At 41.0% G+C, this 72089-nt stretch overlaps 1 protein-coding gene and 2 long non-coding RNA genes across 4 annotated transcripts; 2 read left to right on the top strand and 1 right to left on the bottom strand.

Annotated features, from left to right (window-relative positions):
• Positions 1 to 4082: 4082 nt before the first annotated feature.
• LOC147310473 (uncharacterized) lies at positions 4083 to 7209 on the bottom strand. The gene is made up of 4 exons (XR_015125834.1): positions 6647 to 7209; positions 6126 to 6278; positions 5677 to 5764; positions 4083 to 5099 (listed from the first exon to the last, which is right to left on the bottom strand). It is a non-coding gene; the product is annotated as an uncharacterized LOC147310473 (long non-coding RNA).
• Positions 7210 to 27830: 20621 nt separating this feature from the next.
• LOC147310472 (uncharacterized) lies at positions 27831 to 28993 on the top strand. 2 transcript variants are annotated; one of them, XR_015125696.1, is made up of 4 exons: positions 27831 to 28347; positions 28424 to 28536; positions 28622 to 28733; positions 28814 to 28993. It is a non-coding gene; the product is annotated as an uncharacterized LOC147310472 (long non-coding RNA). The 2 variants fall into 2 exon arrangements; XR_015125695.1 differs by having other exon boundaries at positions 27832 to 28536; positions 28814 to 28989.
• Positions 28994 to 44517: 15524 nt separating this feature from the next.
• lrrn3b (leucine rich repeat neuronal 3b) lies at positions 44518 to 60666 on the top strand. The gene is made up of 2 exons (XM_086269280.1): positions 44518 to 44879; positions 56896 to 60666. The coding sequence occupies exon 2, from the start codon at positions 57301 to 57303 to the stop codon at positions 59428 to 59430; it is 2130 nt and encodes a 709-aa protein (XP_086125406.1). The 5' UTR covers positions 44518 to 44879; positions 56896 to 57300; the 3' UTR covers positions 59431 to 60666.
• Positions 60667 to 72089: the final 11423 nt, after the last annotated feature.

Here is a 72089-nt window from a genome sequence, read left to right as displayed (position 1 = left end):
GGCTAAAGAAACGTTTCGCGTCGGCGCCCATCCTCCGGCAACCGGATCTCAAGCGGCAGTTCATCGTGGAGGTGGACGCCTCGGATGTAGGGGTCGGAGCAGTTCTCTCCCAGCAACTAGACGGTAAGCTCCACCCTTGTGCTTACTTCTCTCGTCGTCTCTCTCCTGCAGAGCAGAACTACGACATCGGGGACAGGGAGCTGTTGGCAATCAAACTCGCCCTGGAGGAGTGGCGCCACTGGCTAGAGGGCGCAACAGAACCCTTTGTGGTATGGACTGACCACAGGAACCTCGAATACATCCGGTCGGCTAAACGACTAAATGCTCGACAAGCCAGGTGGGCTCTGTTCTTTACCAGATTCTGCTTCACCATCACCTACAGGCCCGGCTCCCGGAACGTGAAACTCGATGCCCTTTCCCGTCAATTCACCACCTCAGAGGACCCCACCCGTGAGGCTCCCATTCTCCCTCCCACGTGCGTTATCGGAGCCCTGTCATGGGAGATCGAGTCCGCCATACGGGAGGCCCAGCGGGCGGAACCGGATCCAGGTACTGGTCCCCCGGGCTTGCTCTTTGTTCCCACGTTGGTTCGCTCACGAGTGCTACAATGGGCCCACGGCGGAAAACTCACCTGTCATCCGGGCGTTCATCGCACCGTCACCTTCATCAAGCGGTTCGCCTGGTGGCCTACACTGGCCAAGGACGTCCAAGACTTCATCGCTGCCTGTCCAACCTGTGCCCAGAATAAGCCGGTCAACCAGCCTGCTGCCGGCCTACTTCATCCCTTGCCTACGCCAAGCCGCCCCTGGTCCCACATTGCGGTTGACTTTGTCACTGGTCTTCCGCCGTCATCAGGTAACACAGTCATCCTCACCGTTGTCGACCGTTTCTCTAAAGCTGCCCACTTTGTCGCTCTCCCCAAGCTCCCCACTGCCCTGGAGACCGCCCGGCTTCTGTCAACTCATGTGTTTCGCCTCCACGGGATCCCTGCTGAAGTGGTCTCGGACCGAGGCCCACAGTTCACGTCACGTGTTTGGAGGGAGTTCTGCGCCTCCTTGGGGGCCCAGGTTAGTCTCTCGTCAGGTTTTCATCCACAGACCAACGGTCAAGCGGAACGGGCCAACCAAGAACTCAAAACGGCTCTCCGTTGCTTGACGTCCACTAATCAGACCACCTGGAGTGAGCAACTGACGTGGGTGGAGTACGCTCACAATAGCCTTACCTTGTCGGCCACAGGCGTCTCCCCGTTCGAGGCCTCCCTGGGGTACCAACCTCCCCTGTTCCCTGCCATCGAAGGTGAGCACTTTGTGCCCTCTGTTCAGCAGCACCTGCGGCGGTGTGGGTGCGCGTGGCGGGCCACTAGAGCTGCCCTTCTTCGCACGGCGGACTGGAACAAACGGCAGGCGGATCGCCGCAGGTCCCTGGCCCCGGCCTACTCACCTGGACAGAAGGTTTGGCTCTCGACCCGGTATGTGCCTCTCAGGACGGAGTCGCAAAAGCTCTCCCCCGCCTTCATTGGCCCGTTCGAAGTGGACTCCATTGTTAACCCCGTTTCTGTGCGCCTCAAGCTCCCCAGGACCATGTGTATCCACAATGTGTTTCATGTCTCGCAGATCAAACCTCACTGTTCCAGTCCTCTGTGCCCTCCTTCCGGACCCCCTCCGCCCGCCCGGGTCGTCGCTGGCCGTCCGGCCTTCTCCGTGTCTCGGATTATGGACATCAGGCGCCGGGGCCGTGGCCTGCAGTATCTTGTGGACTGGGAGGGCTATGGCATTGAGGAGCGTTCCTGGGTCCCGCGGGTGGCTCTGCTGGACCGGGCCATGGTTCGGCGGTTCCATGTGGCTCACCCTGGGAAGCCTGGGGGTCGCCAGGAGGCTCCCGTTGGGGGGGGGGGGGGTACTGTCACGACCTGCGGGGTCGGCAAGGCACTGATCAGCAATCTCTCTCCCCCTCCCCTGTTTTGCCGGGGCGGAACTCATGGCGGGTTCACGCCCTCGGCCCACGCCCTCCCGGATCATGCACACCTGGGCCTCATCAGACCAGCTGGTATATCAGAAGGGGGAGATCAGCTGTTCAACGCTGGATTGTTGTGAAGACTCCTGTCAGTACACGTTGAGCCCTAGTTTCCCACACTTCCGCCTCAGAAAGTAACATTTGTCTCTCTGTTCTAGATTCCCCGGACCCGTCCCCGTGTTTCCCCGTGTGGAGCGTGTAAGAGGTGGCTGGTCACTAGCGGAGAGAGGTTGGCGTGAGCGTGTGTGTGATCCCCTTGTTTTCCCTGGAGCCCTGGAACCTGTCCTCGCACATCTTGTATATAGCACTGTCCTCGCACTGCCTGTAAATACACTTCGTGAAGATTTTTGTGAATAAACTGTCTCTGTTACAACACACTCCGGAGTCCTGCGAGTGGATCCTCAGAGCAACCCGTGACAAGGAGAGTGATAATCCTGGATATTCTGTGGTTTGGTGGACTTTGTTGCCTCACTGGATGTGTTAAAATACAAGTGTAGACACTCTGTAGTGTGTATAGATATCATGTTTTTTAATCGCAAAAGTTTAAGAAATATTAAAGTGTTTGTGTTGATTCTCAACTGGTGCTTTTTTTTCCTGACCTGTATGATGCTTTACATTGTGGACCCGTCAGACCCAATTACTCCCCCTCAACATTTTTACAAACAGCCGCTACTGAAATCAGCCTGTAGTTTGCAAGTAGTTGTCATTATAAACATCTTAAAAAAAAGGTTCATCCTAAGGAGACCCACATATTGTCTGGACTAGTACTGAGAAAATGAAGACAGCTTAGCTGAACAGTTTGAAGTATATTAGCTATCAGACTAAATTGTTAGAACTATGTACAGACTTCAATCAGTGCAGCAGGAAAAGCTAAGTAATGAGGAGAGAGATTAGGAGAGGAGGGGGAAACGTTGCTTTGGAACAACATGGGAAACACACACACACACACACACACACACACACACACACACACACACACACACACACACCCTCCCCGCCACCACCACAAATAGAGTCTAATTGTGTTGCAAACATTGTTTTCCCAACACGCCCTAATCATGGCAGTGCGCTTAAAATACAATGATCTGCTCACAGCTAAAAGCTATGATATGGCTTGCTGCTACAGAGGCACAGCTGTTGCTATTCATATAGCAGTTCAAAACCTCACCTCTACACCAACACTTCCTTTTGAAATGCTGTTATTGTGTGACAACAACTTGAGCCAGCATTTCTAGAAACTGGAAGTGAAGGTATTTTGGTACAGTGAAAGCCATTTTTCTGGCGATGGATCCAATTCTCCTCTTAAATGAAATTGCAAGTCATTACACAGAAAATTGCTAAGACACTACCTGTTGGTTGTTCTGGTTATTTCAGTCTTTTTTTGTCAAATGACAGTAGGTTGCAAAATCTTGACTAAAATTAGCTTTTGCTGTTTCCTGTCACTACACTGTGAATGTAACTTACATGCATAAATATACATATAACTACAGGGTTCACTTCTTTTACAAATGATTGGAACCTCTTGGTTTTGTGAATGCACCCTACACTGAAAAAAATATGTTGTTGGATTTACTTAATTCAATGGTGGACATTTGTTGCACACAGATGTTTTGCTTTGGCAGCAACTTAAACAATTGAGTTAAATTAACACAATTTATTCATGTTCAATAAACCTGTGCAATTTGTGTTGATAAAATGTGACTTAAACATGTTTTGATGAAGTAATTTGAGCTCTTGAAATATTTTAATCCTTCACAATTTTCTCACTTTATCCCAACACCATTCAATAACTTTTACCCAATACTACTTGGTCCCTTAAATACTACATGTTATCTTCAAATTACATTTTGCTATTATATTCTAGTATCAAATACACAATTTTCAAATGGAGGCCTTATAACAGATTATATTGTTCTCTTCCAAGATGGTTGCTGGCATCCACCAGTAACCTTTCAAAACAAAATGTCTAATTTCACTGCATTGACAGTAGGTAAAGAATTAAACTGACATTACTCCACTACTGAATCTATATAAACCAACAGTTAAATAATGTCAGTTCTTCCGTGTTCTCTGGAATCAATCGCAGCAAAGAAATTAGACTGTTTCTTTTGAAAAATGTTGGGAAAGAACAATACAAAACATTCTATTTAAGGCCTCTGACGTCAAGATTCAGTTAAACAACAATTATAACTAAACAATTTGAGGTAATGTTAGTTTCCATTAACATTAAATTAGGTTACTGAATTGGCAAACACCTTCCTATTAACATTACCCATTTTACCCCAATAACTAAAGAAATTAGCACTTGCAGGTCAAAACCTTTATTCAAGAGATGCAAAAATAACATTGATACAGTGACTGTCAAAAATTACGGCACTGATCATACTGTGACATCTTGGTTCAAAACAGCAAGCTTAGAAATATTCAACGTTCCTTACTTCAACTGAATGAAACTGAAAATACCATTTCACACGGCCCATATGGGATATTTAGACTGCATAACTGTTCATGCTACATCTCTTCACTAGTAAAAGAAAGAAAAAATACAAAGAGAAATTTAAAAATGCTGCCAAACAGACAGAGAACTTGTACAGAGCAAAAGGAAAAACAAACAACAACAACAACAAAAAAACGGCTCGTCCTCATGGCAGTTGCAGTGTATATAAAAATGAACCCTGCGATCTGTTCCTGGAATTGAGCTTCAAAAATGCAGCAGAACAAGTGTGAGATTTAAATGTCTTCTCACCTAGAGCTGGTCACCTCACATGCATAACAGTGAGCTTCGTTGCAGGAGCAGTTTTGTCTTAGTTGTGAGCTTTTCTTGAGAGCTGAGTTGCTTCCAACTCCATTACCACCCTTTGAATCACCTCAAAAGTGTAGCAGAGTTGTGATGGGTAACTCATGTTGAAGGAATAAAAAAGGTCCAAACAGCATGGCTACTGCAAAGGTCACGTTATCCAGATCTTGAAGAACTACTATACCCTCGATGATGATGCCAACGTCAGAAAAGTCATTGCCTGGTGCATCCTCTGGAGACAGATGTTCATTGTGGTTTTCTCAATCTGTGCAGTGGCCTCAGTCAAGTCCTGGTTAAACACAAAACATTTCTTTAAGATTCCTTTTTAAACTCATCTCTTTTGAATCTACCAGTTCTAATGTTAGAGTAATTTAAACCAATGCAAGCAACATAGTAAATAGCTATAGCCAAAGAGTGGCCTGCCATGCTGCCATTCATGGTCTAACAGAGTTTCTAAGAGAGGGTGAAAAACATAATTTCAAATGCTTTACATTAGTTTTTGTTAGAAAGACACCGGCCCATCAGAAATCCAGGTTTTGTCACTCAGAAGATGTTAGAATTTAGACTTTCAGCCCCACAATTTGGTTAGCTGTTGGTCATTTTTTCAAACAAAAGCTAATATAAATATTGGTGGGATTTTCCTTTGTTCACTAGAATGACAAATTTAAAGTTTTTTCACACTGATGTGACCCCTAATACAGGGGTGGGGCCTCAAGGGCCGGCGGCTGAGTTCACTACCAGGCCTCATGTGAACTTCAAATTATTAAAGAGGACTACTGGTCCTAACTGGTCCAATGAGGATCAAGTGGATAACTAAATGCATTTTTAAATGTTGCAAAGCCACAATCTACTCATAAAACACTCACCATGAACTCCTGCACCAAGATGTTGCAATTGTCTTTCACACAGATGTGGAGCACTTTGATGAGACTCCCTTTGAGCATTAATGTCATCCTAAAGTATTATAACAAAGAAAACAGAGATTTGTGAACTTTTCAGTAGCACAGAAGAAAATTATCCCAGACCAAAACTTAAACCAGTCAACATGCAACACCAGCATCTACAAAGCAATATCAAAAGTTCCTGTTTGACATCAACTTTATGGATATATAGTTTCCAGAACATTTATTTTTTTAAAAAGATCAATTTTTCTCAGTGGGCCAGTAAATGCATGACGAAAATTATGGCATCCTTTCGGTGGAATCAGTACTCACAGGTAATAGTTGACTGTTTCAATGGATGCAGCATAAAAATCTTTTACTGACCTAATGCAATACATATACACTTTGTAGTTAAAGAATTTTAAAGTTCTTACTGTCATCATGGCAGCTACATCCTTTAGCTTTGTGCCCTGTTCCCCCGATCACTTTGCAAACACTTTCAGCAGACTGTGAGAGAGAAACTCAGCTCCGTCAGAAACCTTGACTGTAAAGGCATGGTTGGGATGCACTGGAATGCTGCATTTCATCTGAAATGACATAAAATTATTTTGAAATAACAGCAGGCACTGTGCTTGGTTAATAATCAGTAATGTTTTGTTGAATAAAAACTGTGTTTCCAGATCTTATGGGATTAAAAAAATGTTTATTTCTGATTTGCAACCCAAGAACCCACAAGTTACAACCTCATTTTAGTTCAAGTGTGCATTAATGTGAGTCCAGTAATCACCTTTCTGACAATACATACAGGTATAAGTTAAACCTATGGCAGATTTTGGATTTCTCAGTTGTATTAATAGGGTGGTCTATTTGAGTATGCATGCACCTAATAATTATAAAAAACCTATTATAATTAAGTTACAGAAACCTTAAGCGAAAATAGAATATACTTTCTTACCATAACACCTTGAACCCACAATCCATCAGCTGACTCCTGGTGAAATGCAGAATAGATGTGGTCTCTCAATGTGCATCAACAAAAACAAAAACAAAAACAAAAGGACAGCAGGTGAGGGCAGGAGGGGTAGGGATGTAAGCTAGCATAATGCCGCTGATGATATTAGCTAAAGCTGTTCGATGTCCAAAATCTCACTAACACCACGGTGCAGTAAATACACAATGTAACTGAAGAGTCAGTTGACAAATGTATTCACACAGAAAACCAAATTATGTTATGAGTGCCTCGTAATTAGGTTTAATGTGATATTACGGCTCTTGTGCCAAAGACAAATTCAAATGAAAAAGCGCCAATTCTTTGATAACAGATAAAACAGCAAATAAGCTAACGGCTCTTTTTTAGCATGTTACATGGCGGCACTTTAGACGTTTAACTACATTTGGCTGAAATATGGTAAATATTAATTCAAAAAATCAAGACATACCAAAAAACGTAGAGTTGGCTGCTCGACTTGACTGAGATGGATGCATTTTTTAAACCACGATCCAAAGCCCGCGAGATGAAATCACGCGTGGTTCCACGAGATTTAACGTTGCTATCTTATTGACTTACTTCACCTGAACATGATATAAACAATTTAATACACCCTTTCTGCATATCATGTAGTTTTTACACTATATAGTTACATTTATCTTTAAAACATGAGGCAATTGTGTTAAATACATGCAAGATGCTTACATAAATCCAAGAGATGGCCAGTCCCTTTTTTTCAGTGTACACAGCTGTGAAACATGCAGTAGTTTACACGGCGGTATTTCACACCAACCAACACTCTCACAGTGTGATTATAATACCAGCCTGGCTGTTGTGGCTGCAGTGACAGGCATATCAAGTGGGTCTTCTCAAAGAACCCAAAACAAAGTCAAACATTGCATCCATCAACTTGTCCTATTTTTGGAGCGAACGCTTAAAATAACCAGCACAAATTTGTGTTTTGGTCGGTGGGTCAGGCTGTTATGACAGCACATTTTCCTGCTGTTTATTCATGATACAATCTGTGTAAATAGGGTTATACTAGCCACAAAATTTTAATGGATTTTGAATATATTCACAATGAAAGTGCTCTAGTCTAATAATGGCTTGCTTGTGCTGAAGTTTTTCATATCAAACTAATTAGATTTAATGGTAAAAAAAAATATTGTTATTCTTACAGGACAAAGATTGCATTTCTTACTCCAACCAAATTGTTATTTTACGATTGAAAACACAACAGGACTTTCTAATTTGAACGGCACCTCTAAATGTCCTCGAGGCATAGAGCCTCCTTAACCAAGTCTACCTGAATCGAAAAAAAGTATCTTTTATCCTTTAAAGTGCCTCTGTGCTCCAGCTTTTATTGTTTCGATAAAGACCAATGTGTTTCATAATTAGTTATTTTCTAAATTAATTTTCTGTCGTTCCTTTCTACCTCCTCTGCTTTTCATGTTTCTTATCAGGAGCCCCAATTTCAACATCCACTGTAATTAACTTTAACTGGTGGTTGGTTAAAAAACAAAAACAAAAACTAGTTCTGCTGCACATTTTTCTCTTTGAAGGACCAGCTGTGAATAACCGAATCTTGTGAATATAGGCACTGTAAAAGCAGGCATGCATTACACGTCCAGATATAAATGCACACAGGGGAAAAGGCTCATGCGCACATATAAAAGAACACAGAGTTTATCTAGCAGATAGAAACGGCTCTATTTGGGCATTGGCTCCGAGCACTGGAAGATAACATTGGAAATTAGAGCGTATAAAAGCTTCCCCACTGGGAGCACCATTGATGGGTTTACAGGCAATTTTCACACAGTGTGTCCATGAGTACTGTATTCATGTGTATGCACATGCTGTATGAACAGTAAATACAGTAAATGCGTACGTGAACAGGTGCACATAGATACTTGAACGCATGTGTGTATGTAAGGTTGTGGCTAGCGTCTAAGTGGGAGAGTTGAAGCATCTGGAGAGTCATCCCAGAGCACCACGACACACACACACACACACACACACACACACACACACCCACCCAGCCCCACTCGTCCCGTCCTCCTCTGTCTCGCTCTCTTTTTTATTTTCACTCCTGTTCCCCCCTCCTCGTTCTTTTTTGTGGTTTTATTTGAGGCAGAACTGAATTCCTCAATTCCACACACTGAGCGCTGTTGATAAGGGCCTTCCTCGCTGCACCCGGGCCCCAGAGAAGGACACAGCGTGCCCGCAGAACGCCAAAATAGGATTCCTCAAGACAATGAGGTCCATTTGTTGAGTTAAGCCAGATGAAAGGCCCATATTTAGGCAGCCACTGTTTCTGCCACCATCTCCCTGTTTCCCCATTGTCAGCTAGAGAAAAATAAAAGCTTATTAAGTTAAAAAAAACAAAAAGTAGTGGAAAAGTGTTTTGGCACCGTTAATGAGCACAGAAGCCAGCCGGACTGCTGATGTTTCTTCTCTGCATGGATTCTTTGTATTATCACATATTTATGCATTTTATTGTATAGATGATTTAAATAAATACCTTTAGAGATTTTTCTCTATAATGCATTGCCTCAAAAATAACAAAACAGCAATTACACATCATTATGTGGATGAAATCAGGACTGCTGTTTTTTACGAGCTGAATGCATCAGCTAAGTGGAACATAAATTGATAAGGACAAAAAAAAGGAATAATGTGTTCTTCTCTAATGAATGATGCGAGAATACTTTTTTGTTCCAATGCCAATCAACACTGTTTGTGTCCCATATTGCTAGGAGGAGAAAATGAAGTTATAACAAGATAAATAAATTACGTACAACATTTGGAGATTTTATTTAATGCGATGTTGCTGTAGCTCTAAAAAGCAACGTAATCAAATTCTGCAAAACACACTGTAAATACGATAAAAGTACAAAGCTGCTAATTGATAATATGATTAGCTTAATGCAGCATAATCAGCGTAAATGGGATGTTACACTCACTGAAGCAGGCCACCATTACTTCTAGTTATTCCTCATTAACTATATGTCCCATTGATTCCTCCAGCGGTGCGGTAAATGGAACAGATCTCACCGAATGTCTGCAAGCAGCCGCTCTCACTGGGAAGTGACATCATCCTCGAATAGCATGACGCCACCTTACGTGAGAGAGTTCAGCAGGTGCCCCATTTGTCGTATGCTCTCTCCTTTTCTTTTCACCGAAATGTGTCGTACAACTCTGAATTATGCCACATTCAGAAGTTTGCAGACGACACAGCCATCATGGGGTGTATCTGGGATGATCAGGAAGAGGAGTACAGAAGTCTGGTGAGGAACTTTGTCGCATGGAGTCACACAAACCACCTGCAACGCAACACCTCAAAGACTAAGGAACTGGTTGTGGACTTCGGGAGGTCTAGAGCAGGTCCACTGCCGGTTCAGATAGAGGGGGAGGAGGTGGAGGTGGTCAACAAGTACAAGTACCTCGGGCTGTGGGTGGACAATAAACTGGACTGGTCATGCAACACAGAGCACCTGTATAAAAAAGCCCAAAGCCGACTGTACTTCCTCAGGAGGCTGAGGTCTTTTAACATCTGCAGGAAGCTCCTGAGGATGTTTTACCAGTCAGTGGTTGCTGGAGTACTTTTCTATGCTGTGGTGTGCTGGGGGAGCAGCACAGCAAAGAAGGACTCATCCAGGCTGGAGAAACTGATCAGGAGGGCTAGCTCTGTGGTCGGCATGAAGCTGGACACTCTGGTGACAGTGGCAGAGAAAAGGACATTAAAGAAACTGATGGACATTATGGACAATGCTGGGCATCCTCTGCACACGGCCATTAACAACCAGAAGAGTCTGTTCAGTGACAGGTTGCTTCTCCCAAAGACAAGAACTAACAGACTTAAAAACTCCTTTGTCCCACACGCCATCAGACTGTTTAACTCCTCTCTGGAGGGGAGAGGGAGGGGAAACAGGAGGACAAAGGAGGGGGGAACAACTAAGCTGTAGTGCCTCTTCACCTCACTGTGCAATACCTTTTGTGCAATACTTTTTGTAAATAGTCAACGGTGCAATAGACTCAATACTTGAAATGTGCAATTCACTTGTATTTTTATTTTTATTCCTATTTATTATATTTATCCCCTTCGTATATTTTATTTATATTGTCTCTGTGTTTATATATATGTGTGTGTGTATAACTCTGTAACTTCTGTCGGTGCTGTGCTTTTTTGGAAATCGAAATTCCCAGAGGAACCCACCCGAGGGATTAATAAAGTTCTATCTAATCTATCTAATCTATCTACTTGTTCCTCCACCTCCCTCTTGTGCAAGTTCATTGTCATACAGTGCGACAGAGTGTTCTTCCAGACCTGAAGTGGTATTGCGCATCAAATGAACAACCTCTTCAAAGGAGTCGCTGCCACAAGGGCTGCTGGTGGCAAATCCACTGTTCCTGCTCTGCTCTCCTGAGGAGCACAGACATGATGGCACTCAGGTGCCATTATGTGCTTCTCCTGAACTTCTATTTTGCAAGATGGGACCTCCCGTTGGTCATAACCACAGAGTGTCAGCATCAAACTGCTGCTTGCAGGAGGCTCATCATTTGTGTCCTGGAGAAACCTAGCAGTCTGGCAGTTCCTAGAGTTAATTCAGGCTCTATGTCCGTGACTCTTTGACTTTCTGTGACCTACAGTACACGGAGGGGAGAAGTGGCTAAGTCAAAGCCTCTTACACAACTGAGAGTAAAAGTCGATGAAACAGCTTTAAACCAAAAAGCTGTAAAGTTTCAGAGAATTTTTTTTTTGGCAAACAAAGCAAAAGAACCCCGTCCAATTTCATTGCACGCCGATTTCAAAAGATGAGGAAAATTATGTACAGGCAGGTAGGAGGGACTCTGTTTTACTGTAGTGTCAATGCTTTCCTCTGACGTATGCAAAGAACAATCAGAGTTTAGCATAACTACTAAGAAAACATTCAGTGAGCCAGACCTTATGCTGCTGCTGATGTTTAAGTGATATCAGATATCAAACAGATAATTGTATACACTGAATCTGGTGGCTGAGTTTGATTGGATGAATAAAACAGGCCCAACTGAAAAGTCTGGGAAAGTTATAGCGATTCATCTCGAGGGGAGCATCGATATCTGCGCTAAACACCATGGCGATTCATCTAATATTTGTTCAGACGTTTCACATTAAGCCACAAATGTCAAAATCACTGTAGTGCGAGAGAACAAATCAGAGGATTTTCAACAATGAACAATGAACTGATCAATGAACTGACAGACCAGTGTCGGCACCCCTTGAAATATGCACCTATTGAATTGCCATTATCAACTGTAATTGCTCCCACAGATAATCCTTGATTGCACTCTGTTGCAGACACAGACACGGACAGGTGGAAACACCAAGGCCGAGCAGTCATTCCTGATATACTTCTTTGAAGTTTGCTGTCTTCAAAGGACCCTTGCACTCACCATACAATAACGTCACTGACCCAGGTGGACTCAAGGCTGCAGGTGCCCTGCTCTAACTAGTCATAAAAAGTGCATTAGCATCCATTCTAAACAGATATTCACTAGCTGGGCCCATGTCCTCATTTTAGGTTTGACAGTGTTTTATTGGTAAAGGTGATGGCTTGGCAATGAATTGAGCTGCGGTTTGGGAAAGGCCAAACCGCAGCTTGGGAAAGGCCTCAAAGAGGACTGGTGGCGGCTCCTGGGCCTGCCAGATCCCCACGTACTAAATAAGTCAATAAAGTTTAAGAATTGAAAAGGGGAGGGAGGGGAACGTAAACGAGCATGAACAGCTTGTAGAACTGGGGGAACCTATATAGATGAGAACCGGAAAGAGCTTGTTTTGAGGTGTGGTCCCGATCCTGAAATTCCAATGTTTAATCTCCAATAACTGAAGCAAAGCAGATTGCGTAGGGGGAAGTTAAGAATAACTGTATGTGTGACTAAGTCAATCAAGAGGCGGAAGGTTAGGAGACCGGCAAAACCATCTTGCAAAAAAAGCACCAGGAAAATACTACCTTAAGCCTACCCTGAGAATCTATGTTTTACTGCAACTAATAAGAGAGACATGTTTTCAAAGTAAGCAAAATATTTGAATGAAATAACTGCGTAAATCAGTTGGTAAGGGGTTTGCAACTGCTGGGAAGAGAAGCAAAACAAAAACTACAAATACCAACAGGTGAATTATTGATAGTATGATAGTAAAACCGGTAGCCCCTGAAGTACATTTAAATATGGAGTGCCCACTCATCTCACCTCACCTTATTTCACCTCAGGTGCAACACTGTTATCCTTCCAACAAACAGAGTGCAGCAATCTAAACTCGTTTCTCAGTGAGTTTAAACACATAACACAAAAAATGTGTGGAGACCATACCAACGATGTTCAAGCTCCCAACAGTACGGCACTCCGTCTCACTGAATAAAAGAGATAAACAGAACAAAAGAATTACAAATAAACAAGCCAGTTGGTTAAACTATAAGGCGAAATAATGAGAAGATGAGCAAACAAGCCGGAAGGCCAAACAAAACAATAAAGAGCAAAGCAGCAGCGGCAAACACACTTGCAGGTGAATCTACAAAAGAGAAAACAGGCATTAACTGGACCCACCATACTGCATACTAAAATTGTACATTTTGATATTGGAAAGCTACACACTGCCTCTGGTGTTGGGCACTAATGCACACAATCACTGAAACTGGGCAGGACAACAGTGGAGTTCCACAAACAATATGCTGAGCCAGAACAGCAGATCAATGCCAAAATGTAAGGCAGTCAACCACGGTACGCAATAAAAACAACACAAACTTGTGCATGTTAAACCATCTCTTTCAACTACATACCCTGAACATCAGACAATACCCGCGACACAAAGGTAAAGACCAGAAGGCACAAAGTATTAAGATAACACTGGCCACAGGTTGCTTGTATAATTCAGTCTTGATTAGGTAAATAGATGAGATTTCCTTTTAAAATGTTTAGTGCAAGCCACACCGTGTCACATGGAATTGATAAACTTGTATGTAGCCTGTACAGTGATAATACCTGCTGATTTGTATGATACAATCCCTCTGCGGTTTCTTTTCATGCTGCATCCTCAGTGCTGCTGGAGGACACATCATACAAACAAGGCTTCTGCAGCCGCAACTCAATTGGACTTTCTTCTTTGTCAGAATACCAAAGATTTTGTTTTCCATATTTACCTCCATCCATGTTGTTGTGTTGTCTCACTGCTGGATGGTTATGTTCAGTTTACAACACTCTTTTATCCCTGCCTGTCTTTGGTTGCAAGATCATTACAATAGCCAAATCTGAACCTTTTTTACCGTACAACACAGAGCCATTGTTGTGAAGTCATGGCCGAACGTGTTCTCACAGTTCTTTCCACACTGGTCATTGTTCAACTTGGACAGTCCAAAAATTGCAGTTTGTGCCTGGCATGGTACAAGTCATGTTTGTGTATTTTACCTGCTCCAGGGGAGTTCCTACATGTTGGAAAGGATTTTTAAAATATAAACTAAGTTACCAAGCAGCACAGAGAAACAGAAGTAAAGAGAGAGTCCATATTAAACTCAATTCCAAATGACAGTTCTCTAGCATAACCACCCATTCTACATACAGTGGGGCAAAAAAGTATTTAGTCAGCCACCGATTGTGCAAGTTCCCCCACTTAAAATGATGACAGAGGTCAGTAATTTGCACCAGAGGTACACTTCAACTGTGAGAGACAGAATGTGAAAAAAAAATCCATGAATCCACATGGTAGGATTTGTAAAGAATTTATTCGTAAATCAGGGTGGAAAATAAGTATTTGGTCACCTCAAACAAGGAAAATCTCTGGCTCTCACAGACCTGTAACGTCTTCTGTAAGAAGCTTTTCTGTCCCCCACTCGTTACCTGTATGAATGGCACCTGTTTGAACTCATCATCTGTATAAAAGACACCTGTCCACAGCCTCAAACAGTCAGACTCCAAACTCCGCCATGGCCAAGACCAAAGAGCTTTCGAAGGACACCAGGAAAAGTATTGTAGACCTGCACCAGACTGGGAAGAGTGAATCTACAATAGGCAAGCAGCTTGGTGTGAAAAAATCAACTGTGGGAGCAATCATCAGAAAATGGAAGACATACAAGACCACTGATAATCTCCCTCGATCTGGGGCTCCACGCAAGATCTCATCCCGTGGGGTCAAAATGATCATGAGAACGGTGAGCAAAGATCCCAGAACCACACGGGGGGACCTGGTGAATGACCTGCAGAGAGCTGGGACCAAAGTAACAAAGGTCACCATCAGTAACACACTACAACGGCAGGGAATCAAATCCCGCAGTGCCAGACGTGTTCCGCTGCTGAAGCCAGTGCATGTCCAGGCCCGTCTGAAGTTTGCCAGAGAGCACATGGATGATACAGCAGAGGATTGGGAGAATGTCATGTGGTCAGATGAAACCAAAGTAGAACTTTTTGGTATGAACTCAACTCGTCGTGTTTGGAGGAAGAAGAATACTGAGTTGCATCCCAAGAACACCATACCTACTGTGAAGCATGGGGGTGGAAACATCATGCTATGGGGCTGTTTTTCTGCCAAGGGGACAGGACGACTGATCCGTGTTAAGGACAGAATGAATGGGGCCATGTATCGTGAGATTTTGAGCCAAAACCTCCTTCCATCAGTGAGAACTTTGAAGATGAAACGAGGCTGGGTCTTCCAACATGACAATGATCCAAAACACACCGCCCGGGCAACAAAGGAGTGGCTCTGTAAGAAGCATTTGAAAGTCCTGGAGTGGCCTAGCCAGTCTCCAGACCTCAACCCCATAGAAAATCTGTGGCGGGAGTTGAAAGTCCATGTTGCTCGGCGACAGCCCCAAAACATCACTGCTCTCGAGAAGATCTGCATGGAGGAATGGGCCAAAATACCAGCTACTGTGTGTGCAAACCTGGTAAAGACCTATAGTAAACGTTTGACCTCTGTTATTGCCAACAAAGGTTATGTTACAAAGTATTGAGTTGTATTTTTGTTATTGACCAAATACTTATTTTCCACCCTAATTTACGAATAAATTCTTTACAAATCCTACCATGTGGATTCATGGATTTTTTTTTTTCACATTCTGTCTCTCACAGTTGAAGTGTACCTCTGGTGCAAATTACTGACCTCTGTCATCATTTTAAGTGGGGGAACTTGCACAATCGGTGGCTGACTAAATACTTTTTTGCCCCACTGTACTTAAGTGAACTCATTATTAAATAGGTTATTTTTTTAGTGCAAGTCACAAGAACACATCAAATTAATCAAATTAATATTCAGCAAGGCATGCTGCTTGTGCAAAAAGACCAACCCCTCATTTTTTCCAGGCTTTCTAAAGGTAAAGATTGTTCTGGCTGCTTTTTCACTCATTTTTCAGTCCAGTCCTTATATCTGAATATATTCAGAGGAATGGTTTTTGTTTGTGTGTTGAGCTACTTAAAACTGTCATATGAATTATTGAAGCTTAGAAAAAGGACCTAATCTAACAAAATGCCTGCATCTTCAGGTGTTTTGTTGGTAGTAGCCTGTCACAATAAGATAATTTGTTCCCTTTCATTTAATTGAATCTTTGGAAAATGCCAAAGATAATACAGTTTGACAGATGCAAAGCAATATTTTTTGCTGCAACAAGGTGATCCCCAAACAGCTATTAGAAAAAAAAAGGCATGCAATATCTCAGTGCGGTGTGCAGTATGTCCTTAAAAAAAACCTGAGGAAGCTGGACAAGTGGGGGACAAAATAAAAAGTGGCAGTCACTGCAGAAAGAGGGATTCCTGAGGGAAACAGGAAGCAAAGGCTGATATATACCAAATTACACAGGACCAGTCAGTGGAAACAGGTCTTGTGGAGTGATGATCCAACCTTGAAATTTTTTGGCTCAAATCAGTTTGTTTTGAGGCATCTTTTTTCTATTTTTCATTTTTGTCGATTTCGCAGATACAAAAACAACCAGAAAGCATCTGATTGGGTCTGACTGGTTTATTTTAAGCATGAAAATGATCCCAAACACACTGCCAATGCAATAAAAACATACCCGTATAACACAGGAACACTATCAGTCATGGGTTGGCCTTCCCAGAGCAACCCATGACCCAATTTCCTTCGGGGTCAACCTTCAGGATCAATAAAGTTTTATTGAACTGAATTGAATTGAATTGAACATTGTCGAATCGGTGTTGGATCATCTTGACAGCCAACATTCAAAGAAGAGCTTTGAAAGTCCTTCAAGAAGCCTGGAGAAGTATTCCTGAAGACTACTTAAAGAAATTACATGGAAACTGCCTAAGAGAGTTCAGCTTGTATTGAAGAATAAAGGTGGTTATGCCAAATATTTGCCTGCAAGGTCATTCAAATTGTACAAACGCTGTTTTTGCCTTATATACTGTTTTTCTTTTAATGTATGTTTGCACACACTTCAGTAAATCGCTGCATCTATTGGGCATTTTCCTAGCAATATTTAACACTTAATCCCCCGCGGAGTAGTGGGGAATAAGATATTGTGGGGAATAAGATAAGTAGTGGGGAATAAGATAAGAATAAGATATAAGGCAGGGCTGCCCAATCCCAGTCCTCGAGAGCTACTATCCTGCAACTTTTAGACGCATTCCTACTCCAACACAGCTGAATCAAATGGTTTGATTACCTCTTCAGCATGCCATCATGTTTGGCAAAGGCCTGATAACAAGCCATTCATTTGATTCGGGTGTGTGGGAACAAGGATGCACCTAAAAGCTGCAGGACGGTAGCTCTCGAGGACCGGGATTGGGCACCCCTGATATAAGGGGTGGACCAAGACTTTTGCACAGTACCATGTGAAAGGGGTTTTGAGCCGACACAGTCGGAGACAAAAGTTAATTTACTAGTGCTAGTTATTATAAAGCGCTGACATTCTCTGCTACTTCAAACCCATTTAAGTTGGGTGAAAGGATCGCCAAATGTTCTGCCTCTTCAGCTTCCTCCATTTAGCTCCTCATCCTCCCCCTCCTCCCTCATTATTTTCTCCCATAAGAACTGCAGCTGAGACAGCCCTGTAATTATGCGTTTTAATGGCCCTTAGACCTGCTGCCTTTCACACAGGTCTCTATATGCAGTGCTGCCAGCTCCTTCTGATGCCTTCACGCTGCCTTTGTGACAGCTTCATACAGAGTGATGGGAAAGGAAGAAGAGACAGACATGGGCCAAAGAAACAGACAAACAAGAAACCGCATGTCGTTATAAGAAAGAAGGTGAAACTGTTTCATGTGAATAAGAGTGTGGCCTATCTGTGTTTCTAAAATTGTTTTAGTTTTTTTTTTTTTTTATTTTTGCACTGGGATAAAAAATCGAGGGAGGTGAGGAGGTGCAAACACAGACTTGATGACTTGTGTGTTTTTAGGCATGGTCAATAAGAGAAAGGTTTGCAGTTTTATTGGCACTGATTAGAGCGTTATACCATACATTGTTGCAAGATAATTACATTAACTGGTCTCGCTTAATCGCATTAGGAATGCGAGAGAAGGGAATGGAGTATGTCATATCCTCGCAGATACACACATCATAGCCTCGGCCGTTCTGCTTAGTTGGTTTATCTGGCAGGAGGCCAAGCACCTATAAGAGCTGTAGGAAATTTGCTGACTTCACTGACAACTGTGCTTTTTATTTTTTGAAAGGGTAAGGCAACATTTTTAGGGTGATGATTTATGTTGTTTCTCTGTCCTCAATGACTGTGGAGACAACGCCAACCCAGAGATTCTAGTTTCAGCCTATTGTTTGGATCGCTTGGCAGTGACATGCCTTTGTTCCCCAAAAGCCAAAATTGTACCACCTCTTAACTTCGTTCAGAAGTTGTCACAACACCTGACCTCTGGGAAAGAATAATCCCTGAGAGAAAGTGACATACCGCGCCAAAGTAAGGAGCAGTTTTAGTTGAAATGCCTCCTACGCCTCATTGCCCTGTGACCCATTTTATGCAAGCACCTTCGCAGTTTGTGTCCTGTCAGTATCTATAAAAGCCAGTGTTCCTTAGAGGCCAGCTCAGGCTGCTCTTGAGGTTAATTGACCCCAGGCAGTCTACCTCCCTTCACCCAAGTCATGGGGGGACCACTCGGTGTGTGTACAGAAACTAACAAAGCTGCCCTCTGTGAGAGCTTGTGCCTTTTCCATTCTCCTCTTAACCAGAGGCTTTTAACTCTAAATATACTCCCATCCCTGTACCTCTCTCAGTTTATCACTGTATACCCCTCAATGCATAATGAGACATTTCACACCTCAGAGAGACACATTGAGGTCTGCTGCCAAGACCACACCTGTTCACCAGGGGCTCCTGCACCTCCTAGCTGCCCTCATTAGTGCCTGAGTGAACGCTGCTGGTCTGCTTCCATGTTTAGCACACCAGGCAGCAATTAAGGTTGCGTACAGTTAATGAAAATCTGACTCAGTCTGTTACTAGATAAATGATGGGCAGACCGTGCAACGAGCTTGAACGTATTCAAGAAACGCAACAGCTGGAATCAGCAAATTCACATTTTAGCTTCCTGTGCAGAAGGAAAAGCTCCATGAAAGATATTTAAAAAAACAAAACACTCAAAGCACAAAGCTTCTAAAACATTCTAAAGGCTTGGTAAGCAACACAATCGACCATTACAAAACCCATTGCTTTCCCAAACTGATAAATATACGCTCTCAAACACACCGACGACTCGTGGTTTTCTCTTCAGCAGTTAGAGAATTTCAAAAAGACTCATTCTCGCTGTGATAATTACCCAAGCTGCTCTCTGATGGCACATTTGCATAATCATCATCAGCCATTCACAGAGGACACACAAAGGATTATAATGAGGCAACAGAGAAACAAGAAGCATTTCAGGGGGCCATTGAAGACTCACACTGAGAGGGCAGTCGTCGCCTGGTTTTTGCACACAGAACGCCACAAAACAGGAAGAGGATCATCTGTTTAGAGCAGAAATGCTTTGGCCAACGTGCCCCTGACTATTCACGTTGCATAAATGAGAATTTAAGCTGAGGTGAGCCAGAGAGTGGAAAATGGAGAAGAAAAAGCTCCTATCCTTAACAAACTTGCTTTTGCAACAACCACAGTAGGAAGACACAGCAGGAGCTGTCAGTTATACCTGTCTTTAAATCCACAGTTATTTCTTTACACTTTGTTCTACCTTGCTACAGCTTGAGCGCATTTGCAACGCAGCAGATGTCACATAAACTTTATTTTATCCTACAATGTAGATTAGCATAAGGTCTGCAGAAGATATTGCTTACACAAACACACACACCTTACCTCAGATACACTGAGACTTTTTGACCTGAATGCTGGGTTTTATAACAAAAGTTCTGAAGCAGCAAAAACAAAAGTATATGATATTGTGGTAGACCTAAATGCCAGAAATAAACCATATTAGCAGCAAAAACACTACGATTAGAACAGACGCTGATGCTGATGCATCTTTATAAGGATGGTGCTTTGTCTACATCAACAGCTGTGTGCAGTGGCTCAGGTGTGTTTTGATCTCTCCCGAGGCTCTCAGATCTTATATAGCCTTTTAATGAAAGGGTTGTAAACAAAAAAAGGGCTGAAAAAATTCCTCTTGCAACTAAATAAAAGAAATGGCAGCAATACTGGCTAGTTTATTAGTATTTTGGTATTTAGGCAGCAATTTGAGAACCCATAGGCTAGTCTGCTGACTTTGCCCCTGGGAGCAGTGGCTTGTTCTTAGGGCTTTGTTGTGTATGAATCCAAATACATTTTTTAAAAGGTTAATAAAAAGCTAAACTGCCATAACACAATTGCCAGTGGTTTAGAGATTGGTTTCGACACCTACATTTTACTTTTTTGCACGCAATCAAAAATCGCTCAAACATAGTTAATATCACTTATTACAAAAGGACAACAAACAGTAACCAGAAAGTTTCTAGCTTAAGAATCTTGTTCCTTGGCTACAGAATTTACATATTTATGTGCTGATATCCACATTAGATGCTGTATTAGTAAAATATGCCATAAATTCACTTCTACCCATTTAAATATTTCTAGGTTAACTTGTGTTTTTTCTGTATTTATTAATTAGTTGACAAAGAAATTTAGAGGCCATTTGTAACAAGAGAGCTTAATGTCAAAGGTTCAGACATAGCAACAATAATCAGGTAGGCTGCGGTCTTTAAACTCAGTTACTCACTTGGTACTACAAATCCCAAAGTCTGTCAAAAAAACCCCAAAACAACTCCTCACCAGTCTGAGGAAAAGGCAGGGTGGATCAATGCTTTCATATTGTTTAGACATGATACATTTGTACCATTCAAATGGCCCATCAGAAATTGAGACGCATAAAACCAAGCAATGCTTTTCCAATTTTCTGTTGTCCAATTCTGAGCTCTGTGCAAACTGTAGCTTCAGTTTCCTGTTTTAAATTGACAGGATTGATTTTCTGCTTCTTCTTTGTCGTCGTCTGCTCTGTGTTTCCAGAGATGCTCTTCTGCATACTTGGTTATAACAATTGGTTATTTGAGTTACCTTTACCTCCCTCTCAGCTCAAAACAGTCCAGATATTCAAGGCTTTTAAAAAGGCATCTTTGCCCAGACAACTGCCCCTCACTGGACAGTTTCTCTTTTTCTGGTCATTTTCTGTAAACCCTACAAAGGTTGTGTGGGAAAATCCCAGTAGATCAGCAGTGTTTGAAATAATCTGGTTTTTGGTGTCAGGCCATGTTCAAAGTCACTTTAATCAACTTTCTTCCCCATTCTGATGCTCTGTTTGAACTTCAGCAGATTATATTCTGTATTAATCCTACAATATGAATGCGGTATTTGATAACCTTAGAGCACATTTTTAGCCATTTTCCATCTAACATTGTATAACCTGATCAGACCAGCAATACTGGATGATTAGATTATTAATTAATCTTCTCAAGATCAATTTTTCTCTATTACTCCCCCCCCCCCCCCCCCCCCCCTCTTTCTGTTAAATCCATGCGTAGTAATTAAAATAGTGCTAAAGTTTAAGTTAATAGATAAAGTTTAAAAGTTTCCAGTAAAATACTCGGGAAGGCATACCTTACTTTTTAAATATTGATGTTTAATTAAGACCCTCCAAGGGTTAACTGAGAACAGACCATTATGAATCAATAATTCAGGTAAAGTCAAGAAACAGTGTATGCCTACTGCGTTTGAAGTACCAAAACATTAGCCTTACAGACTATAGCACACAAACTCACTGAAGAACAAACCACGAGTTGTGAAGCAAATGCACACGTCTCAGCAGAAGCCGCCCTTGTCTCTCTTTGACTTGATAAACCCGTGTAGCATGAAGCTGCATGCCCTTCAACTGACGGGTGAGATTTCGTTTATGTAAACAACAAGCAAATTATGCATTCTGCTATCGAGCTGGATGTGAGCAACATCTGCCCACTGCGCTGTGCAGTCAGCAAGCTTATTCGGGACGCGCTCACAGAACAGCAAACTTGTGAGGAGAAGTGAATGAGTTCCATCCCTGAGCTGTTTCTCCTCAAAAAACATCCTGCATGCCTGCTGGTGTCCCTTTCCCCTCCTTCCCGTCTCTCTCTTTCTCTCTCCCCCTCTTTCCCCCCTCTCTGCAGCTCTCTCACTTCACAAAACTCCCCAGTGAAGGGACTTGTCATCTATACACCTCCTCCGTGTCATGTTTTTCCTACCCCTCCTCTTCTCCTCCTCTTCTCATCTCTGTAACTTTCACTTGCTCTTCCTTGGAGCCTGTCCATAGTGACAGTGCTGCCTCTTCCCCTGGATGCTGCCAGGCTGACAGGGAGAGGAGGTGCCCAGAAATGTTCTTGCAAAGATGGGCAGGAAAGAGGCGGGAAAAAGAACAGAAAAGGACACATGAATAGGGAAAGTAGGAAGTGGAGGGAAGTTAAAAGAATTAGAGGTGGGGAGAGAAGGGGACTGCAGAAGGAGACGAGAGAGGTAATTCTTTGAGAGGCAAAGTGGGAGGGAAAGGGGAGAGATACAGGAAGATAAAGCGAAAAGATGACTGATTAAGAAAACAAGATGAAGAAGGTTGCAAGGAGCAGAGATTGTGCAGTCAGGGCTGTGGGGATATGAAACATCCTCGGGCAGTTTTCCTCTGCCTCAGCTCTCTCACGGTGAAAAGACAAAAACTTAGCTTTTATGCCGTAAACTTTGCTGCGTTGTAGACAGGGCTTAGGAGTAAGTGCAGCAGGGTAGGGATGATGAGGAATACAAATGTTAGCTTTTCTGTTACTGCAAAACATGCTCATTATGGTGGGGCATTAAGCTGTTACTTCTGGTTCATGATCTTTCTGATGAGGGAAAACTAGACAACCACTGAGGGTTGTCAGAGAGGCTGAGAGGAATCAGCTTGTGGCTGAGTTGAACCGTTGACATGGACACTATCATTATATCTGCTGCTAGCCAGCAGCTAGCCAGCAGCTAGCCAGCCTGCTCAAGAACTGTCTGCCACGTTAGATGTGATACAACCTGTTGACAGGACCTTTGACAATGTCACAATGCCTTTATTGTGGTTGTGGGCCTGTGTAACTGGGCCTGTGTAACTGGGCCTTTATCAAATGATTACACGGTGTTACTTGTCCAAAATAGCAACCAAGTTAACATTATGTGGTTAGCAGTCATTTGACTGCAAAACTTGAATTGATTTTTATGTTCCACTCCCCCAAAACAGCTACTGTCCTTATCAAAGCTTATCAATTCTAAGTAGCCAGTCTACTTGTTAGGTATGACATAATTAACCACTTCTACTAAAATTCCTAAAAGCAAAAAAAATGCTGACGCCTTCCTGAGTGTTTAAAATGAGTCAGATTTATTCGGCTAAAAAAAAAAAAAGAAGAAATCTGCGTGGCTGTTCTCACAGGTGTTAAACATCCTGGTATCTACAGAATAAAGGATTGATGAAGTCTAGCCTAATTATAATACTGCAGTACGTTAGCTAGCCAGCTGACATCTAAAGGTTCTGGCTCAAGTATTTCTTAAGAAAAGATCTGACATAGCTGTGGATATAAATTCACACAGAAATGTTTTTTGGAAGGTTAGTTAAGTTGGGCTATTTATATATAATAATTGTTAACTTGTGACTAGCTAGAAAGTTATATTTAGGTTAACATAATGTAGAATCAGGGTCAGAATGTTCTCAGTAAAAGTACACGTTGAGGGTTACCAAATATGCAGAGTCAAATTACATCACAGGGAATGAAGAAGACACAAAAAAGAAACAAACTAATGAACAAATAAATAAATAAATAAAAATAATACAATACTTATATAAAATTACTTGCAAGCCCTTGGCTATAGTGTAAACTGTTCTAGTTAAAACCTGTATAAGTGAAAAAGAAGACTAGGCATATATAATTGTTATAATGGCAAGAGCATCAGGTATTTAAGTACTTTAGAAGCTTGGACTACAAAACTGGATCATTACATCATCACATCATTCACTTAATAAGTGAATATAGACAGAGTGTAATTAAGTTCTGCCCACTATGTAGGGGAAAACAAGTTATGGCTCTCTATCTACTTTATATAACATAAAGATATCTATCTGTCAACTCCACCTGTCAAAAAAACCCCAAAAACAGTGAGGTGGGTTTGCACTTTTTCAAGCTGCCAATCTGAAACAAACAAAACAAAACAAAAACAAACAAAAACTGAAGACTGACAAGTGAGCAAATGGACAGACTATTCAGTTTGACTAAACCCCAGTCACAGAGACCTAAACATTAGCTAGCAACACTCCGAATCCACCAGCATTTAGGTGTATGTTCTGTGGTTGCTTGAGATTGCTTGTTGCTGCTAGGTAAACTTGATCAAAAGACTTATTTGGTACCTTTCGATTGCTTTGGTCGATAGTAGATTACTGCAAACAGCCACTGTTTATGCAGAAGATGCTGACTTGTCTGCAAACATTCATTAACTACTTACTAAGTGGTAGTGAAACTGAAGAGTGTGATACAAAACAGAACAATTTTGGCTATAGCGGTAAGACAGTGGTTCCCAAACTTTTTTGCTAGGCCCCCCTTTGTTTTACAAGAAAACCAGGGGGACACACTGTGGCAGGATCAGCCTAATATTATTTGTATCCCACCGCAACTTAATTGTATAAAGAGCTAACATCGCCAAAATTTCATTATAAGTAGTGTTTGTGGACTAAAAATCAAGAATATGGGATACTGTTTTTGATTTGGACAGCCCAGCGTCTGCTCCTGACACAGGGGAAACAAATTCTGTCGGGGATACCTACCTTGGCACCGCCATTGTGCAGGTGAAGCCAAAGGCAAGATATGCTTCATCATTTTTTCTATTCTTTGGCTTGGAAGGAAGTTGGTTTGGAAGCATATTTGGTGATGGTTCATCTTCTGCTTTGCGTTTGTGTGGGAGCCCCGTCAAAAACCTGTCCATTATGCTAGCAGTGTCCAAGCGTTCTTTTTTTTTTTTTTTTTTACTCATAGTAATTAGATTACATTAGAAATTCTGTTTGGCTAATGCTATAAGCTGTGCGTGTTGCATTATTTTATTTAAAGAAGCTATCCCAGTCAAGTATAGAGATAACTTTCCAAACAAAGTCATATTACATGGTAACACAACAAAACCTATTATCAGTTTTCAACTGCAACTAAAGGTCTCCTTTGTAGATGCACCTTTAATTCTCTCAGTAGCATCACACTGGCAAAAAAGCTTTTACCACCACCCATACTAAAAAAGAGCCATTGTAACATAGTAACTAAAGTTTTCTGAGCATTAATCAGCATGATCAGAACTTGATTTAATCTACTGAAACATGAAATAAGAGACGTATATTTACTTTTATTTAAACCCACTCAAATCCTGATGCTAATCGGACTATCTATGGACCCACATTTGCAGAAGCCTGCAGAACATCCTGAATGAAACTTGAACCACTGAACAACGAGAATGAAAATCGCAACTGACAGAGCAATGGCAGGCGGGGCTTAGCAAACAGTCAATTAGCAGACAAACAGGCCCTCACAAAAAGAGTTTTTGAAGCCATTTCACTTCAATTTCAAAATCTCCTGCATATTGATTGTCTCTTGAAGTACACTCTAGGCTTTTTTTTCTGACCATGTTGGGTAATGGTGCTTTAGGGCTGTGAAGTGTGTTTGTTTCTGTGCGCTTCTGTAGGAGGTTCAGAGAGATGTGTGGGTGCAACTGAAGCATTTTGACTGCTTCAGAAGAACAAGGTCTGTACAGCTAAAATGGCACATCTCTCACTGTCTCACTCATTCTTTTGCTCCTTGTCACTCTTTCTTCTTCTGTCATCATTATAATATAAATTGGCCTGCTGCACAACGATCAGATAGTCTTTTAATGTGAAGTAGGTCATCACATACTGAGGTGTGAGTCATTCAAAATGCTGCATACTGATTCCAGGTCGGTTTTATCAATAGATAGGCCTACTTGCATTTACTATGACCATAAAGCAAACTGATCAGCACTGTCCAAAAGCTTGTTTACTATAATCCATTACATACACAGGTATATCTGATTGATCCTAAATTAGGTCTGCAGCATGAGAGTGACCCCAAACAACCTTCCTGCCAAGTACTTTTAAAAGGCATATTACTCTTAGTTTTTAAGTAGTATTGTATGAAATTATTTTTTTCTGGCTTTTAACCAAAGCACGGCATGCCTGCACTGTCACAGGCAGATGCATTGAGCACAAACCTGCACTGGGGTCTTTACTCTTATTTAAAGAAACACTCATGGGGGCTATTGTTTGATGTCACCATTGTTGTAGTTGGTGTCTAACTATACCTGGAATCAGAGCTAAAGGTGGCTTGAAGAGAATATGATTAGGGCGTCCCTAACAGGCACTTTATCACTGGAGAATACAGATACATTTAAAAAGTTACAATTCTATGTTGCTATATTTGACATCAGATTTCAATTTTCCTAGTTTTCACGGCCGATTGTAATAACACTGTAGAGAGAAATAACTCAGTCTATACCAATCTTTTATACTTACTCTCATAAACAATACGTGTCTGATAAAGTCCCCTTTTAATCTAAATTAAATTGTAGCACAGTGTTTTAAATCTAGGGAGGTTTAAAGGTGCTTCTGTGGGTTGTTGAGTTGTCCCCAAATTGGGTTTACACTAGACCATGTTTCAGCTAAAAACCACAACTTCAGACTTGATGGTGCAAATTTTCATTTCTGCCACTTAATGCTCGGTTGCAAACCCCTCCAGTGCAATCTGGAGGTCATTGCTTCATGAAGATAAGTCACACATCACCCTAATCCTCAGGCCATCAAACACAGACACAGACGACAAACACCCTTTGCCACTTGGCTACACTGAGAAATTTTGTCCACAAAAGTTTATTAAGTGAATCAGTAACTCAGTCCTGTCAGAGTTCAATTTACACCTGGAACAAGTTTGTGGTTTATGTTTATTGTTGTGTGGGGAACAAATAACCCATATCAGCAAACCAGATACCCTATACTCCTGTAACACCCCTCTACAGGACACCTCAAGGAATGCAGCTAAATGCCTTCTCCAAGTCTGCAAAACATGCAAATTGGTTAGGCAAATGCCCACGCACCCTCAAATATCCTTAAGAGGATAAAGAGCTGGCCAATTATTTGACAGCCAGTATGGACTGGTGCTCCTGAATCTGAAATTCAACAAACATATAGACTTTTCTTTTCAGTACAAGAGTCAAGAGTCAAAACCTGTTTCCTGATCCCAAGGCTCAGAGAAACAAGCCACTCATCCACTGGGGACCATCTCAACATCCAGGCATTCAACCAAAGGGATGCGACTATTCGAACCCCTGTTGTAGCTTGAGGCTGTAGCTCAAGTATTAGAGCAGGTTGTCTACCAGTCAGAAATTAAGTGGACTGACCCCCAGCTCCTCCTGCTATTAAGGTATCCTTCGACACATAGATAGGATTGGGTGAAAGGAACTTGAAAGAAAAGTGATTTATGAGTACCAGTGCATTTAATTTTGCCACCTGCCACTGACTGGGGCAACTCCGATGTGAAACGGAGTCCAGGGCCCTGTTTCAGGAAGCCGGTTTAGTGGAAAAACTGAGTAAGTATACCGTGAGTTAACGAAAACTCTGGGTTTTCGGTTTCACAAAGCGAGTTCAGCTGCAGCCTGAGTGAGTCACTATGACGACACACTCCGTGAAGCTAACCTGCCCCCTAGCAGGTTTACTACAACTAACCCTGACTGTCTCCGCCCCTTTGTCGGAAACCTGACAGTAGGAAGTGTCGGACATGGCGTGTCCCTTCCTTGAAGAGCCAGTAGATCGTGAAGCCCAAATTCTCCGCAGAGCTCTCCGCCGGGAGAGAGTGATCAGAGCGCGTTTGGACATTTTATCATTTCCTGATGATTTTCTGTGCGAACGTTACCGTTTCTCAGCACAATCTATAATTTATTTGGATAACATCCTCAGGCCATATATTACGCATGTGACACATCGCGGACATCCTCTCAGTTCTGTACATATTATTTGTATCGCACTTCGGTTTCTTGCAAACGGGAGCTTTCTGTATAATATTGGTGACGCTGAGCACGTTTCCAAGGCTACCGTCTGTCGGGCAGTCAGGAATGTTACAGTTGCACTGAAACGTCTCCTGCACTCGTCTGTGGTGTTCCCCGGTCACAGACCCACAAGATTCATCAAAGAGGGATGCCACAAAATTGCAGGTATCAGGATGACCAAAACTTAATTTATGATGTGGTGATACTTGAACTACTACTTAAATTTTACATTTATTTTCAGGGTTCCCAGGCGTGATTGGCTGTATAGATGGCACTCACATTCCAATTATTGCTCCTTCAGTAAATGAAGGAGACTATGTGAACAGGAAGTCTTTCCACAGCATTAATGTACAGGTACATAGTTCCCTGTAGCATGTCAAACTAACAAATTATTTCATTATAGTAATGGATGCTAATTTGTGTTCTCTGCACTGTGAAGATCATATGTGATGCTGCCAACATTATCACAAATGTGGAAGCCAAGTGGCCAGGCTCTGTCCATGACTCACAAATATTCCGTGAATGTACACTGAGCACAAAATTTGGACATGGTGAGTTGAGAATACTTTAAAATATATAAAGACCAATTGCTTCAGGGACATTTGAACTGAAGTGTACCCTTCTGTCTTAGGAGAGTTCACTGGCTACTTGCTTGGTGATAGGGGGTATCCATGTTTACCCTATTTGCTTACCCCTTACTCTGACCCTGAACCGGGCCCACAGCAGCGATATAATCTGGCTCATTGCAGGACAAGAGCCAGAGTTGAAATGACTATCGGAATGCTTAAGGCCCGGTTCCGGTGCCTGCAAAGGCTCAGGGTCACCCCAGAAAGGGCATGTGACATTATTGTGGCATGTGTGATTCTTCACAACATTGCCACAATTAGAGGAGAACACTGTCCTTCTGAACCAAACAGCAGTGATCCAAACCATGAACATCCTGACCCTCCCACGGACATACAAGATGGAAGAGCAGTCAGAGACACCATATGTCACAATCATTTCTTTTGACCCATCACCTCAACATGTTGAAAGAAGAATAAACAGATTTTTTGTTCAACTGGCTTTATTGGTCACCTGTGTTTCCTGTACACAAAGTATTAAAAGATGTACACCTCATAAAGTGTCTCTGTTGCTTCCTCCTCTGTAACAGCTGTCAATGTTTCTTCATTATTTTCCTGTAGTAAAGAAATAAACAACATTGCTGTTCTACTGTAAACTCATATAATCTGTGGAGTATTACTCACAACTGCATGTTGGTCTGGCTCAACAGGAGGCTGCACCAGATGCAGTACACCATCACCATCAACTGATAGAATATGAGGTTTATACAGGTCACTTATAACTTACAAGGGACCAAATGGCAATTAACAAACATACCAAGCACCTTACACTTCATTGTCATTATGCTCTCAAAGACAACCAAGACTGAGGGAAGGCAAAATCAGTAGGAAAATAACTTCACTACAAAATAATCCATTATGGTAAAGAGTTTATCAAATGAATGAGTAGCACTGCAAAGGTGACTGTGAAGAAAGGATGTATGCACATCATGTATTATTTTGAATTTACCCCCTATGTAGGCACTTGTGTCTTGCGGGCTTATTGCCTCAGAGGATGTCCCCGCAGAGATGCCTTCGGCCACAGGGCGCCCACTGTTTTGGCTGAGGGCCAACTGCTCAGCCTCTGTGAGTGGTGGTGGTGGTGGAGGACCCCCACCTGTTTTTCGGGCCTCCGCTTTTTTTCTGTTGGCTATAACGGGCCACATTTGAGCATACAGAGTAAGCAAATATGTACTTGTAATGTGCTCAGATAATTTCAATAAGTGCTTACAGACAGAAAATTAATGTAGCCTCTAACTGCAATTGATTTACATGGGACAAACAGACCAAGCACTATGGCTCATAATACAATTACACCTTACCTGTTTGGACTATATTTTTATATTTCATTTTTACTTGCTGCCAGGCACGTTTGGGGCCTGTTGGGTTGCACCTGCGCTCACATCACGTCACAAAATAAAATGTATAAAATAACAAATAAAATAACATATGATAAAATAACGTGTTAAATGGGTGGAAATCCCTAGATCAATGTTTAAATTAACACTCACGCATTGACTCTGTCGGCTTTGTTTTGCCATGCATGCTCACTTTCTTTTGCAGCTGAGGCTGTGTTACTTTTTTCCGCGGAATTTGCATGTTATCGGCATATACTGCCATCAGAATTTCGGCCTCAAGCGCTGTGAAATACATTGACCGCGCCTTCTTTCCCTCCGTCTCCATGGTGACTCACTTAATCTGTGCTCCACTGATCAGGGCTTTATGTATCCTCGTCCGCGCGCTTCACTTGGGGTTAAAGCAACTCCGCGTTGATTGAACTACTTGTTATCAGCCTTTCTGAAACCGAATATTCCGAGTTGGACAGTTCGGGGTTACTCAACCCTGCGTATCGTTTTTCACTCTGAGTTTTCTAAACCGGCTTCCTGAAACAGGGCCCAGTGCCTCTTTAGGAGACTGATCCTAGACTCTTTGTGCAATAAAGTGATCCCAACTATATTTAGTTGGTATCTCATAACCTCATGCACTAGTTCAGAGTGAGATGGCTTTCCATGTCCCTGTAGCTTGTTTTAAAAACCACAAATTGGACCATTTTCTGAATTGCTCTTAGTTTGGCCCATGACTAATTTGACTTAGGGCAAATTTCCCCTGACAACATAGCTCCTTGAATCACTCAGGCACATAGATCCATCCACCATGATTAGGCATGATTGGCCTCATGCAGGGGGACATAAAACATTATTTTATAACTATAATTGCTCAGTCTGAATTGACTTTCATTAGATACAACGTGAAAGTCACTGAAAGACAATGTCACTTCAGGCTCTGAAGTTGTTTAATGTGCTCTCCAAGTCTGTAGAAAAGTAACATTTTAAAACTTCATTCCAGGGAAAATTGCGAATTAACTGTATTTTTCAACCCGTAGCAGACTAAGGAAAGACATTAGTGCCTTGGGGTGGTTTTGTCAGGGATATGAGTTTTTGCAGCAAAGACAACGATGTCTTTATGAGTGGCTTTTCTCCAGAGACCATTATTTTTCTGGATGTCTCCCCATAGAGTGTCTTAAGTTGTGAATGGAATCAAAGGTTTTTGCAAAACGTATCAAACAATGATAGTGAGCTCAACTGTACGCTATACAGTTATGCAAATATATGTTGTTCAAACTGTGCCTAAGGAGATTTAACATTGTGCTTGGAGACAGATCACAAATAACTGCTTGGGTTTTCCGTGCAAGAACTTTTTCAGGTGCTTTCACTACTTCATCTTCATCTTCGGTTCCATGCGCAATATTTACTTGAATCAAAAGTAAAGTCTATTTGATAAAACTTCGTCCAGTACAAGTGATGGCTGCCATTACTGTTGGCAGTACACAGAACAAGTTTACAGATCTCTACCACCTCAGCAGAGAACAGATCATTTTCTTTATGTCACTTGTAAACGACCCATTTATAACTGTGAAATTCAGTCAATAAATTCTACTGCCCTCTGCAGCCTTTTCTCCCTCCGTGGAACACATCACAAAATGTCACCGCAAAACGCCTTTGGAATGTTCCCCAAACTCTGCAATAAACAAGAATGAGCCCGAGCATTACTCACATTGTAAACACCTCGGGCTTTATTTTTTCCAGGAGGCAGCTCCCCTTCTCAAAATAATATTTTATAATATTAAATTTGATTCACATTTTACACAGGGGCGTGATATTCTGTGTCTTGCCTATGAAAATTCTTGCTTCCTCCTTGACACTGCCAAACTCTTTTGGATGGGGGTTTATGATGTGCTGAGTGCACTCTTGACTGGTTTCATGAGGTGTGAAGTCACCTCAGTCAGCTTCTAGAGGAAAGGTCCAACATAAAGGATTAATAGAAGCCTAAAATGCAGAATCAGCTCGAGGTGTAGTACCTTCAGTGCCCCTTTTTTTTTATTTTTTATTATGGACATCCAAGAAAGTATAGCTTAATTTAGAGGGTATCTTCACGTTGTTTAAGAACATGTTTTTTCAAATTTTCAATTAATGGAAGTTTTATTACTGCAGCTACATATTGTCACAGACAATAAATGTCACTTCCACAATTACATTAACCAAGGTTTTTGATATTTTAAAGGTTTCATAATTTATCCCTTTTATTTATTTTTCAGGAAGCAGCCTGTGAGTGATAGAGAAGAGCAACAAGTGCAAACAGCACATTTAGTTCATAGCACAGTGGTCAATACAGACCAAAGTGAGACATTCTGTTGCCTTTTTCTGTCAGCGATTAATTTGCACCTAAACACAACATTTATGAGAAAATCCTAAAACTGTGAAATGTAAAGAAAGAAAAAAAAATGAACACAACAGAAATAAATGAATAAACTATCATACTCAAAAATTAGAGCTGGAAGATATATTCCACCTCTGTGCTTTGACGGCATCTGAGCAGAGAAAATTACTACTGTCTGTACAGCTCCTCATTCATTCTCTTGCTTCTGTCAGCAGTGAAATTATTAATAAATGCCAGTGTGCCAGTTCCAGTAACAGTCTTACATATTCAAGCCATAACAAAAGCACTACTGTGTTTGGCAGAAGAGAAGGAGCTTTGGGTGAAGAGCTGTTCCTTTTCTTTTTCTTCTTTCCATTATTTTGAAAGGACTTGATTTTTATCTCCTCAGTTCACAGAACTTTGTGCAGGTTTTGCTTATAAAAGCTTCACTTGATTGTTGACAATAAAACATCCCTACATGTCTACATCCTGGATTGCATTTGTGACTGTGCAGACATAAAGGGCTGGATCCCTTCATTCATGCCATTTCTCTAACACTCCTGACAGTGGAGGTTTTTGATACGGGCAACACGGGCGGTTGCCCGGGGCGGCATCGTGGTTGGCATCATGGGCATCGGCAAAAAAAAAAAGAAAAAAAGAAAGAAATGCTCGTACTCATGCAGCCCAGACGTCGTGCCAGTGCATATTGGGAATGGCATAGGCACCGATCGGTTTTCTGCCGCACATTTGCTAGGACTAAGGGCGCCCTCCGTTTGCGAGGTGCTCCTGCTTGCTGCACAGGGAAGAGGGCAGGGTGGCGGGGGATTCTCTGGCTGGCTGGAGCAGCATCTAATAACCAACTCGTGAAATAAAACAAAATAAAAACAAACCAACAAACACGAAAACACCAGACATAATGATACAGTCTTAAAATTTGCACCGATGTTTTTTCGAAATTCTGTATGGGAAAAGTGTGCTGAAGTCAAAGTAAACTTTATTGTCATCTCCGCTATATACAGTACAATATATAGAGACGAGATGACAATGCTCCAGTTACAGCAGTGCAAGTAAACAAACATCTACCCATCGGTACATCTACCCATCGGTATGAGAAGAGTAAGAAAATAAATATACACTTTAGGTCTAGGGGTAAAGGGACCAATAACAATTTAAAATTTATAATTTACAGTTTGATGATTTAAAGTCTCACACACATAACCCGTCGAAAGGGGAGGGGGCCAGCTGCTTCCAAATAGAGCGCATTTCATGTATAATGTTGTAAATCCAAGTCCATTATGTATTCATGATTTGAAGCTGGGTTGTGTGAAATCCCAGAAATAAACTCTAGACAAAGTGAATCTGTGAATTAAGGTGTAGGTCTATTACGTTATGTTGTGGTGATCCTCGAGTTGGGGGATTTGTGTTCATACTGGAGTGCAAAATCAAAACCAATGAAAGATGGACAAGAAAGGTTCAAAGTCATCAGGTGCTCAGTTTAGAAAAAAGAGAAAAGTAGAGGAGGAGAAACGAGCAAAAGATACAGGTAAGAAGATGTGTCATTGGAAAATGGCAGGTCATCCTGAAACAATCAGAATACTTTATTAATCCCTAAGGAAATCATGTGGGTTACAGTTGCTCCAAGGAGACATGGTAAAACTAGTAACAGTAACAGACTAAACTCCGAACAACACATTATGTTACAGCTTTTAATATTGTGGTGGCGCGAATGAGGGATAACCGGGGACGATAAATAAGATGTTGACAACGCCACCGGGGGGAGGGAGTTACACTCCAGGAAAGATTTCTCTAGCTAATGTAAGTGTTACACTGGCTACCAAAGCCCACAGACTCGTTATTAACAGCAGAGGTGAGACAGATAAATTTTACAAATCAAAATTGATTAAGAAGAACTACTAAAAGCATAGAATTGTAAAATCAGAAAGGTACCTAAGGTAGCAGGGTTGAGACGGCAAGATAGTTAATTAAAACACTTTATTAACAACCAATGATTAAAATGACCAGACTCCCTACCACGATGGTACCCTAAAATGATGAATTTTTATGAATTATTATGTCAATTTTTTTTATGTTTAAGGACAACAGATGGAAATTTGCCTTTGGCTATAATCTGGCATGTTTACATTCATGTAATTTTTTTTTTTTTTTACATTTATGTTCATTAACGTGCACTGTCCTAAATAAATAAATAAATAAAACAATCACAGCTTGATTAAAAGAAAAAAAACTAACTAAACAAAATAGTGGAGACCGGCCACTTGAGGAGGCAACCTACAGGGAGGAGTGCCCAAGGGTGCCACCAATTACTCACCCGTGTAATTCCACTGCAGACCTCACTGTCACTCACACTGAACTCTAAATGGTGCAACCTACCTATGGCCGGTGTGTACACTCGCTTGCATCGGGGAGGGGATTCCACCTCACGTGCCTAGCCCCTCAACAGGTGGCCGCACCTCCACTAAAGCAATAAAACAAAGCATAAAACGTTAAATTCAGTGTGGTTCCGACAACAGTTTTATGTTAATGTACAATCCTTAATATGTTTTTTTTTGTGTGTGTGTGGGGGGGGCAGACAAGGGCCAGAGGGAGTGTTCGCCCAGGGTGCCAAATAGGCTAGGACCGCCACTGACTCCTGAACAGGGCTTGTCATTTTCCCCTTTTCAGTTTCTTTTAGAATAAAGTCAACATTTGATACCAGCTCCCACTGATAGATCTGTTTAATTCTTCATTAGATTAATATAAGGAATAAAGAGTCAGACGTGTAATTGATGAAGATAACGACCACCAACTTCAACTAATTGGAACCTCCAGGTCTATGCTTAGTTTTTTTTTGTGTTTTTTTTTTTATATTCGCAAATGATCTGAGAACACATTGATCTTCACACCAAATATATAAAAAGAATAACTTAGTAATACATTTATTTATTCACTTTTCAAATTAAAGTTTCAAAGTGCTTTAGAGGACAACGTAGGAAGTAAACAACAAATAAAACATTCAAGAAGACAAAAGTGAAAACATATAAAGGATAAGGTGTACTGGAAGCAGAAGGAGACAAAAAGGGAGGGGGCAATTACAAATGAAAAACAGACAAAATTAAAATCAAATAATAAAAAGAAGGAAATAAATTAAAAATAATTTCTAGTGGAAGATGATAAAACAGTAATGAAGGGCAACACTGAAATAATTCAAAGTGGAGAAGAAGAAAAAGCCTGCTTATAAAAACATGTCTTTAAGAGACATTTAAAAGATGATAATGAGCTAGTCTGTCTTGTCTACTCGATTCCAAAGACTATGTGGCCTGAAAGAAAAAGTCAGATTGCCATTGATTCTCAGCTGAGATTTTGGGATGGCCAAAAGAGCCTTGGCTTAGGACCTCAAGTTATGACCATAAGCATACATTAACAGATAATCTAAAATACACTTTGGAGCCCCGTCTTAAAATCAAATATAATATGAATAGATAACAAAGGAAGGGAGGCTAAAGAGGGAGCGATATGCTCCTTTGTGAGGAAAAAAACCATGTATAACAATCTCCAGATTTTTTTTCTATTTTTAATATAATTGAGCTGAGTTTACTGAATCTCCGTAGCTACATAAAACAAGACTGAACAGCTGAACTCACATGCTTATTTAAACTGAGGTGGTTGTTAAAAGTGACACAGAGGCTTTTACAATATTGGCCCAACTTTATAGATGAGGAGCTCAGGTGTGTTGCACTGAGTGTGCTAGATGCATCAAAACTAATAACAATCACTTCTGTTCAGTTTTGTGCTGTCCAGCATATAAAATTTTATTAGCTGTGCAATTTTTTGAGCAAAACTCAGTTGTGAAAATATACTTGTCAGCTTAAATAACCTAAAATGGAAACACAATATATAAGGCAAAGAACAAGCTTGTGGGATGACCACCTTTATTCTAACTCAACACAGTCTGAATTGTCTTTCTTGTAATTCCTTTAAGTAGTCATCAGGAATACTTCTCCAGGTTTCTTGAAGGACATTCAAGGCTCTTCTTTGGATGTTGGCTGCCTTTTGTTTTGTTTTCTGTCATAATCCCACATTGCTTCAATAACATTGAGGTCCGGGCTCTGGGGAGGCCAATCCAATAATGTTACATTATGTGCTTTTCTATCCAGGTATACTTTTACTAGACTGGCAATATGTTTGGCATCACTACCATGCTGTAAAATGAAGCCTTTGGTAATGAGATGATTGCATGGTGGATCAAAATCTGATGGTAATTTTCAGTGTTCATCATTTTTGAAAAGATCCCCAACCCACTGGGTGAATTGCAGCCCTAAACCATGACAGAGCCTCCACCATTTATTACAGATTGCTGTAGACACTCACTGTTGTATCTCTCTCCTGACCTCAATGCCAAATGTCAAATCTGGATTCATCACTACAATGCTACAACTTGTCACTGATTTTCATTCCAGTTCTTGTGTACTTTGATATATCTCAGCCTTTTCTCCGAGTTTCCTTTACTGAAGAATGGCTTCTTGACAGCCTTCCTCCACTGAAACTATTTCTGATGAGACTTCAACGAACAGTGGATGGATCAACTGAAGGGCCAGATGCATGTGTCAGGTCTTAACTGGATTTCCTATTTCCTAGCGACATTTCAGACTTTCAGATGCTATTCACTGGGTGTAGATAGCTTTGTGGGTCTCCCACTTCCTCTTTTGTGCTCCACTTGTCCAGTTTTCATCAAATTTTTGAAGGACACGGTGCACACCATGCCGAAATATGCCAAGTTTTTCAGCTAATAGCTCTTAGGAAATTACCTTGTTATAGCAAAAATACTATTTTCTGCCTGTCAGACTGTTTTATCTTTGGCATTTTGTAGATACAGCTAAAGAAATTGGAACAAATGTGTTTTTGGACAGACTGCTTCTTACATAGGAGTCTAAAAAACTGGTTCTTTGCTTAGTCTTCACTTGTGCGTAGACACAACACAGGTTCCTCTCATTCCTCTGAGTATGGCATGCGGAATGAATCAAGAATGAGTGAAAAAGCAGCCAGTGCCCAAAATACACTTTGAAAGGCCTTCAGAAACCTTGAAAACCACTGTTGAAGACCAAAAATGACAAGAAGGCCTAGCTCCTTGGGAGCAAAAATAAAGAAATCAGGGGTCGCTCATTTGCACAGTATCATAGATATTGATCATATAAGCTTATATCACTCTGTGCTGTGAGGCAAGTCGAAGCATCCCTTGGGATTTTCTGTCAATCATATATTATGATTGTGATACAAAATCAAACAAAAGGTAATGACTGAATTTTTAATGTACTATATTAGTATGTTGAAGGCCCTCATTTACCAACACAGTCGCAACATACGCTACATTACAAAAAAACATAAAACCTTCTGTCAAAGAAAACCCGAGTCTGTTTTCATAGTTACCAGATGGTGGAAATTATTACAGAGTGACACATCAAAGGCCCTGGATTGATAGCAAGGAGGATAACAAAATTTGTAAAGGGGTGGATCACTTTTTTGTGTGGAGTAAACAACTAATCAGCAATATGAGTCACCACCCGAGGAAAACAGGGAAAAATGTTGGTAGAAACTATTGGGAAAGCTCCATGTCTTATGGCTTCAGCTGGACTGAGGATGTCCACAGGCCTCAGCATGAATGCGCCATCTGTCAGGAGATGTTGGCTAATGCTAACATGATGGCAAGCAAGCTAAGAAAGCACTAGAAAATCAAACATCCCTTCCGAGAGAAACTAGGCCTACTTCAAAAGAGGACTGCAACTGAACTGAAGGGAGCAGGGCTTTTTGTTGGACTGTGTAAAAGTGTCTGATAAGGTTATGGAAGTGAAGTATTTACTAGTGGAGCTTATTGGAAGGAAGGAACTGTAGGTGTCATGCAAAGTAAAATCAAATGGGCCTTCATCTAGAAAAAAAATCAATCAAAAGAAGAACCGATGACATGTCAGACGACAAAGAGGCTGTTTCACATAGATATGAATACACCTGAGCCTTGAAAATTTGGTTTGCCCTTGGGCGTAAACTTTGCATTATATATTAATGGTTGTTTACTATTCGTCAGAGGCTTTGAGGCTTCACAACACTACGCCCCCGAATTAAATCCGTATAGGAGTTGTATGGTGTATAGATGAGTGTTCTCTTATCTGCTAGATTTTTTTGATTCATCACTCATCCCGCTGAACAGCAGGGTGTGCACATTTTTGTTTTCTCGTTTTTAAAGTGGAAATGCCACACAGCTGCCCAGGTAACACTTGGTAGCTAGTGTTCAATTACTTTTGAACACTTGTAATCTGGGTACTTTGTGTTAAGAGGGCTCCATCTCATGCAAAGTTCTTTAAATATTGGCATAAGCCTGCTTAAATTAAAGCCGAGACCTTGCATTTTAATGTAGTTTTAGCTTGCTTCCAATTAAATGTGCTGAAAGCCAGAAGAAGGCTCGAAGAACAAAAGGTATAATTTTCCAATTTAGAGTGTGTGTGTGTGTGTGTGTGTGTGTGTGTGTGTGTGTGTGTGTGTGTGTGTGTGTGTGTGTGTGTGTGTGTGTGTGTGTGTGGTTTTTTTTTTCCCCCCATCTATAACATAAATTAATAAAGTCAAAAACAGATCTTCAGAGAGAGGGTCGTTATTAAGTGTGGACACTTATGATTAGCCATGAAAAGTGATCTGTTCTGTCTCTAAAACATAATTACAGACAAGCACAGTCTGATTAGCTAATAACACTTGTGCAGTTGTGGTTTTACATCTTGACTAAATACTGAATAATTCCTAAAAGTGCAGGCTGGAAAAAAGTGAACTCTTGAGTCAGTAACGTGTAAACCTTCTTTCAGTGAGCATGAGGGGAGATTTGGGATTTGGGTTGTCGGTATAACAGCCCTCTTAGAGTCACAATATCTATCAGGAGTCCAAAACATGCATACACCCCCCCCAATCCTTCTTTTACTGATTCACTTGTGTGCTTTAAATTATTGTCTTGCTATGTTATGCTATGTGTTGATGAAGCATGATGCTTCCTCCACTGTGCTTCAGACTGGGGTTTTGAGGCAGTATCTTTTTTCCCCCTCAAAAATAGTGTTGAGCATTTTTCTGAGAATTTTTTTTTCTCCCCTGACTATTTTCTGGTCTCTTCAAAGAACATCCAACTGTTCTTTGCAAACTGGAGTGGTGCTGCAATACTTTTCTTTCTTTTTTTGTTTTCCTTTTCCTTAATCTTATTCCATTTTTTTTTCTTTAAAGTGGATGTATGAAAAAAGATTTCACAACTTCTTAAAAATCTGCAACTTCTTTGCTGTTACCTTGGGTTATTTTTTTTTAAACATATTTTCAGGATTGCATATTTAGCTCTTGGTGTTGTTATCTTTGCAGGACATCCACTCCTGGTGAGAGCAGCAACAGTTCGAACTCCTTTCAGTTTGTAAACAGTATTGCTTTATTGTGGACTGATGAACATCCAGATCTTAAGAAATACTTTGTAACCATTGCCAGCTTTGTGAATCTCTGCAACACTTCCTCTAAGGTCCTGTCAAACTTGTGATCAAGGCAAGAGCCGTTAGTCGTCAGTTACCAGACTTTGTATGCATTTATTTGTAGGGAGGGGCCTTCTACAAACCACACTTCCCACGCCTGACTCCAGACACCTTTTGGAGAAGTCAGAGGTGACTTTTTCCAGCCTGCACTGTGAGTAAATAATTAGCAAGTACGACTGCATGAGTGTTATTTATGTACTTAGGTAGTGTTTGCCGATCATTTTGACTTCGATGAAGATGAGAGAACATTGTGAAGAAGAAATGTAGAAATTCCAAACAGTTTACCATCCAGTGACAACACTTTTATGCTTCATAATTGTAGAGATGAATATGTTAACAAAACAATGTCTTATCCCATCAATGAACATGAGAAAAATACAAACAAATAAGAACATAAGAAACTAGCTTCTCTCAAGGTTCACCATTGTTACTTGTTGTAAATTAAAATGAGTCTGGTGTTGTTTTCCTCCTATCATTATACATGCTAATGTTTCTTGAAAAGGGGATTTGTACCATTATCGCAGGTGGTGGGTGGTTTCCAAATTCAAAAGGTGCAGATTTCTCAACTACTATCATTACAAATGCTGAATTAACAGTAAACGGAGAAATGGGGGATAAAAATGCACAATTACTCGAGTTTGAGTAAGCCGCACCTTTGGCACAATGGGATCTTCTGCATTCTGTTAAATTAAAAACCATCTAAATAGTCCCATGGCATAATATTTATTCATAAAGGTTATGCATTTGTAAGTAAACTTTCGTAATAAATTATTTTGTGCAATTTGCATTAAATTTGAATATTTTTACTTAAAATTTAAAAGAGAATATTGGGGATATTGACCCAGCAAAACCTCCTCCAAGCAAAAGTCCCTGAGGCTTTACAGAAATGTAATTGACACGCCAACGGATATAAGAACACCATAATGTGCAGCACAGTTGTATATATAAGGATGTAGACCCAGTGAAACCAGGCACAGCTGTTGTGAAAACATCCTCCAGTAGTACGGTTTCTTGGATCAGAACCCTTTCGGCTGACAGATGAAGTGTGTCTCTTTCTCAGAGTCTGTGGATAACCCTGTCCGACCTCCAGGAACATCAGTTTGTAGAACATTGTGTTAGAAAATCCTCCTGGGATGTGAGTCGGGGAGCTCTGGAGCTAATAGGTACAGATATCCATTTTCTTCCCTGCCTGCACTTTCTTCTTCATTCGGCTGCACTGCAAAAAATGTCCATCTCAAACGTACTTGCACAAATAAAGTGGCAGCTGCTGGCCAGGGCTGAAATGGTTTGAAATGAATGGCACTGTACTGCAGCCAAAATAAATTAATGGCTCACTCACACTGCAGTAACAACAGGACGGCAACTTCCTTGCAACTACAAAAAAATGAGTATTTGCCCGGTGATTATTTTAATTTAATTTAATTTTTTTGCTGTGGGACACAGATTGCAAGCAGTTTTAGTGACTAACTGGTCACCCTGTGTTTAAGTGTTCAGCATCTTCAACCTCCGCATGACCACTTTGGATCATATGGCAACACAATTTTTTTAAAATTTAAAACTTGTGTATATGTAAAAATTGTGTATGTTTCTGTTCTGTGTCTTGTGTACTGTTTGTTTGTATATGTGTCTTTCTTGCTGCTGTTACACCCAAATTTCCCCTTGTGGGACAATTAAAGGATTATTCTATTCTATTCTAACTGCACATGTCACCTGGTGAAATGCTACATGTCTCCAAAACAACTGACTGACTGCAGTCACTCTCAGACAGACTGGCAAAGGTTGGCAAATAACGGCCACCTAATTTATAAATGCGACCAGGTTTCCAACATGTTGCAATCAACGTGTTGAATCAAGCTGCATCTCATCTGCAACATATCTCTTTGCAATATGGGTCTTCAATCCTTTGGTTGCCAGTGATTGTATACGTGTTATATTCCTATACAAAAGTAACATTGCCAAGTGCCTATTTCATTTTGCAGTTAACTCGCTGTGCCACAGCTTCATTATTTTTGGAGGAAATTCTGTTTTAAGTCTGTGGATTTCTGGCTGGACTCTGGATGAAGGTAGTTAATTCTGTAGTTAAGTAGTTAAGTTCTGTTTAATGTGACTTTCTGTGTCTGTAGACAGCAACAGATTTTCAACAGACGGCAAAGGATTTGTGATTTTTTTACAGACTTATTGCAGTTTTATTGGCATACTATTACAGACAGATTGCATATAATTGCTAACTTTGCCCCAGTTTATCAAGTTGCTTGGAAGACAGCAGCAACTGTGAGTCGTTGCACATCTGGTGCCTGTCTTTGAGGAGGCTTTTTCAAATGCAGTGAGATCACAAGTCCACTGCACACAGTTGCACGGTCAATTTTGGTTGTAACACAGTCTCCAACCATTTTTCCCTGGTCTGACATTGGTATATGGGGAGTTGCTGTAATATATGACTTTATGAATACACACACAAAAACAGACTAGCATGTGGCAGTGACTTACGGAATGCCAAGGAAATTCAGCAAGCTATAGTGATGACACATGCAAAGCAGGTCAAAGCTCGTCAATTTTGAGGTGAGCCATTAACAAGACTACCAGTAAGAGCTAAGAAAACTCCTGACTTGAATGTAATTTTAAGATATCCACAATGATGGTGATGAGCTAATTTTGAGAACAGTTCACCAAATGATTGGAAGCCAGTTGTGGCTGAGCAAAAACTTTAAATGAATCCATATTCATGGATTCTAAGTCTTCAGCAAAGGAGAGACAGCGTGTGCATTTTGTTTTAGTATTATATATGCGTATTTGTATATATGTGTGTGTGTATTTTGCCATAGTTTAAATTTTCTTCTATGTAATTGAAAATATAAACTAAAAGTGCTCATAGAGTGACAGAATTAGTTTGTGTGTCAAAGATGGTGTTTTTTGGCTGATTATTGTAAATTACTGTCCGTTACTTTTTATGTTACCACAGGAAATAACACACATGTACAAATCTTTGACATAAAAGGAACCAAAAATGCCTGTTAGCAGTTACAAATTAATGAATCTTTATGAAAGCTACTCTTTTGAGTTTAGCAAGTCTGAGGAGGAATGTTGCAAAGTATATAAATTTAGTGGTTGAGGTACAAAGACTGATGAAATTTCTGCTCTTGGTACTCTATAAATGGCGCACACTACAATACAGTGAGAAGTTTCTTACTGCAGTTACCTTTGTTATACATCAGTGAATGCTTTTTGATATGATTGCACATTTAGGTTTCTAAACATTACCAATTCATTCAAATATTCTCTCAGATTTAAAATGGAAACGTGGTTCTGCATTTGTGCTCTATTGCGGATAGAGGGAATCAACCAGTGTGGTAAATGGTAAATGGCCTGTATTTGTATAGCGCTTTTACTAGTCCCCCCTAGGGACCCCAAAGCGCTTTACACACCCAGTCATCCACCCATTCACACACACATTCAAACACTGGTGGAGGCAAGCTACAGTTGTAGCCACAGCTGCCCTGGGGCAGACTGACAGAAGCGAGGCTGCCATTTCGCGCCATCGGCCCTTCTGGCCAACACCAGTAGGCGGTAGGTGAAGTGTCTTGCCCAAGGACACAACGACCGAGACTGTCCTGGCTCGGACAGACACAACAACGGAAGGTTTGACAGGCATTCCGATTACAAGGCGAACTCCTAACTCTTGAGCCACGATCGCCCTGTGGTGGCTACAGAGACACAATCCCAGTCAGTTGGCTTGTAAAAGAAAGAAGGACAAAAATGGTGGGAAAAGGGGTCAAAGATTAAATAAAGAATTGATGAGAAGCACAAACAGCAGCTTCTGATCCTGCATGACGTCTGTCTTCTCTGAGCATCAGGAGCTGAGCAAAAGGACCAACAACAGCACAAAAATGAACCTCACAACAACACAAGACCAGCTCTTGCACATATTTCCCCCCACATAGCTACAACATATAGACACAGATCTCTTGAGTTCTCTGTGGCACCTGTGAGCTCCCAGAGCAGCACCTTGCCCAGACCTTAAGTGGTGTTTACTACCAGACACAAAAATAAAGTAGCTATAACTTCAAAAATTATTGCCATTAAATTTGAGTTGTCATTGGAGGATAGTTATGAGTGTAGGGGACCTCATGTACTTGATCAGTCACAGCACAATCATGAGATTTTCCTCTGTTTTGAGGGATCTTTGCAAGGACTACAAACTATCTTAAACGGATGCCGGTAGGTGGCCTTATTTTGAAATAATGAGCCTTTGCTGTTTTAGACAGCACTTCAGCTCTCATCGCTGGCCTGCGTGACTCGTTAATTTGGATATTTTTTGCAGCGCGCTTCACCTCTAACAGAAAAAGACAGAGACGAGAACAGGCTTCTGGGAGATGACTGACGGCTGCTCTCGGCCAACCAGAGCAGGGATGCTGCGCACACCTCGCCTGCTTCTCTGACGCTATTGGCTCCTCTCTGGAGAGTCGGGGGTTTGTTCTAATATTAATGACTGCCGAGGAGACGGCGGCGCATCTATGTGGTCCGCCTGACACTTGATCGAGAGGGAGAGATGCGTTCGTAACAGCCGCTGTTAAGACGAAGGGAAGGGAAGGAAGGGAAGGGCACGAGGATCACACGAATCTTTCTCCGTTCCTTCGCCACACTGCTTTTGGACTTTGCCGTTTCGCCTCATGCAGAAACCCGTGCGTTTTCCCGGGGAATAGAGACCACAACTGATTCCTCATCAGCTGCGTGAGAACAAGAAGACCACACATTGTTGACTGGCTTTATGTTGCGCGCTGGGGCTCTCTCCCGTCATCGGAGGGGCGCACTTGATGGGAATACAGACACAAAACTGCTTTGTATCCGAGGGTGATGAAACCCGGTAAGTTTACTCTGTTTGCTGCTCTAATTTATATTTGTCGTTTTCGTCCGTGTCGCGCGATTGCGTCTGCGCAACGGCTCACAAGTTCACAAAAAAAAACCCGAACGAAATTGAGCGATTCCTGTGTTTTTTGTCGCACACACAGAGGAAAAAATACACATCAGGTTGCTTCCTAAATGTCAGTCACTCATGTGCCGATTGCAGAAATTAGGGACAAATACTACTGGATAACGAATCTTGTGACTGGCCTCGAATCTCCCTGTTTGGATGTAGGGACGCGCTTTTGCGCAACTATGCAGGATGCGCCTTTTAACCGGACCGGATTTTGGCTGTGTTTGGATTAAGAAGGAAAATCAGTTAAAGACAAGAAAAAGACAAGCCCCCGTGGTTGTGTGTGTGTGCGTGCGGGTACGCTTCTATGTTTGTGTGTTGGTGGATGGAGTGATTGGCTGGCAGCTTCATGTCCTCGGGTGCTGCTTAGTGAGCACACACCAGACACGTCTCTAAGAAACCCACAGAATGTCCCCCCCCCCCCTCCTCCTCCCCTCACTCTCCCCCTCTTTGTTAAACCTTCCTGTTGCAAGCACAGAAGTCGATACCCACACATGCCACGAGAGTACACGTCCACTGGCTTTATTTTTCAAACCCCACGCTCCTCAAATTGCTTCCTCCGCGGCTGTGCCATACACCGGATCCAGGGCTTTTACTTTGTGATTAACGCATCTACCGGAAAGCACCTTCTTGCGCATTCACCATCACCATCATCATCCCTTCACCTGCTCGTGCCTGTACACCCACACATCCAGGGATCCGGCTGGAGAAAGAGAGGGTGGCATTCAGTAATCCCTTAACTGCATTGGGGCGTCTTTCTCTAACCCCCCCCCCCCCTCAAAATTCTGCCCCTCACAGCCTCTCCCCTCTGTCCAAAATGTATTCCACTCAGCAGATTTATTATTCCTGAATAATTTGGATAAACAGATAATGGCCAATAATGACGAATGTGGATTTTCACCAAAGCAGGCTATCCAATTCTGATTGCTGTAATCTTCTGTTCAAATGTGTTCTGTGTGCGCACACACGTGTGTGTTTGTGTGTCCGCTTGCTTGTTCCAAGTGATGGATACAATAGGTTTTGGCCTCCACAGTGCGAATGACTCACCCAAAACAGTTGCTCCATGTGAACCACACAATGAAATGCCACACGAGAGCCATCGTGCCCTCACATCCGACACCATGCCACACTGAGAAAACCTTAGCCCTTCACATGTGAAGTATGTGGCTGGCTACCCGCAAAGCAATGTATTATAGCATTCGACCACCAGTGTTTGACAAGCAATCCCCGCAACATATTTATCAAGTGAGCGAGCAGTGGCAGCTGAGATTTAATGTGATGCAAGATAGAGCCGCAAACTTTGTGAAGCTCAAAATCAAGTATAGACTCCTAACATGGCAGCCACTTTGCAGTTTCTCCCCCAAGTAGTAACAAAAGCAGTAAAACAAACCCGTATTGGTTTTCTTCATTAATTCAGGCACACTTGTTCAAAACAAATCAATATTACATGTCCACCAACAAGTCATACGCTTAAATTGTGTGGCTTTGTGAATTGCCTATTGATCTGCGTGAGAAGCAGAGGTGGGGTGGGAAAGGTACTGCGCCTGCAGTGGCCTTGTGGAGGCTTTGAGAGCATGATCGGCAGCACGGTGTGGGTGTTCCATATTAATTTTTCTCTATAGTCAGAGGGCAGCAGGTTGCAGCGAGGTGAGAATTATGTGTGGGTGCCAAATGCTACTATTGGTTTGAAATGGAGTTCAGAAAGCTCCAAGTGTAAGTGCCATCACAATCAAGTTCTTCCTTTTTTTTGTTTTTTCTTTGATGGCGATAACAAGATGCAGAAGTATCCATCAGGGGACTCCTCAGTGAAATCCATGTAAACATATTCACAAGACGGCTGCGGGGGATCAGCCCGTGCAGCCAAGCATAGGCTCTCTGGTAGCATCTCCATTCCCAAACAAACACAGGCACCCGTTAAAATGGAATAAGCAGAGGCAGAGGGAAAAAAGGAACAGTGGGGAAGAGAATGGTGTGCATGTTTGTTTCGGAGCTAGTGGGTGGACTTGAAAGAAACAAAGAAAAAAGAGCTGTGGATCAAAACATGCCACGATGGAAACATCCATGGCATTTTACAATTTTTCAGTCCGTATCAAAGGTCAAAACAGGATGTGACACTTCCTTTGTATCCACTGACATTTACTTCTTGGATTTGGACTTTTTGGTACTTAACTTGGGCACATTTCTGGTGGGAGTGGATTTAAGGATTTAGGAGTGCCAGAGCACGGCTTTACCAAAAAAAAAGGTGCACTCAAAACCAGACCGTGTGTTAACAGCAAAATGCCAGGCCTGTGAGAATCTAGGACTGATGCTCACAATAAAAATCAAAGCTGCTAACCGCTAATTAAGCTGCTCTTCGGCAGACTCACATCAGAGCGGTACACGTTAGCGACATATGCCCATATTGCAGTTTAAAACGCGAGCAGAGACGAAGGAGGACATCTGAAGGGCCACTGCTGTGCGGTCCATCTGCTCTGCATTCTGACTGATACGTATAGGCCCTTAGTGTGCTGACGGAAATGGTAGTGATGCTGCATCCCTAGAACAAACCCAGCTGAACTGTTGTTGAGCTGCCCTGACCGATGCACAAGCACACATGCTCAGTTGAACGTATGTGCCAAAATGAGCATGTATACAGAGAATATCTGCCCGCAGACACAGAGCATTTTGAAAGAACCCCGTCTTTGGTCTTTTTGGGCGAAGAAAGAGTAGCTGGGAATGAAAACAGAAAAGAGAAAGCCCATATCAAACCCCATGAAATCATAATAAAGAGGCCCAAGCCAGCGATAAATGCATTTCAGTGGCATATAATGATTGATTCCATCTTCTGTGGGAACCTATTCTCTGCAGGCTTGTGGCCCCTTGACCAGCCATATATTATTCATATAAATATAGATAGGTGCGCATCTTAGAGGGAGCTCGCATGCCACATTTGCACCTGCAGATTCAATTTGGCTCTGACTTTGAGGGATATGCCGCTGGCTCCATTTCCCCTGCCTTCCCCCTCCACCCCACCCCACACCTTCCTCTTTCATTCTAGCTAGCAGCTATACATGGAACATTATGCAGATTTTTGTCAAGAGTGAGTGCGATTATGTTTGGGGAGAAATGAGTGTTGGAATGTTCGCTACGCCTTTGACCTTATCAGCGGCAGCCTTAAGCTGGATACCTTGGCTTAATTTTAATAGATGCAGCACTATGCGAATTAGACAAGGGGACCTAGCTGTGCTTTTTCACCGTGTGGCGCATTCTGCATGCATTATGCGAATGAGCCCCTGCGTGTTTGGGTTCTATTTTTTTTTTCTGCGAGGACGCAGTCTGCTACGTTACATGCCGGCAAATGCACAGATCTCTTTTTCTCATGTATTTGCATGTGTTCCTGTCTGCTGTGTGCATGCGCGAGGCAGGTGGGTGCGTTATATAGTGTTCAATAGTCCACCTTGTGTGTGTGTGTTCTCCCTCACTCAGCCCAAGGGCATGTCTTGTCCAGAAAAGAGCTGAAAAACCAGAGATAGGGGGTCCTGTGGTTAATTTGGAACATTGATTCTACATTAAGAGTCGACTTGCCACTGATTCATGGCTATTCAAGTGCAGATGTAAGGGGAAAGGTTTCCATCTGCTCCCCCATGGATGCACACACGTACACATACATATAAGTACAGGAAGCTTCATTATGCATACACACATAGAAGGTTCTCTTTAATGGACTCTCTCTTGCCTTGGAGAAAGTATAATAGTAAATCAATGAGGTGAAGGGCAGAAGGAGGGACAGTTAAGCCTTCTGAAGGCCTCCACCCAATATGAGGCTTAACCAGAATGTATAAAGGACTCGTTGTGATTGCAACATGACCGTGCTGCATGTTCACCACAGGTCCAAGTGCTGCATCTCTGAAAAGAAACACATCTTGAAAAGTTGTGTTTATACAGTAGAGCAGCAGCAGATAAACTATAGCTTTCCAATAATGCAAAGTGGCTGCATGTATTAAGTACATAAAACCACAATCTTAGTCTTAACACATCGCTAATATATTTATTACTCGTGTGGGTGACACTTGAGAAATACTGCCGTCAGTAAATAATAAAATTACAGTTAATGAAACTTTAGTAGTCATCTTACACAAAGTCAAGCTATTTAATCATCATTGGTAATTTTCTAACTTATTATTTATGCCATTAAGTTCTGTGATAAAAGATATTTAGGAATTCGGTAGTATCTCATTCCCCTGGAGTCAAATGCTGCCATTCAGTTGCTGGCATACCAGAAATGTGTACAAGGTCTTTTATTGGTGGCTCCAAAATGCACTTTGAGAGTGCTCTCACATACATCTTGTCATATTTTAACTCAAATCATGATCATTTCGTAAACCTAATCCAGTCGTTTGATTGGATTTAGCTGATGGCTAGTAAGAACAACAGTGGACACAGCAGGACACGAACCGTGTCTCTGTTATTTGAAACACAAGTAACACTTGATTACTTAAAACAAGCACTTAAATTTTTTATAACAATCATCTAAATACGGTTTGTAGGAACACTGCATAGCATTTGTGATCATCTCAGAGCTGTTTTAAAAAGATCAGTCGCAGCTTTCCACGAAAGCATCCACTAAATTTTCATAGATATTTTACAAACCAAATTTACAAAATGTACAACATTTTACAAAATTTCAATCAAGTGTTACCCCTCACATTACAGTTGGTAATTAGAAAATAGGAGCCATATGGTAAGACATGTATGCACAAGACATAGCATGGCAGGGGTGAAGAGTCTTGGGAAGGCAATTAGGCCAAAAGCAGACACTATGCAGGATAGGCATAGAAATATATAGTGAGACACGATGACATGCTGTCATTCTCCACAGCCCAATGGCTGGGCAGATGATGATGCAAACAGACAACATAAGGAGAAAAATTTCTCAATAAGGACGAGCAGAGAAAAATGTGAGAAGAGCAGGTTTATAAAAAGAGATATTTGGCTTGTATTATCATGAGAAAAAGGGAATGACAGAGTGAATAGAGAAAGAAAAGAGCCCGAGCTAGGGAGAGGGTGATGGGTGAAGAAAGCCTTGCAAGGCTTATTACCAGTGGATCAAAATTCCCAGTGAACCGTTTCTACAATACACAGGCTATTCTCCTGAAAGAGGAGGCAATTCGACTGCGCCCTACTTTCCACTTACGTCTGACCTTTATGTCTTCCACCCAGTTTTACCACAGTAAGTTTAATGTCTACCTCTCAGCAGATGCAATACTGCCTTGTTACCACTTAAACCATGCAGGCCTCATAATCATCTCCCTGAGGGCCAATATGCTTCCCACAAAAAGAAAAAAACTTACGTCTTGATCTCGCAAATTTTTCTCCGCCATTCCTGCCGTTGCATGCAGAACTTGTGTTTTGTATAATAAATGATTGCATTTTCTTTCTTAGGTCAACTTGTCTCCACACAGGGCACTGATGAGCACCCAACCTGTGACAAAGCAATCACCTCTCTTTCCCCGCTTCGCTAAATCCCATCCAAGCCCTGTGAAGCGAGCGGGAGGATTTATAATAACTCATTTCAATAAACAGAATAAAACAAACAGTTCTGCCCGGCTGTTTGGCCGCCCGACGACTTGAGTCAGGGTTTCCTGAATTAGCGCCGCAGAGCCACTTGGACCACCGCTTTCTGGCCCTCCTGTGCATACTCATTAATTTCAAGTGGTCATATCTCACTGGTCTCTAATCAAACTGTATTTGTGCCATTACTATCCTGTGCAGCCACAGTGTTAAGATAATGTAGATGGTCTGGTGGGAAAGTAAGCGAGGTGTTGCCAAGATGTGAATGAAAAAGCTTTTCACCTTGACAGCGCGTGAACCTCTTAACCGAAGCCTTGTCCTAATTCGCCCGGTGCCATTTGCAGATTACAGGAAATCTCTAAACACTATGAAACATATAAAATAATCTATAAATTACAGAATCAGATTCATATTTAAAAAACAAAAAGCAAAAAAAAAAAACAGGGCAGCAACATGTCAGCGTAAATATGCAGCATTTTAATGAGGAGAGATTCGAAAGCTTTCAGTTGTGTCAAAGGTCATTCTAATTAAGAGTGAAATGTGCGGCTAACAAGGTCTAAAGCCATAGCGGTTCATAAAGGTGACGCAATCACGCTGTCATTTCTGAACAGCATCTTTATTGGAATATGTCAATAACTACAGAAGCTCCTTACTCTAAGTGATGATGCAATAACTCTGCTAAATAAAAGCATCTTAGGCGCCTACACAGAATTTGTGTTCTTGTCAAACATGTGCAAATGAGACGCAGAGGTGAAAAAGTGCACATTGCAAAAAACATTTACACTGAGGTGATGTGGAAACCAGTGATAAAATATATATATATATATAAATAAACCATGATGTACCTGAAGCATGAAGCATGTTTGGGAGCAACCTGCCTGAGGAGATAAGGCTGATTCATTGACGTCCTTTGAAAGGATTCTAAAAACACATTTTTTTAGAGCTGTATGTATGTTTGTGTGAAGTCTTTTTTAAATCACTGTTTGTGTGTCTTGCTTGTTTTTATCATATTCTGTACTTATTATGTCATTATGTTAAGTTTTTATTAGAGGCTGACCAATATATCAGCGGGTCTGATGTATTGACTGATAATAGTTCCCTGTGATGGATACACGGACACATTATTTGCAGATATTGCTGGTACTTGTAAGGATTCAGTACACATAATAAATGTTAGGGAAATCTGTTTATGTTTCAAGTGTCTGAAAGAAAAAATATCACCCGATACATTGGATCTTTAAAATCACCAACTATCAGTATATGGATCAGTCTTATAAATCCTATATAAGTCTAATTTTTTCTTTTACTTAATTCTTACTAAATTACACAACGTTAATCAAATTTGTTTTTGTGTAACCTCACAGTTTGGCTTACCAGTCTTATATCTGTTCATATTATTATTATTAACTATTAACTACAAATTTATGTGGTACACAGTTTCTAAAAGTACTGCATTCATTAATTTGCAGATATATCGAAACCTTTGGCTACTAAGAAGCATCAACTGAATGGCTGTGTTAAATTTCAAGACGATCTCGTGTAGTGACAAACCCACAAATAACAAACCACCTGACTCTGCAGCTGTCTTTAGCGCAGCAGAGCTGTATAGCATCTTTCAGGTCATAGCGTATATTTCAGCTGCAGCAGGCAGCTGTTTCCTGCAGCACGCTATCAGCCCAGCATCAAACAGCAGACAGTCAAAGTTCTGCCTGGTGAATATATCGTAGGATTTTGTTTCTCTTGATTTTTGTGCTTGAACGCAAAAGAGCTAAACAGAGACTGAATTTTGGACTTGCGTACCTCAGACGGATTGAAGTAAAACCCCAAATTGGGCGATAATGTTTAACCACACAAGCTCAGCCTGTTAATAGGTATCAGATCTTTCATTTAACTGTTATAAGATTATAATGTGTCAGTGTCTCTTCAGGCTTTCACCTAGGAGATGGAGAGCAGTGTTGGTAATGAAACCCAGTGGTGGTAAACAAACCCGTATTTCACCCAGCTAAGGCAGTCTTGAAACGAGGCAGATACAAGCAGCTTGTTTTGCTGCGATACTCCCAGCCAGGATTAACACTGCTGAAAGTGGAAAGCCCATGGGCTACACTGCCAGCCTCCCACTGTAATGGAGCTGCTTGCCCACCACTCTCTTTCTCCTCTGACACCTTGGAACTTGTGCTCCATGAGTGAACACCTTAGCCTGACCTATAAAAGGTCCCCTGAACAAATGTCAAAGCTTTGGCTTAATGCGTTAGCGCAGGTAGACATTAGGTTGCTGGAGATCCCATTACAAGCTTTCCGTGTTCTGTTCTAAGGTGTTGATTTTGTACCTCAGTACTCAGGATTTAGTAAAGCTTTTCCACACACAGATTACCAGCATCCATCTTTGAATTCAATTTACCCCAGCCATATTAAGCACATTTCTCTATGTCCAGCAGTTACGTAATGTTTTTTCTTGTTTCTTTCTTTTTTCGACTTTGACTAGAATTTGACTGGATCAAACTAAGATTAATATTTCTTGCAACGACAGCATTACAAGGGTCAGTAGAGGTTAATAGCTCAATGCCACAACAGAAACGAAGACGTTTCTCCTCTGGCAAGTCACTTTGTCCTCCAGATCTCTTCTTTCCCTTCTCCCTCCACTCACGCTCTGCCTCAATTACCAGCAACTGAGCAGTGGACTGTGGGAATTAGCTCTGTATAGTAGCTGTGTGTGTGTGTCTGTGTGTGTGTGGGGGGGATGTGGTTCGGTAACTTGACTGGATTTTTACTAATAGGTTTGTACAAGTGGTAGTCATGGTGCAAGGCCTTCAGAATATAGACTGCCTGTTCAGTGGGCTCCGCATTATTCAGTCGCACGATACCAATTTATGTGATCAACTGCCTGTAGATGATTAGGATAGTGCACTTAAAATAATGCAAGTATGGGACAATATTCCAACCTTAAGCGTATTGAAACTCTATTAGGGATGGGCATTTCAAGCAAAAGTACTGCTTGTATTCACTGGGAGGTATTTGGATATCCCTCAAAGAGCATTTCAATTGAGGCTCTGTCGTTGAAAGCTTTACTGTTGTAACATCTTCCGTTTGTCCATTTTCTGCAAGACACACACTGTTGGCCACAACCATATCTAAGATCTGCATTTTTATGAACCACATGTTGGATTATCATTAATAGAATTTCATCCTCATTAATCAGCAGGGAAATATGTTCTTCTTGCTGGCCTCATCATCATGCACATTGTCCTGTAAAGCCTTCCTAATCCAGTCCTTGATTTTTGATGGAAAAGCAAGCATTAGCGTCCGCCAAACCAAAAGAAATCCCTCTCTCAATCTGTCCCTATTTCCAAAACCTCTTTAGTGTCCACGATGTCATCCTCACATCCATCCTCGCCAGAATCTAATGGAGAAGCAGTGTGCTGTGAAAATAGGGCAGTGCTGTGTCTTACAGCACACCAATTCCCTTAGCAGGAAATATTGATTGAAACATTAATTAGTCCGAGAGTGTTCCCTCTGACGTAACTAGCTGGTAAAACAAATAACAGCAGCCCGTATTGGAACCACCTGCAGCGAATTCACAGTAAAGCTAAGCCATAACAGTTAACCTGACCACATTATGCTGCTGGTAATTGTGATTACTAAGGAGAAAAAGCCAGGGCGAGCAGAGGTGAGAACTAAATGCGGTAGGCTGTATTACAAAGTCTGTCCTGTGCTTCCAGGATATGGATCAACTGCATAGCCCACGATGGAGAGCCGGTGCTGAGGGAGAGAGGCTAAGTCCTGTTTATCAGAATTCTCTGGGTGTAGAAGCTTATTAAAGTGCCAGGTGCTTTTGAAAAATAATACCCCCCCTTTCCCCCCACACACACCACCATCCCCACCTTCTCCCTCTTTCACAACCTTACTGTCTGCCGTCCCGAACCAAACCACGCTCTAGCCAGTGATGGCACACAGGTTGAGGAATGAACCCTCGGCTTGGCTCCACCAGCGGGCAAACTCCAGCATTTCTGCTTCCTTCAGAAGTTCTTATTCATTTAGTTATTTATTTATTTCACCCACCACCACCACCACCACATCTCCCCCGTGGTGGAAACAGCGAAGGTGATGAAATGAAATCATTTCTCTTCCCTTGTTTTCACTTTCCAGCCACCGTCACAGTTCTCCTCTTGATTCTTTCTATTTCATCCGCTGTCTCTTCTGACTTTTCTCATGTGGCGCCTGATCTCATAGGCCCCAAAATATCACAAGCACCATCAAACCCATCTGTTCAGTAAGAGGCAGTCACATATGACAAATTACATACACTTCAACTGTGGAGCTTCTGCCACGTCAGGATGTGATGGAGACACTAATCATACAACGGTGCGAGAGACAGTAGATAGAAAAGATGTGTGAGTCACATGAAGGAGGAAGCATCTAAGCTATACCCATATGGAAAAGAAATAGAAAAAACTTATAAAAGACTTGCATCAGCTTTAGCTTGCTTCATATAGTGAATCATATAAGGCTTATATGATTCACAGTGGCCACTTTCTCATTACTTTCATATATTGTTTTACGGAGTATCAAAAACATACAAGTTTCATTTATATAATTTTTCAAGGGATCTTATATCTGTTTTCACTCTTGTATGCTTTTCATACAAGTTTCACACAAGACAGATACAAACTTTATAAGATTTATATATATTTTTTCCATATGGGTAGTTATATATCTACAATGCTTATAAATGGAAATAATCATACAATAGTCTTTGTTACATAAGAATATTGAACAAACTTACAAAGGCCAAATATTGTTACAGGTGAAATTGTTTGCCTTTTACTTTGAAACGACCGAAATCTGCCTACATTTCCCAGAATTCCATTTTAGGAACATCTGTAAATACCGTATCACTCTTTAGAAATAGTCAGCGGCACAAACATATGCGTTTTTAACAGTTAAAAAAGACCCTGAGAGCAAATATGTTGACCTACAAATGAAGTAAAATATGCACAATAGCCTTGAGCTTTCACTCAAATCAGACTGTCTAAAATCAGTGCAATGGATTTTACCCATTGCCTTTAATTAAAATGTCTCAGAGAAATTAATGGATAATTTACTAGCCTAAAAAAATCCCAGAATAAAATGGAAATGTCAGAGAAGTGTGCAACACTTTCTGCTAACAGCACTGTACTGCATTTTATAGTTCCTGTTGAGCCCATGAGAGTACATGACCTTAAACTGTCTTGTATGAAGTGTAATGAAAGGGTGAACAAAGGCAGACAATTCAGACAAATACTAACTGCACTGGGTAGATAATTGAATTTTAATTTATAGTATTTGCTTCAATTTATTATTCAGACAGGATCATCAAAATGAAAACACTTATTGTGCCATGCCGTGTTTGGTAATGATGTTTTTGTTTTACTTTTCAATGCACCCATTTCCTTTATTACAACCCTGTTCATTTATGTACTTATAGATGCAGCCGAATGACAATGAAACGTCAATGAAATGCATTTTTTCAGTTCAGTAAGACCACAGATATTACATAAAACTACTAAACAATCGTGACACTAATCACCGACCTAAATGACTGTGATCATTCTCAAATTTTAAATGAAAAAGAACATAGATTTAGCTGATGATCTTCGATCTGTGACTATTTTATCTATTATTCAAATATCCATGTTCAAGACAATACCATAATAATCACTTATTTTCTTCACTTCAGGCACCTTTTAGTAATCTGTGTCCATTGGTAAACTGCATGACCTGTTTTTCCAGAAATGCTAAATCCTATTAGCATACAGATGTGCTGATTGCTAAAAAGATTAATTACGTCAACACGTTAATGCATTTTAATTTTCATGGCAGTCGGTTGTTTCGTCTCCTAACAAACAGGTGCAAACTGCATCTAGGTCAACTGTTTAGTTTGCATTTACAGCCTAACCGTCTCACTCCATTGTGTATTACTGGCTGCCCATTTACTTGTTGCTATAGTGACTGACATATTCTAGCGTCTTTGAGTAGCTTGCCCTAAAGCGTAACGCTTAAGCCCTAGGATGTCTGCCATTTAAGAATCTTAATGAAGCCTTCTCTTTAACCAATAATAGACTCATACTGCTAGCATCAAGATTTAGTGCTATATAGTAGTGGTACATATGGTACATCCTCAGAGTGAAGTCTAGAAGGTCAAGCAGATATAAATCCATTGTTCTACGTCTTGAAGGGAGCGTGTATAAATGTCAACATGCATCAGTGTGCCTATAACAAATGTCAATATGTCCAAATCCTTTTCTTATGACATTCTCTGACCATGCCCATTATCTGGTAATACTCACATGTTTCTCTCTGTCTTGTTTGTTTTACGCAGGTAGGAATGGACTGGGCTGTGGATTCTGGAAGCTAGTAAAGACAATCAGTGAGGACGGTTATCTTTAAAGAAAGAAGTTGTTTTATGGATACCTATAAAGGTTCTTAATATAAGTCTTTTGAGGTGTAATATTGGTCCAGGCTTTTTTCTTTTTTCCGCCTCCCACCTATTTTTGGCTCGCCTGATTGCACCCTTGGCCTCAAACCCTGACACCAGCATTGAGTGAATCAAGGGCATCTACATAGGAAGACAATAAAACACTAGGAAGCCCTGTGGCAGTTGCGGCAGGGCTGATGAGTCAGTTGCCACAGCGGCTGCAACAAATGAGTAATTATTTGTAAAGTTAATAGCTGAGACCAATCAATCTACAAGGACCAATTTCTGACTGGAGGAAATCGGTCCAATATGAAGGACTTGTCATTTGTGGATCATCTCTTTGTTGGCTTGGCCATGGCCTCTTTTGTTGTGGCCACTGAGCTGAGGCCTGATTGCCCAAAGCTTTGTGTGTGTGAGATTAGACCCTGGTTTTCCCCTACTTCTGTCTACATGGAGGCGCAGACAGTTGACTGCAATGATTTGGGACTCTTTAGCCTGCCAGAAAAATTACCAGTGGGCACGCAAGTACTGTTATTGCAAACAAACAACGTCGAGAGGATTGACAGACCTTTGGATTACATGCCCAATATTACAGAGATTGATTTATCGCAAAACAACTTATCCTCAATCAGCAACGTCCACCTTGGGAATCTTACTCAGCTGCTCTCCCTTCACTTAGAAGAGAACTGGATACGAGAGCTTCCTGAGCAATGCCTGTCAGAAGTGGCGAACCTTCAGGAGCTCTACATGAATCACAATCTCATCTCTTCTATCGCTCCGCTGGCTTTCCAGGGTCTAAGCAACCTTGTGCGACTCCATCTCAATTCTAACAAGCTGAGTGTCATTAAAAGAGAGTGGTTTGAACCTTTGCCAAATCTGGAGATCCTAATGATTGGTGAAAATCCAGTTCTTTCTATTGATAACATGAACTTCAAACCTCTAAGTAACCTCCGCAGTCTTGTTCTTACCAGAATGAACCTGTCCCAGCTTCCTGATGATTCACTGGCTGGTCTTGATAACTTGGAGAGCATCTCTTTCTATGATAATATTTTTCCCGAGGTTCCTCACTCTGCCCTGAGAAATGTCAAGAATCTTAAGTTTTTGGATCTAAATAAAAACCCCATTACTAGAATACAAAGAGGGGACTTTGTGGATATGCTTCATTTGAAAGAACTAGGGATTAACAGCATGCCAGAGCTAGTTTCCATTGACAGCTTTGCCCTCAATAACCTCCCTGAGCTGACCAAAATCGAAGCAACCAACAATCCTAAACTCTCTTATATCCATCCTAATGCTTTCTACAAACTCCCACGGCTGGAAACCCTTATGTTAAACGGCAATGCTCTCAGTGCCCTCCACAGGATTACTGTCGAATCTCTTCCAAATCTGAGGGAGGTAAGCATGCACAGTAACCCAATCCGCTGTGACTGCGTAGTCCGCTGGATGAACATGAACAAGACCAACATCCGTTTCATGGAGCCTGACTCATTATACTGCGTAGAGCCTCCGGAGTATGAGGGCCAGCATGTCCGGCAGGTGCACTTCAGGGAGATGATGGAGATTTGCCTGCCACTGATATCACCCGAAAGCATGCCAGGGCACATTAAAGCACAGAGCGGGTGCTCAGTGTCACTTCATTGTCGGGCTTTTGCCGAACCAGAGCCGGACATCTACTGGATCACCCCATCTGGCACAAGGGTCCTGCCTAACACTGTATCTGACAAGTTCTACATGCACCCAGAGGGAACCTTTGACATCTACGATATAACAGAAAATGAAGCCGGTGTTTACACCTGTGTTGCCCATAATTTGGTCGGTGCTGATCTTAAATCCGTCTCTGTAGAGGTAAACGGATATTTTCCTCAACCTGTCAATGGTTCTCTGAATGTTGAAGTCAAATCAGTGGAGACACACTCCATTCTGGTCTCATGGAAGGCTGGCCCTGGCACTTTGGCTCCCAACATTAAATGGTACACTGTTTCAGATGCCAACCATCCCACCATGACTTTTACCACCAGGGTTCCCTCAGATGTCCAGGTGCACAACCTTACCCATCTCAGCCCCGCCACTCACTACAAAGTCTGTGTGGATATCCGCAACATCCACTACAACCATGACACCAAATGTGTCACTGTCACCACTAAGGGATTAGAGTTGGCAGCCAAGGACACAGAAAAATGGGATGCAGCAGTAATCACTGTCTTTGGTGTGCTCCTGGCTGTGATTTCAGTGGCCTGCCTGTTTATTTATGTGTCTCTGAGGAACCACCACCTTTATGGGGATATAAGGAAATGGGACTCTAAAGCTTCACTGATACCAGTGGAAGCTCCCGGTATGCACTCATCTTTCTTTACAAAGCTGTGGGTTACGGGTAAGGGACTGCCAAGTGGAGTGGAAGTGAAAGCCACAGTCATAAATGTATCTGACAATGCCTTTTAAGAACCACAGCTTTGTAGAGCACCACACACCTACAGCAAATGGACAAGGCCACTGGGCAGGGGTGGACGATGATATACTGTTTTCAAAGGCATACCCATTGCCCGTTCCCAGCTCAGATACACTGGGAGAACTATTAATGGAAGGGGATGGAACGGTTTAAATTGACTACATGCTATCCCAGTTTCAACCCTAGTTGAAGTGGTGGCTTTGTAACCATCAAACCAAGCTAACATCAACAGGAAGGGGTATTTACTGCAAAAAAAATTCGATTACAGTACCATTCATACAGAAATGCAGGCAGAGAAAAGAAAGTGGACGTGTTGAAGGTCAGCTCTCTTGTAATTGACTGTTAAATGTGTTCAGAGTTGTGGAACTGTCCGTGTGGTCCCAAGCAATACCGTCTGTGCTTTGTCAAACATCCATAGACGAGTTAGAGATACAGTAATAACACCTGTCTATTATGGGAAGGGAGATTTATTAGAGTAGACAAAAAACAGTGACTATGGTGTAAGCCTTTTGATGAAATATACCCCCCCTTTTCTATTTAAAAACGGATTCTTGATTTTTCATGGAAATATTGTTATATATTCTATTATGTTGATGTAATGACAAATCCTCTGTATGTGAACAATTTAAATGGGTTTTAAATGAAGGCAAGGAGCAGACTACTTTTGATTACAACATCACATTAAGCTTAATGAAATTCAGCAACAAAATGGGTATCTAGAGAGGATATTTGCCAAATGGCTGTTTATGCTTTGTAGTTCTCATTGCAATGGTGACTGGCAAAAACACTGGACTCAAACAAATATATCGAGTTGTTTAAAACTAAAACGAGTGATGTTTTATCTCCTCAAGAGGTGGTTTGTTAATGCCCTGGTAAGTGCCTACAACAAGAGCTACGTGAGGTAAACGGAGAGGAAACTGAAGAAATTCATCAGCCACAGCAAAACACAGTCATGTCATCATTGCAGTCACAAGCTATTCTCCAGTACTTTTAGTGGAAATACTTTCTCAGTATTTTTAGCATACATATTTTAAGAAAACATTTTGTTGTTGCTTTGGGTGTCAAGTTAAAAAGCCATTTTTATATTACCTGTATTATATGTGATCAATGGGCACAACAGACTAATTAAGAAAAGCGCTAAGAAAAAAAAATAAATGTCATTGTTTCTTTTACAAACAATTGCCTACTTTCTCTCATTTTATTCTCATATTTATAACAACAGCAAAAGGGACCTGTTATTTTCATTTTCATCTCTTTTTTTGGGCTCTACTTGAATAACTTTGCACGAGTTACGGTCCTAAATAACGATTATTTGTGTATAAATAACCCCTAATTTATACATTGGGCCTTGGTGCAACCTCTGCTGCCTGAAACAAGCCCTTATAGAGCCCTTCCCCCCCCTTGAAGCCAACTTTCCTCTTATTGGCTGCCCCTAATAAACCATATTCAGAATATCCTCTGTCAGTGAGATCATACACAGGCAAAGGCAGAAAATATTGTCCGAGTATAAAAGCAGTCTGATGGCTGAACTTTTGGCTGTGATTTATTGCCAGGACGATGTTATCGGCCCATATTAACTATTTCCGATTTATTGGTATCGACATTTGTAATTTGACCATAAACAAACATTAAACAGCAATAGATAAAGTCTGGGAGAAACACCCTTCAACCATGTTACAGCTATTGATGTTGCACAGTGTGGTCCACCACAACTTTACCCTTGGCAACTGTTTTTGAATGTGCTTTGAACACCACAAACTCAACAAGCAGCTGATCCAAGCAGAGTCGGACTAATCTACTGCATGTTTGACAATAAAACAAGTTTATATTTAAAACTCATTATCATAATATCTTAGTGCTGACTCACACATAACTACACATAACAAATGTTAGGGAAATCTTTTTATGTTTGTCTGAAAGATACTAAATATTGGCTGATATATCAGATTTCCCCCCAAATATCAGTATTGATATTGGAAGCCATTTTGCTTATATTGTATTGTTATTTGTCATGCATAATGACATTCTCACATTTACATTTTTGCTTTTTAACCTTACTGTTGTTTTAAGTCTTAGTTAATTTGCCTTTGTTTATATGCATCAGAATATCGGAATCTTTACTCTATCAGTTTTAAAAATTCCTAAATCGGGATCTAATTACCTGGACATACATTAACCTCTTTGTTCTAAACTTTGGTCTTGTTTAAAAGGCACACCCATGATTGTACAACAGTAGAAAGATGACAAACAATAACAAAAAGCATAGTAAATCCCCTTTAGTAAATATACTCATGTCATCATCTTGTAATGGTGTACAGTGAAATGTGCCTTGACTTTTATATGACATTTCAACTGCAAGAATGTAAAACAGAGTATTGATAATGAGCAAATGGTACAGAAGAAAAAAAGTCTTTTGAATCAGACCACAGGGGATGAGTCAAGGGACTTCAGCTGAATGGCTGAGTGGTCGTCCTGACCCTGGGAAGAAAAAGAAGAAGAAAAAAAACAGCAACAAAGAGCAGAACTCATTAGTCGCCTCATTAAGAACATGTTCGTCCTTCAGCTGGTCTGAATATAGTCACTGTGTTGCAGCTACAGCTGCTGCTGCTCGTGCTCAGACGGGAACACAACGTCCCTACGACACCGAGATAAAGTACAGTATACCAAAAAGTCATGTGGAGTGGCACGGAGCCGAGTCGAAACTTCACATTTTATTTGTCTTACTGAATTATCCAGCACATAGAACATTTCACATGAGAAAGCCAAGCATGATGAATGGCTGTCAGAGGCAGAGTGACATGGTGGATTTATCAAACAGGGCCTAACACTCATACATCAGGCCAGCCTTCAGCACCACGGACAGAAGCTTTTAGAGCTGAGCCATCTGTCAAAGACAAAGGGAGTTAAAATATGACATGCCGTGCTCCTCAGGTATCGCTCAGGTCAGACTAGGCCTGCCTCTTTGAAAGCACAGATGCACAAATGAAGCTTGGCAGAGCTCAATGCCACATGCTTATGTTCTTACATAGATAAAGAAAAGCAATTCAAGGTCACTCGCTGACACAGAGGGACTCCAGAAGAAAACAAAAACACTTATAGGCACAAACAGTTAAGCTCTGAATCATCCAGTCACTCATACCTGAAGTGCTGCAGTTCAGTCCTGACAGTCAGAGGCAATACTAAATGAGTTCACTGACCAAACATGTTCTTTGAGATTAAAGTAGCCCAGAGACATTAGCCTTATTGCCTTTAAAAATATTTCATTATAGTTTTTACACCTTCTGATGTGATTACATATGTTGTAGTTGAGTGAATACACTGAATGTAACCAGGAAACTCATCTCTCCTGCTGTCGCTCCCAATTTCATGCATTTCCACGATCTCTTTGTTTTATCTCCCTCCGCTAGCCGCTGACAGTTTGGGAGATAGCTTCCCCCCCCCTTCCTCTTTCCTTTTGTATGAATTTGTACATTCAAAGGAAGCCATATTAGAAAAAAAACTGTGGCTTTAACTTAAATCCCACATGAAAAGAACTAGTGAGCTGTCACCATTTAATCCGCAGTGAGGACGAAAAAATTATGTTTCTCGCTGAATCTTCAAATATTTCAAATATTAAAACCCACCTTGTTCTATTCAAAGAAAGCCATCTGCATCATGGCAGATATTAAAGCATTCTCTGTGAAGGCTTATGGATGGGTGTTCCTACTGGTTACATATTCATTTTAATTTTGTAAGGATCATTGTCAGCCTGTCTGAGATTTGATGCAGCAAACCACCAATGGGAGGTACAAGTTCAATAGTGTATTTATTTATTCTACTTTTAAGTCAGTGGCTAGAAGGTAATTTTCCTTATATGTTATCAGATTACATTTTATAGTGTTAGTCTGTTGATCCTCACTTACTACTACAACAGTGTACGTATAGAAGCATCACCAAAATGAGAATGTAGGAAGGTGCTATTTAAACACTTTTTAGTCCATAATTCTCCAAATAGGTTGTATTCATAACAGTTTTATCCATACAACAGCCTGAATAAATGCTTTTTTTCTATACTGAAAGCTACAATTAAATATTGAATTCCCTCGCTGTCCGAGATAAAATTAAAGAAAAAACTATAACACAGCAAAAGGCTGCAGAAAGCAAACAATGTTCACAGCGCTACAGGCATTTTTATACGTTTGAATTATCAGCTTATTAAAGTTACAAACTTCCACATAGGTCAGTCAGTGTAGCTACGGGCAACCACGTTCCAATGAAAAGTGAAATGTCAACATGCATTTACAATCCTGCTGCTAACACTATATTTAATGCCACTGCTTGCTTTTAAGAGGCCTTTATAGGCAGCCATTGGAGAAACAACCAGATGACCTATGGACTGCAATAACAACGCACTGATTGCTTGTAAGTCTGAATAAAAAGGGATTTGCCTTTGGAGGCAGGTAAAGTGCTTCTATATCATGAGCGGAGGGAGGTCTTTGTTAATGGATTTTTTAAATTATTATTATTATTTTCTTTTAAGCAGCGTGAATTGTTTAACTCTTCACAGGCTTTTTGATGGGTTTTACATGTGTATCTTCAGTGAGCCTAGATTTGTCCAATGCATCGTCCTTCTGATCATGCACTGCTGTATATTTCCTGAAGAGTAGATGCACAGTGTCAAAGCAGATTTGGTACGACTCGTCGACGGGTGAGCAGTCAAAAGCTATTTGTGTGAGTGCATTTCGGCTCTGCCTGGCCTCTTCCTGTCGACGTTTCCATAACTGTCCATCACTCACAGCGTGTCCCACCGAACAAATGTTGTGCTTTTTTTAATCCTCTGGTTGTTTGCACACATTTACACTTGCATGAATACTAAGAAACGCAGACCCAACAACACAGTAATTATTAAGTACTTCAATTTTAGATGTTTCCTGGCTCACAGGAAAGAATTCACAAGGCCATGCAAATTGGAGGTTTCTTAACATAAGTGAAGTGTCATATTGATAAATACACAACCATAAGTCTTCCTGGGGCTACTGTTAAGAATCAGCCTGAGCTGAATGTAGGAATGACACGACTCCACAGAGAGCTTTCTAACTAATTGGATGACCCATTTTCAAACAGTTGATTAGTTTCCTGGGCTCCTGATTGATCACTGCCTCTCTTTGTCTCACTGTTCACCTCCATGACGTGGACACAGAACCTGTGCCTGTCAGATCGATACAGGGGCTAATATGTTACTCGCATGCATTTGCTCACATTAATAATGTATTGCAAATTAGGGGAGGAAGGAAAAAAATGGGAGGCCCAAAGTACCTAACAAGCAAACATGTCAGGAGATGCAGGGGCACTTTTCTTCTGGTTTTAAACAAGCACGGTCAGCCTCGTGGCACAGATGCACCACCGCTCCCATTAGATTAGTGCTGCAGACGCATCGATATTCCAGTTAGACCACATTAATCATTACTGAACATCAGGGTGAAGTTGTGAAATGGTGGGAAAGCCAGCTACAGTTAAAGACCTCGTAAAAAAGAAATGTTTGTTCCGCAAGCCTATTAATGTAAGGCTTCCATCTGCAGACAGGTCTGCTGCAGATTTTGTTTCCCACTGGTAGGTTTGAAGACAAGTTGGATAATGACTGGTTACAGTTGAGGTTGAGTAGACCAATTTCTATTACTTTTGTGGCTTAATAATAATGAATACCCCAAAAAGCTTTTTTATTTTTTCAGGATAAATACCAGTTCACTCTCTGATAATATGCATCCACGAAACAGATAAAGCATGTGGGATAAGTGTCACCATTTTTCACTTAACCATGGGAAGCATCCAAGAGGTGGAAATAATGGGGAGTTATAAAATCTCATTGGTTCAGCTTTTGTGTGTGTCATATATCCGTTAATTTTTAAAAAATAATAATAAGAATAAAATAAATAAATTAAAAAACACAACAATTTTTCTGTGAATAAAGTCACAGCTGTGCTTTGGATAAAGCATCCTTTTCTGTGTCAGCGTTGGTGTTTTTCTGAGCTCCCGTGGTCTGCTGGCGACAGGTCTGCCAGTGAAGGACTGTGCAGGTTCAAACAGAAATATACAGGACTCAGCAGAAATTGAAGTGCAGCGCAAAGTGCAAATTTGGAACAATAACCATATATTCAGCCACAGCCTCAGCCATCACGGCCAGGCGGAGCAGCAGCAGCTGCGCTCACATCTAGTAACCAAACCCTGTCACAATTCAGCCTGTTAAAATGAGTAATAAGTGCTAAATGCATCATAAAGTTTCACACCTCCTTTCGGCAGTGTCTGCAGGGTTTTTCCCTTAACAAGCGGTGTGTAATTGGACTGGACCGACACAACCTCAGCTGTTTATACGGAGATAGAATGTATAGTATAATAAGGGAAATAAAGATTTTGTTGCCCACTGTATTATATTGTACAAGAATGTGAAGGAAAGAAGTAATCCTTGAATCCTGCACTATTATAATATTAAAAGGACTGGACTACTAATAATTACTGATACTACCCAACCTGCTCATCTCATCAGTAAATACCATTATTTTTATGCATTATTATGAATTGTGAGTGTGGTCAGAGGTCAGATAGGAGGACCAAGGAGGTCAAGAGGAGATCAGACTATTTCTTAAAATGAAAACATATAGACTTACAATACATGTGGTGCGCTTTCTTTCATGAATACAGTAAGGATAATGGCCCAAAACATTGAAAACATTCATTTTAATGGCAAACAGTATCATTTCCTTGGATCCACAGCACCATAAAACCTACTGAAAAGCTGGGGAAAGCAATACAATAGTGACAAAATGCTTAACGGGGGGAGGGGGGGCGGGGGTTGGGGAAGCAAGCATCGGTGATGCTTAGACACAATAACAGGATAAAAGTACAGTTTTGTTTTTAGATTGCTGGCTTTGTGATGTTGTGCTTGTGCTGACTTGTGTGAAGTGTCAACACTGGCTGACAGCAACAACTGCAAAAATAAGAAGCAAGTTGAGATTAAAAAACATTTAGAATCTACTGTGCTGGGCTGTAATGACTCAGACATGTAATTTAGTTCTTCTTGGCACAGCCCAAGGTTTAATGTTACATGGGTTCTACAACAGCTCTTATTTTGAAATGAAGTTAAGGTAGATAATTGGTCACTGGAAGATGCCCATGCGATAGTATTATTAGACGTTTTTTTGCTGATGGCTGACTAATTAAAATGATGCAACGCTTGATGACATGTTGACTTAGGCAACATGCCTCCATGCAACTAGGCAACATGATGATGTTATAATATATCTTGTATAAATCAGATTTTGTGCATATGGGAGATGCTATTTTGTGAAATTAAAATGATAGGATCCCTGCATAAAGTGTGTTAGGTGCACAAGGGCAAAAAAACTGGTAATTTTAGCCTGTTGCTAGGTGGTTACCAGGCAACCTGATAGTGTCCTAATATGTCATGCAAAACTGAAGTATTGTGGGTATAAATTAGATGTTATTGTTGTGAAGTCAAAAAAGATTAATTGGTGGCTGCTAGGCATCAAGATGACATCATAACATCAGATATAGATAAGAACCTTCAGGAGCAAAAGATGTCCCCTTGTGACAAGGTTGGTTGTTCAACTCCTGATAGTGTAGGAGGAGAAACAACAAAAACACAGACATACAGTTTGTGTATTATGAAGCACTGTAGATTGTATGCTTGGATTGGGCGGTCTGCTTTGTCATGCCGTAGACCCAAAACACTGCTATATTCTAATAAGGCCATTAATTTAAACCTAATAATTGCTTTCATGTAATGAATTTAAGGCAGTTTTAAAAGACCTGGATGCATTTACAGATGTTTTTCTTCAATATTATCACCTGTATTTCTACCATTAATTACTCCTTTTGAGGTATTCATTCTTTATTGACACGGAACTTGAGAAATTGTGGTTGTTTCTGTGTTTTATTTTATTATTATTGCCTGTACTTAACTGGTGTATTGATTTTGGTGTGTGTGTGTGTGTCTCTGTGTGTGTATGAGCTACTAATTTATGCAACTCATGATTATACTGCTGTCTTTCTTGGCCAGAACACTCTTGTAAAATAGATTTTTAATCTCAAGAGTCTTATTTTTTGGGTTAAATAAAAGTTAAATAAAAGCAAAACTAAAAATTCATATTTGTATTTGCTGATCAGTAAAACGTGCAAATACATTTCGGTGAAGCTAGTAAAAACAAAATCATTATCAGACAATAGCCAAGGGTTATCAGCTTTTCTGCACATGCCAAACCTCTTTTTTGCTTTCCAAACAGACAGTTTACCTGCATGGAAACACCTGCCTGATTGGTCGACAGCACTCAGACTACAAGTGGACCACAAACAGAAAACATTAAGCTTCCAGCCTCTTTCCCATATATTATCAAATTCATACAGAAAGTGGTTGTAGAGCTTCTGATCCAGCTAACTTGATCATAAATGTGAACATACCAGGTGTTGTAATCTAATCGAGCTAGTAAGAATGGGTGTATTTTCTTAATCTCCAAAAACTGCAAATAAAATATCCCAAATGGGTTTTAAAAAAAGTTAGATTAATTACTATATTACAAACCTCCCATAAGGGGGAAACATCTTATTCTCACCATGTAATCATACTAGTATTACTTATATCCCTTATATGTCTTTAATCTTGCTGTCTGTAATCGAAAATTGATTAAACTATTGCACCACAGGGCTTTGATAAGCTCCAAATAAATGTTATGTTGTTTGGGCCTATGGCCTAAATAAAGTGATTCTCTTTGTGTGTGTGTCTTCCATCATAACTGGTGGCCTTATTCTTTGATGTAATGACGGCAGTGTTGGGTGGATTTTATTAGATGGGGGTCGAGGCTCATGAGAACCATTGAGCCGAAGAACACCTGCAGCTGAAGCACTCTGCGGTGCTTCTCAACCACGTGCGCCTCAAATTATACCTGACTGCACAACAAGCATATTTCTACACAAGATACTCATCTGTTTTGTTCCTTGCTCGAGTTTTAATACTAATCAAGCATCCCTGCTCCCTGCTGTCTGTCAGGAGTGTTTACACCATTTTTTTTTTTAAACTAACTCCCAAAATGAACACAGAAGTGGCTGCAGTCCGCCATCAATCACTCTCCCGGCCCACCGGGGTGTGTGGATGGCAGCTCAGTGTGATTCCGTACACTGTGCGGCTGCATGTGGCTCGCAGTAAGGTTATACAAAATAACCATATTCCTTCAGTTCATTACACGCTTCCCTGGAAACTAGAACAACAATAACCAAGGCCGTGTCTTTGATCTTCATTATCTTTTTGATAAATTCTCCTTTACTCGCTCTGTCCTTGCTTGCTGTTGATATTTATACTGTTCTCTTCTCTCCAATGTGTTCCCCCTCATCTACAGATAAGACAAATCCACTACTTTAGACTGTGTCATGGCAAAACCGAGTGACCGTTTCATATTGATGATAATTGTGTTGCACATAAATTTCCCGTCCAGATTATTTGCAATTGAAATGAAGGGAACGGAGGTAGTTAACAGTCTGGCAATCTGCTCTCCTCCATAATGTACGCAACCCGAATGATGTCTCTACTGACTGAAAGCTGTTCATCTATGAAATAAAAGAAACCGAGTGACCTATTAAATTGCATTATGTTAATGGCGGAATTAGCAGCAGACTGTGGAAAACCATCACATTTATTATTGTCCCAATAACAAATTGTTCTCTCTGGAGGGCATGTTAAAACATTTGCCTCTCACTAGGGAATGAAGAGCACTTGCATAGTTTGGCGAGGGGGCTCGCTGCTGAATTTTTTGCCATCGCTAAAGAAAAAAAAATGTGTCAAGAAAAGCTCTAAAAAATGAATGAACGTGACTAAAAGCCCTTTATTTATGTGCTCTCTGTGCGACGAGCTGTAGAGATTTCTGCCATTTGTAAACTCTGTGTCAGTTCTGTCAAAAGAGAAAGCTTTCCTCGGTCCTCTGAAGTGCATCCAAAAGAACAAGGGTGATAACGAGGGCCTGGCTTCTCTCTCTCTTCGTCCAGCAAGCCATTAGTGGGAAAGGCCTTTTTTTCTCGATCTCGATTCTAAGAAACAACTATTTCTGTCTCTGCTGGCTTTTCTTTTACGTCGGTAGGGCCTTATTGCTGAGTCCTCCCCGCTGGCATCAAACAAGGGTGTAAAGATTGAGCAAGTGCCATCAATTGCAAACCTGGCACAGGATTAGCAAGGTGAGAAAATGTGAGAAGGGTTATTGAGCCTCATCAGAATCAAAGGGAAGCCAAGGTAATGAGGGGGATTCAATCAAAGAAATGGGACCGCTCTTAGAACACAGAGGTTTTAAGCCCACAGCAGTGAGGAGACAGATACTCTATATATAACTCAACCAAAGCCACATTAGCGTGGGATTCAGGTAGGCTGCCAAATCAATGGATACCATTTTATTGTGAAACACTGATGGGGATGTTCCCTGGTGGCCCGAGGGTCATTTTGGCCTGTCATGAACAGTCAACTTAAACAGCGGTAATACAATAACAAGCACTGAATGAACCGACAGACCTCTGAGAATCCATGCCACAAGACGGACTTTCTTGCTTTTGTCATAGACTTGTGGGAGGGAGGGTCACACAGCGTGCAGCTGTGCACACTAAAGAGTCACGCAGTCTCTCTTGGCAAGCCATGCAACATCTACCTGCTTTTCTTCCAATAGCATTTAAGTTCCAAGGAAAGGACATTCTGACGAATGAACCAAATGAACACCTCGAAAAAGGATTAAATAGTACTAATATGTTAATTTGACACATAACACAAATGTTACTTCACGTATGGTTACAGGCTCTTTATACATTTTTACAATACAATTTTTAAGCACACATGATTTTGCCAAAAAAATGAAAACATAAAATAACACATGAAAACACATTTTTATAGATATTGCAGTTCTGTTGTCTATTATTACCTGTAACAAGAAGGTTATATTTTTGTTAACGTTCGTCTATTTGCCATTCTGTATCTAAACACTATAGACTGAAATGATTTGAATGAATACTGTTTAAATGCACAATAACTTGAATACATGTACAATGTTCCTGAATTAATATTATTGTTTAACCAAAATGAGATTGTGATCGAAAACTTTTTCACTGGATATTTAATACAAATAAACAAAATCTTCATAAATTAAAAAATACAAGAATAATTACACTAAAAATTATGTCAAGCATGTTAAAATGGGTTACAGGCAAGTAACAAAAACCTGCACTCTCCACTTATTTCTTCTGCACTACAAACATTATGTTTAAAAAAAGTTAAAGAAAACTATAGAATACTGTTCCCTTAAGAGTACATACATACTGCTCAGAGAGTGAGCAGCCTTGGCGGACATTTTTATGCACTGAGAGTGCTTCTTGTTTTCCATCCTTTTTTTATTATGTTCATATAAAGCAGATTTTTCTTTCTCATTGTGATTTCTCTGATGGTGAAATTGATGTGTTTTTGTTTTGTGAGTCTTGTAGAAACAATTTTGAGAGGCCAGTTTTTTTCTTCACATTACACGCTTAGCAGTGGAGAATCTTTGCCAGGTGATTGTTCTGATTATTGAGAGTGAGGCCTGTGATCCTGGAGGGGCTGCAGTGCCGGTGCTCTTCCAGTGATTATCATAGAGAACGAGAGGTGTTTGGACAATAATATAGAGGAGCTTGGTGAGTTGATTAAGACTCAGAGGGAGCATCATGAGCTGAGTTTGATGTGCTTTGAGGAGCGTTAGAGTGACATGTTGACACACACGCACACTTCCTGGATGATTCTGACCGTACCTGGCTTGAGGACTTTTCAGGTAGACAGTGACTTTAATTTGAGACGAAAGGTGGACGGATTGCACTAGTTGTGATTGAAAAGTTGTGTAATCCTGGTCACATTACTGCAATTTAACTGTTTTTTTTTTTTTTTTTTGCATGTTTCTGAATATTAAAGGTGTTGGCTGTTGGAATGTACCCGTATTACTTGCAGAGGGAAATCATCATTGCTGTCTGAATCCCCTTTGAATCAACACACTGCTTAGATTACTCTGAAGCAGCTAATGCAAAGGTCATTCAAATGATCGTCACCGTGGTGAATGTCTATAGATAATTCATGGATCCTGACAACTTTGTGTGACACTTAGTGAACATGCAATTGATTTTCTTTTTTCTGTGGACACATACACAATATCTTTACCCCCTTATTGTATCATATAAAAATCTACACTATTTTCTTATATTGTGGAGGAATTTTGGCTCACTCTTCTTTACAACATTGCTTCAGTTCATTGAGGTTTGCAGGGTTATGCAACAGAATGCATTGCAATACCTTCATTCTGTCATTTTTCAACTCTCAGACAGATGGCTTCACATTTGACTCGAGAATACTTTGGTATAGAGAGGAGGCTACGTGGCTACGAAACAAGCTCAAATCATCAGCGCTTCTCCACTACACAGTTGGTAAGGCTGGTCTTTTTCTGTTCTGTCGGGAAATTTAACGTTTAACATGTTGAGGCCAGAGTCTGAGATGGTCTTGGAATTTTTCAAAATTTATCTGAGCTTAGCCTGCTCTGATCTTGGGGAGAATTGGGAATTTGGTTGGGATGTCCCCCCTGGTAACACTTTGTCATTGTGTTCACACACCCCTGTACAG

This window comes from Aulonocara sp. 'chitande type north' Nkhata Bay, linkage group LG17 (genome assembly GCF_057382095.1).
Source record: "Aulonocara sp. 'chitande type north' Nkhata Bay isolate Kocher_YH1m ecotype deep benthic linkage group LG17, A_spYH_male_GT1.1, whole genome shotgun sequence".
Taxonomy (NCBI): Eukaryota; Metazoa; Chordata; class Actinopteri; order Cichliformes; family Cichlidae; genus Aulonocara; species Aulonocara sp. 'chitande type north' Nkhata Bay.
This window is presented reverse-complemented; position numbering and strand designations above follow the sequence as displayed.

Excerpts from the sequence above, each read along its gene's own strand:
- lrrn3b (XM_086269280.1), top strand. The coding sequence starts at position 57,301 with ATGAAGGACTTGTCATTTGTGGATCATCTCTTTGTTGGCTTGGCCATG.